The sequence below is a fragment of the Gossypium raimondii genome, chromosome 3 (genome assembly GCF_025698545.1).
Source record: "Gossypium raimondii isolate GPD5lz chromosome 3, ASM2569854v1, whole genome shotgun sequence".
Lineage (NCBI taxonomy): Eukaryota > Viridiplantae > Streptophyta > Magnoliopsida > Malvales > Malvaceae > Gossypium > Gossypium raimondii.
This window is the reverse complement of record NC_068567.1, coordinates 58,103,425-58,175,513: the sequence shown is the minus strand read 5'-3', so window position 1 is coordinate 58,175,513 and position 72,089 is coordinate 58,103,425. Positions and strand designations below refer to the sequence as shown.

The following is a 72,089-nucleotide window of genomic DNA, read 5'->3' as shown; positions in this document are numbered from 1 at the left end:
ATTCTTTGAAAGATATACCAACTAGAAGCATATAGAATTTTGAAAAAAAAAGGTCACAAAATATTATATCACAACTACACAGTTGTGGAACATTAAGTTCATAAAACAAATAACTCATTAATAACCTACAAAACCAGTACACCCATAATCCATATAAAGAACAATAGAACTAAGTCACCAAACAGAAAGATGCATCCTTGACGCAATAGAAAAAGCTATTAGTAAACATAAGACGGAATCCAGCATGTGCAAGAGAAGTTAAAAGACAAATACATGTCCTCGATTATTATAGTAATTTTACAATCTTCACGTTGACAGAAAATCTAAATTTAGTTATTTGAAAGAGCATAACAAGAAATCTTGTGATGCCTAACCAAGGTCAGATATCTTCTCCTTTCCATCTATTCCTTGTCAAGATAGGGATAAAATGTCTAGAAGAAAAAGAAAATAGGAGTTAATATGCGAAGTTACAATTTGGTTATCTAAAAGAACACAGCAAGGAATGATTTTTGTTGCTTAAGTTCAGACTTCAGATTTGTCCTTTCCTTTCAAAATTTTAAGATAAGGATTAAATGTATGATGAACACACACACAAAAAAAAGTATGCCTTAATCTATACCTTCACAATTATAGAAACTGCACCACTATAATAGATAATGACAGCAGTGTTTCTCAGATTTTTTTAGCTCTAGCCCAGCAACTCTAAATAGTGATATTTTAAAAATATTAATAAAACAAAGATGGATTGGAAGGCATCATAGTTTCCATTACATCAACAACAAAACGCAAGGAAAGAATTTGAAAAGCCTTGCAGGCATAATAGACACAGTTAGGGACTTCCAAGAAAAGAATGCATATAGTTGATTATTTCGACTAATAATGTCCTATCATATTCACAAATATTACATGAACAATTGGTCAAATGCTACCAGGTTCAAAGACTAAAAGATCATAATCACAATTCACACATTCAGAGATTCGATATTTGTTGTCATGCCTAGCAGGCATTCTCAATTTCTTCTCCACATTCCTGTATGACTTTGCCATACCCAACAATGTACCAAAGGCCTGTAACCAAAAATACCCAAAACTCAGACGACCAGCTTCACCATATTAGATGGTAAACTCATTTGATCACCATTGAACAACACACATGATACATAAGAAATTGAACTATAATTCAAATTCTCAACAGCCCTAAATTGAATGCCAACACTTAGAGAACACAAGAAAAAGGGTTATCATGATAATCAGTAATGAGTGAACATAATACTCACGAACATCAATCCAAATCTTCTTGTCTGGTCTCCGCATTATCAGCTGATCCTGAGCCAGACGCTCGAGCCTGAAATGGCCAAGGCAGCGATATCCTAAAACTCCTCTCCGCCGTCTGATTATCCCCTGCAGACCTCCGCCCACTCCCACCAGTATCAGCACCATCGTTACCTCCATTAGTCCCCTGTGCCCCACGAACCCTCCTCTCGTAATCAGGGTCATCCGTAGGCAACTCGTGACGGCACACAGGGCACGAATTATGAAGCTCCAGCCACGGCAATATGCAATCCTTATGATAAAGATGCCTGCAGGGCATCCGCTTCGCTTGAATCCCTTCCTCGAAATCATCCATGCAAACTGCGCACTGGTTGGACTTTGAACTCAAGTGATCCTTTGTTATCTTCACCGATGGTAGCGAATCGATGGCCGACTTCGATGCTGGTGGGGTCCCGTACCGGTTCGGATCATTTTCGGCTAGCTGTTGGATCAATTGCTCGAGCCCTGGGCCGATGAAATAATCCCCGAGGTTTGCCGGAAGCCGAAAGCCTGACTCGGATGGGCTGTTCTGGATCACAAACTCGATTTGCGCCCCGCTTGAACGAAGATCGCTGAGATGATTCTGAATGAAGGTAAACGGATCGAAAGCGAACGGGTCAGCTCGAGTTGTCACGGTCGACTCGAATAAGCCTGTGCTCTCAAGGTCAACATAAGCAGGAGATGATGAAGAATTCATAGCCGTAAGGAGGGGGAGGATGGAAGAGAACGGATCTGATAACGACGAGGAGGAGTGGGAGAATGGATTCGGGTTACGGAAGTTGGAAGCTTGATTAGGGATAGGGTTTTCGTATTCTTCGAGGAAGCCACCGTGGCATATGGGACAAGAGGGATCGGAGGGCGCTATAGTGACGGTGACAGTACGGTTACATTGGTAGCAGAAGAAAGGTTTGTTGGTAACGAGGAGGGAGTCAGCGCCGGCGCCGCCGTTGACGTTCCCGTCGGACGACATGTTTCAGGTCAGGGATGGTTTCAGATACAGAGAGAAATGAAATTTGATTTGAGGCTTTTTGGTTGTTTAAAAAATAATAATATTTATATATTACTGAGAATCTGCGACGGTTGCTGAATATTTCAATTTTAGAAGCTTCTAGAAGGTATACCGACTTGTTAGCCAATATTTCTACTTACCTGAGTTGCCACTTGAATCTCATTTTATTGTAAAATATTGATTTTAAAAAATTTCAACCTAAAAAAATATATAATTTAAAATTTTTAAATTTTAAAAATAGTTATCATCTTAAAGAATTATTACATTAAATTTTAATTTAGTACAATGACACACATTAAATTTTGATTTAATTTATTTGTGTACATTTTGAAAAATAAATAAATTTAATTATTTTTATTTTAGATTGAAGATGAAGTGTAGTTATATGATTTATCTCTTTAATTTTTCTCATGAATATAAAAACTTTTGCTTATCTTATTTTTTGAGCATTTTGCTTATATTCTCTTGGCCTTGGATTATGCAGCCGATATAGATTGTTGATTATAAACTCTCTTTGTTTTCCAAAAAACCATTTAGAAATGCAAAAATTCGTCATAATCAATCCCATGCTTTTGCTTGTAGCATTTAGCAACAAATCTTGCTTTGCATCTCTCCACTTCTTCACTTGTATTTTTCTTTGTCTTGAAAATCCACTATAACTCCAATAACTACTAATGACTCCTAGATTTAGTTCTTTTATCATTCATAACTTTATTGAAGTTCGGCAAAAAGAATCATTAATGGCTTCAATAGCATCGTAGTCGTTGAATTTGTTATCTAGATTTTCGTTCAATTACAATTGGACTAACATACTAACAATTATAAAATAAGAGGACATCAAAGCTTGGTTACCTTACCTAGAGAGTAATCAACTATAAATCACCTTGTGCAAGATGTGGTTCAAGTCTAACTTACCTACAAAATTGCAACCTCAATCCTATACACAATCTAAATCACTCTCCCACTAAGATTTTCCCCTAAAGCTTAGATGTAAATTGATCAACATGAACAATTTACTTACAATGAATATACACTAAAATAAGTTCCTAACTTGAATAGAATGTTGGGAAATGTGTCCATATTGTAGTAAACATGTAATTATTTTCTATGTATTTGAATGATGAATAAATAAATAAAGTTAATTTCACATTTCACTATTATGTCTTTTGTGTTTCTGTTTTTCATGTTTTGCATACATAGCAAAATTGTGATAAACAAATATTAGCTCATTGATTGTCTAAGTTCAAACGGATCATAAGTGGCATTGTAAGAACGTTTACATTGCGAGAAAGACAACTTACATCAGTAGATAATCTAAACAAGTCCGTAATCCCGTAAAAGAATCAAAGTGAGCATTTGATTCAAATACTTAGAAGGATTATTATGTTGTCTACAATTCCAATTAGGGAGATGGCTAGTCTTGGCTATCGAAGCAGTAAACTCTACGGGTAGAGACATAGATGTATTCTTTAGAAGAATGATACAATTGACTAGACCCAAGATGAATTAATTTTGAATCCATTTGTGGATTAATTCCCTTGTGACGTTTATTATGTGATTTACCTAAATCCTGAGTTAGCCACTGACCGTGTGTATGTAACTCATGTGCTTTGATATAAGTGGAGGCTTATACTCTAAAAATGATCAAGCCCATAGTCGGTATGTTAGGTACATGACTTGTGTATGACATTGCTTTGCTAGCAACAATGAAATTCATAGCTTGATTAAAGAGTTAACGATATCCTCTCATTGGCATTGTGTGGATTGATAAATATGGAACGTGGTCACGGGTTGCTTATTCTCGATCAAGTAATTTATCACAGTCTTTTGTTGACAGTGATAATATTAATCATTAAGAATACACAATGGTGACAATGAGATAAAATAGGATTATATTGAGTGCGCTAATTTAACTCAAAGGAATCAAGGATATCATATGAGGATAACACACACATGATGAGGTCATTGGACAAAGCAGTTGGATGAATTACGAATTATCGGAACGATGCTTCTGGACATAATTGTAATTACAAGAGTCTAATTGTATATATGCGATTGGTCCCTCCGCTAGCTCAACAAAAGCTTGGTCGGATTGTATTTGAATCAAAAGAAAATTCTACGACTTTGGAAATAATTTAATTGAGTCAATTTATTCGATGTAGAGTTAAATTAAGTGGTCGTGAGAATTGTTCAACTAGAAAATTTGATTAAATAATTTTCTTGAAAATTTAATTTGGAAATTAATCTAAGTGATTTTTAGGAAAATTAATTTTGATCAATTAAAATTAAACTAATCAAATTAATTAAAATTAATATGATATTTTTGAAAATTAATTTTCAAGTTAGACAATTGGCTCAATGGGTAATTGAACTTGAAATAAAAAATTGGGCCCGAGAACCAAAAATCGAGGCCCAAAACTGGTCGAACTAGGTCGACGGTCCAACTGATGACCAGATCGAACCAGTCGAGTCATCACTGGTCCAAACCAAATGAAAAATAGCCAAACCGGCTCGGGGTGCTATTAGGGTGTCGCACTTACGATGGCACCATTGGACATGACGATGTCAACGGCTGTGATGGCGGCATTCTAGTGGCGGTGGATGGTCAATAGTGACAGTTCTTCAGTGGTTGAGCATTAGAAGAATTACACTCCTACTGGGACTCTACCAGAGAATTTAATTTGATTTCAGATTAACTATTCCAAAAATAATATTATTTTAATAGATTTAATATTAAAATTATTATATTCATATAAAATTAAATTAAATATTTATTTTTTAGATAAATATTCTATTCATTTAATAAGATTTAATATTAAATTTAATCTAATATTTATCTTGATAAGTATTATATTAATTTAATATTAAAGTGATTAAGTGTAATCATAGTTGAACTCTTTAAACTCTCCTATATAAAGAGAGTCATAGGTCATTATTCTTCACGCACTTGAATGCAAGAGAAAGTTCTAGAGAGAAAATTCTCTGAAGAAATTACCCCACTAGTATTTTTTTGGAAAATTTTCTAATTCGAAGCGAGCCCACACTTGGCAGACATAAGCTTGAGGATAGCGGAAAAGACTACTCGGTCGAAGCGTTCATCCTAGGCGAATTGAAAATGTACAATTTTGATTAAGTATTTATTACTTTAGATATCACAACCAAGTTCTAATTTTAGAAAAAAAATTAAAACTCTGATTTTTCCTTAAACTTATTTTCCATTGCATTTTCCAAACTCGATTTTCTAACATAGAATACATGTTTTCTTAATCTCATACTCAAACTAAAATAAGCCTACACTTAAATAAGCATAAACTAGCCTACTTAATTACAATCAATGTGAATCTTTATCTCCTCGAAAATAACCTTCAATTAAGTCTTCAATATGGAATAAAGTGGTAGAGATCTTCTCGTTATCAATTTCCTTGGAAACCAAATCTCTACAAATATAGAAACTCCAAATAACATTAAGAGTCTTCATAATATCTTTGCTTGATTTGAATTTTCCAAGTTTTGTCTTGAATAGACTACTATTAAAATACTCAAAGATTTATTATTAAAAGATGTCAACCAAATATGTTAAGTTACATGGGCCTGCTAGATGCAAGCTAAGTTGCAACTGGAATTGCATTTGATCCTTATGACTAACACTAATAATCTCCCCTTTTGGCATTTTATCATAAGATAAATTTGGTTTTCAACTCAAACATTCCCCTTAACCCATCCATTCAACTATGAGTTAAAATGTATTTAAAAAAGAAGAAGAAGCTATGAGTTAAAACCATGGAATCGACCATTAATGAAAGATAAAAAAAAGCATTAATAATTAAAAGTCATAGTATTGTAATATCATGACAGAAGTAAAGACAATTCACCTATAATTGCCCTTTTTTAGTGGTATCATAAACGATGGTTTCAAAACCCTGTTTTTCGATGATCGTAAGTAAATATTATTTGTTAATATTTATGAGTCTATTATAGTGTTATATTGATTTTGGTCCTATAATTTCATTGAATGATTAGTAATTAAGCTACAAGAACTAAATCCTAAAAATGTAAAAGTTAATTGTTATTGATTTTTATTAGTTAAAAGGCTTAAATAGAAATTGTTCAAGGGTTTAAATGGAAATAAGACCATTTCTAAAATGAGTGGACGGTTAGTGCTTAGTTAAAGTGACTTACATGTTTTAATTAAAATTAAGATTAAATGACATAATAATAAAACAAACAAAGGAAAAGAAAGCCACCATCTTTATTTTCTTTCTTTCTTTCTTCACCATCTGCCATAAAAAAAAAGAACCAAGAGAAACCATTTTTGAATGCTTCAACATGCGGCCTTGCATGTAAATGATTTTAAAATCCGTTTTTCGTAAATTTTATGTTTTTAAGATCATTGTAGCTCGATTTAGCTAACCCATATGTTAGTTTTCAAAACTGTTAAAGTTTCAAAATGTTGAAATTGATGATTTTGAAGCTTTTGTTGTTTAAATATTAGCTTTTAAGCTTAGAAATGAATAAGTAAATAAATTGTAAAGTTTAAATGCTAGTTTTGAGTATAAGGTCTAAAATAAAAATAATTTGAAATTAGCATGAGATTTCTATAATTATAGATATTAGAGGGATGTAGAATGATGTGATTGAAATGGGATTGCAAAGCGGGGCTTAAATGTGAAAGATATGATTGTTTCGATTTTAGGGACTAAATCAAATAAAATGTGAAACTTTGAGAAAATTGTGAAAAGTGAAATTAATTCATATACATGGAATGAGATAGTATAAGTGATTAAAATTGATAAAATGAAATGCATTACAGTATAGATTAAGATTTGAATCAACTGGTAGATAATCTAGGAAAAAAGAAAATTGTAGATTAGTCATTGGCACTTCAATTATCGCTAATTGTACATGGTAAGTTTATATGGTATAATTACATATGTAATTTTCTGAAATTGTATTGAATTAATATAATTTGAAATGTTTACAAAATGTGTCTGGATGAACGTATGAAAAGATAAGATACAATTGACATGACAATAGGGTTATTTGCGCATTGTACAGGGTATGTATAAGAGATGATATTGATGTACGGGAAATCACTGATCATATTGGAATCCAACATTTGTTGCGAATTACCGAGTTTACCTCTACGGAGACCACTGTTACTGATTGTCTCTACGGATACCTTGGTGTGTTTTGGAAAGATGCAATGTCTTATCACATATGATGCCTATGGGCTTAGCACTTTGGTGCTCAGATGTGTATTGGAGATATTGCTCAGATGAGCAATCAGGTGTGTTTTGGTAGTTACCTGTGTATCCATATCTATTTATTATAGTTCATTGGGCTAATTGGTTAATGCAAAAGGGAAGCGACTAAATGATGATATGTCTTGTTTTTGGAAGTGTTTAGATGATATAAGAATGATGTAAATGAAATGCAATTGACAAGTTTGATTGAATAGCACTGAACGAGATTAATCTGTACAGATTGAAATGTTTATGGTCAGTTATTTGACGTGTTCACCTTGTTATTGTGAAATGTGGTAACAAGAAATTATATTCATGTAGCTAATTTGATATGTTAATTGTGAAATTAAGTTGAGAGTACTATTTTAAGACCTATGAACTTATTAAGCAAACAAAATGCTTACTCTGTTTCATTTTCTGTTTCTGTAGTGGTCATTTTACAAAACACGTCGATTGGATCACCTCAAAGCTCACGCTATCCAGCTTCTAACTTGGTAGATTTTTAGTCATTCCAAACTTGGTTATGTGGCATGTATATAGGATTCATATTACATATGTGTCATTTTGATTGCTCATGTGATACTTGATTTTGGATGTTTAAATGTTATGTATATTATAAGTGTGTATGATGGCCAAACTTTGAATGTGGAATGGTTGAGGTAATACTATGAGAATGGTGTAAAATTGTTCAATATGTGATGGTTGGGTGATAGCTTAATTCAATGTCTTGAATGACATCCAAATGGTAATTGTAGGTGTGGTTTGGTATAAAAACATGATGTTATGAGATGTCGAATTATGGTATTCTGGATCATGAATATGGCTTGGACTTTAGATGGCTATATGTCATATACATATATATATATATATATTTTTATATGTGAGTTATGTTTATAAGCAAGCTATGTTTCTATGCTAGTTGTGTTTATATGCGAGCTATGTTTATATGTGAGTTGTGTTTATATGCAAGTTGTGTTTATATGCGAGCTATGTTTATATGCGAGTTATGTTTATATGCTAGCTATGTTTATATGCGAGTTGTGTTTATATGCGAGCTATGTTTATATGCAAGTTGTGTTTATATGCTAGCTATGTTTATATGTGAGTTATGTTTATATGCGAGCTGGCTTTATTAAGTGTGTGCGAATTGATTCATTAAAGTTGTTATATGTGAACTGACTTTGTATGGTGTGTATGTGCGAGCCCTCTGTAAAGTATCTAACTGTGAGTTGGTTTGTAAAGTAATAATATGCGTGTTTTGTAAATTTATGAGTTGTATTGACGTGTGAGTTATATCAATACGTGAGTTGCGTTAACATGTGTCTTGTAGTAAAAGTGCAAGTTGTACTGTCATAGTATCCTATAGCTCGGGTCCAACGATCGGACCAGGTGAGGGGTGTTACATCACCAAGTACATGCCCCAAATAAAAGTCTAATTATCAAATTAAAGTATCATATAGAATAAACATATAAGAAAAATCAAAGAAAATAATCATGCAACCACACAAAAAGTCTCCCTCTATATCCCTACATATAAAATCATTCTTCCTTTTTTTTGCTAAAAAAATGCAAAGGCGTTATGTTCCACGATCAAGCAAATCAACTTTGTAGCAAAAAGTACATGTCTTTTAACAATTAAGAATCTTCAATTGGATCTCATGATATTGAATGTTTTTATCAAGACGAGTTAATTATTCATTCAGGTGCTCTATGAGTTTAGCGTAATCAACGATTGATATGCCACCAAATGTTGATCTAATCTCTCAAAAATATTCCCCCGATTCCAAATGAACACGAGTCCATGATAACCCGAGTCTCTAAATTTTGACAAAATACAAAATCCTAAAAATACTTGAAAGCACCACTTTTCTTGATGAAGCCACATTTCTTTTCTAATAATTCAATATTGCATTAGAGTCACTCGCTAAGAGCCAAGGATCCACCAATTACCATCAACGACTCTCAAGCTCTCCCAAGCAAGTTTCTAGTATTGCATTGTGGGCTACCATAAATCACTGTGAAGTAGAAATATTTAGTAACATTGGTATCACTAACCTGTAGGTGCATAAATTGACTGTGATTAAGGACTACACTGATAGAAGTTGATTCTCTCAAGAAAACCCAAATACCCCTCGCAAAATTCTTTGGATTCAATTTGGTGAGACCTTTTATATTCGGTGAAGAATAAGATAGAGAGAAAAATGATTTTTTTTATGAATTGATTTGTTTTTGTTTTTATTTTAGCTTTTATACTAAGATTATAACTTAATTAATTACTAATTATCTTAATTAAACTTAATTAATTTAACCTTAAGCCACATTAACATAAGTTAGTGGATTTCATCATCATCCACCACCGTTGACCATTTAAAATGGTCTAATTATTCATTTGGTCTTTTGGTCATTTAAAATCTATAGTGATAAACTTTTATAATTTAGTCCCTATACTTTAATTAACTATCAATTCAATAAAATTGAAGGACCAAACCTTAATAAAATTTAATACTAACATCGTAAATATTAATATTTAATATTTTAAGGACTCAAAATACAAAAATAGGGTTCCAAAATCATTATTTTTGACACCATTGAAAATCAAGCTGTTACAAAAACTCATACTATCCTATCACTGAATCGGTAGATAATTGATCATTTTTGAACCCTAAGGTTGTGGCATGTGTATAAGAGTCTTGATATATACCTAGATATATAAAATGTCTTTGTGATTTGGTATCTCATGATGATTTGGTATTTTGAATCTTATATGAAGATGAATGTATGGGCGTTTCATACTTAAAGATGTGACGTTCTATAACTATATGAATGGTATGAAATGAGATGAAATTGGTATCTTTCTTGGTTTTTGAATGAGGTGAAGTGGATGTGAATATATATAACTTGTACATGCTTGAATAATGTGACCTAATATTGACAGATGACGCTTGTACTTAATGCTTATAAGTTCTACATGTGTAAATGTGTACACAAATGATTAAATGGAAGAGAATTGGTAAATTTTAAGGCTATCTAGCATAGGTAAACCTTGGTAATTGAAATGACTTGGTTTGAGTTTGATTCATTGCATGAAATGTTAAATTTACTTGATGTTAGGTTTGAGTTTGATTCATGGCATGAAATGTTAAATTTACTTGATGTTTAGATAGAAATTATCTTGAAGAGATGAAAAACATGAATGTTGCACTTATTTAGCTTGTATTTGGTATGTCTTGTATCAATTGAAATTGGTCCTTGGAGTATATGCTGTTAGGTTTGGTTAAGAACTTAAAATAGGTACTAAATGGTTCAATTATACCAAAAACAGAATTCTCGTCCCGACGATCATTCTTTCTCGTCACAACACTGACCGACAGTAAGTGACGTCGTGAGTTGACTGGCTTGATGTCATGATGTGACAAACTGTTTGCCCTGAAATTTTTAAACTTTGCAATTTGATCCTATTTCGTGCTCGGGTCAATAAAAGAGCTTTCGTAAGCTCAATTAAGACTTGATTTTAATTGTTTAACCATAAATGAATAGGTTTGGCATTGCATTACATATGCATGTGAATATTTTACTATAAATTGATTGTAGTTGCTCGGACAGCAAATATAACATCCTATAGCTCAGACCGGATGATTGGGTTGGGCGAGGGGTGTTACAGATTCATACTCTACTATTTGAATCATGTCTTAAATCATTATATTTGAGACTAAAAGTTTTCTCAAATCCACTGTAATAACCATTCTTGCGAATCTTCCTCAAATCCCACCACTAGTATTATAGTCTACTTTGCTCACATTTTCAATTGTGGTTCATATAATCCTTAAGAGAATTTTTTGTACATAGAACATGTAAGCCTCGGTAAAGCAACCACATTCAAAGGATATGGTTGAATCGTAGGGAAAGATGCCAACCATGGTTGGATTGGAAAATGTTGTTCAAAAATATCCCACGGCCATTCAAATAAAGCTTTCTAATAATCCTCATCCCATTGAAATTTCACCATAAAGTAATCATTTTCTAAAACTATAAGTTGAACCGGTTACTCAAGTTTCCTTAAAGCATGCACCTTGTTCAAATGTGTACTGAAATCGGTTCTCCTTTCAAGAATTTTTAAAATGATCGTTTTCGACATACACTATTCAACCAAGGAGTAAACTCGCTCAAAAAAAGTAATGACCTGAATACCATTCACCATATTCGTTACAACATCTCCATCTAATAAGTTTTTCTCATTCGAATTTCCCAATTGCCCGCGATCCCATTAACTTATCACGGAAGGACATCTTGGTCGCCTCCAGTTGATCCAACATCAACTCCCTCACATCAAGAGGCTCATTTTCTCGTCGGCATACCTTTTCAAAGGTTTGTCCACTCATTGCCTGAGTAGAGTCTTGCTTGACCATGAAACAGGACATTCAAGAGAGAAAAGAAGGTCCGAACAATCTTTAACTGTCAACAAGAATTTGCATGGAGAGCAGCTACTTTTACTACTGAACAATAGGATTAGCAGCGCATTAATGGATTCTATCTTGTTTTAACCTATTTATTTGATTTACTTGATAGATTTTGGGTAATTTAATTCAATTTTTATTATATTTTGTTGGCTCGATTTATCTGATTTTAAAACTAATTAGTTAGAAACTTTTATTTATTCATATGGTAGAGTTCGGTCCGTACTCATGGTGGCAGGCTTCTCAGCTTGTCCCTCAAAATTTTCGACACTTCTTCATGGTTTCTTTGAAAAATGGTAAAATTCCTTTTGACCCTCCAAAAGTTTTTACAATTTTAAAACCATCCTTATATCATTACTTAAAAATAATGTGAAATTACATTTGGTGTCTTCAAAAAATTTCAACTTAGTCCTAATAAAATTTATAGTTTAAGGCAATAAATTTGCTAATAGTTTTTATTTTATTTTATGATACAATACTTTTAATTATAGATTTTATTAGCAAATTGATAATTTAATATATATATATATATATAGTATTTTGTTAATTTACAACCTTTTAAATGGAACTCTTGAATTACTATTGTTGACACCATTTTTTTGATTGAAAACGGGGTCGACTTGGGTTTTGAAAAACGAATACGGGAGTCGCCACCAATCTTTTTTTTTGTGAGGTGTGATCGGGCCACCTCGTAAAAGGGGTTGTTTTTAATAAACAATTTAATTTTATTAAAACAACAGTTTTGGTCTACGAAATTCAGAAAAATGGGTTCGGGAGTCGGTTACGTACGAGGAAGGATTAGCACCCTCGTAACGCCCAAAATTGGTACGTAGTTGATTACTTAATGTCTTGAAGTCGAAAATTGAAAACTTTAAAGAGATTTAAAAATACAATACTTTATTGAAATGTTAAAATTTTTTGGGAAAATAGGCATATTTCACGTTAATCGAGAAAAAGAATCATATCCAGTAAGTTAGGACACAATGTCTCGAATTCTCGATACGAGAATAAATGCCGAAAATTTATTAGAAAAATCCTCATCTTGAGAAAACGACGTGTCATATCCAATGCGTTAGGACACAACGTATCGAATTCCCGATACGAGAATAAATGCCGAAAATTTACTTATTTAAAAAGATATTTAATTATCTCAGGTTTAAAAAAGGGATCATGCCCAGTAAGTTAGGACACGATCTTTTTTAATGCCGGAGATCATCTAGAACTTGAGTTTGAAAAGATTCGTGTATTTAGATTTATTGTGAAAATCGAGACCCAGTAAGTTAGGGTGCGATATTCTCAAATCCAAACACAAGATTTTGCTTCATTGAAATAAATTAATCTAATAAAACACGATGTTAATACTCGTAACAAGGCGATATTGGATACAATAGTGCAAAAATAATATGAGCAATTGCAACAAAATAAGATAAATAAAAAGTACAAATCAATAATGTATACAAGCAAGTAAAATTAAAGCATTCATTCGAATCAATAATGAAAATGAAATAAATAAATAAATGAATAAGATTATAAAAGGTAAAAGATATATGCGTAAGCATAAAATTATGAGAGTGTGAAAAATCTATGTACGTAAATATATATGTAAATATGTATGTATATACTAATGTATATATATAAAGTTATGAAATATATAAAATATAAAGGTAGGTATATATATATATATATATATATATATATATATATATATATAAACTAAAAACATATATGCGCACATACTATAAAAATATGCATGTATACATGTATATAGATTAACGTATATATAAAAATGTAAGTATATACATATATAAAATTAGAAATATGTAAGTATGTATATAAGTATGTACATATATATATATATATATATAACAAATCTAAAACAGTATAAATAAGTAAATGACAATAATGATAATAATAATAATAATAATAATAATAATAATAATAACTAATTAGTTAAATAATAATAATAAAAGGGACTAAATTGAAAACAAAACAAAATCACAGGGAAAAATAAAAAAATGAAATGAAGTAAAGGATTAATCCGTGACGCGCTTGAAAGAAGAGGGACCGAGGTGAAAAATATCCCAATCCACCGAAACGTAGAACTTCGAGGGACTTAAATGAAATCAGAACAAGATTTTAGGGTAAAATTAAAAATAAAATAAACCTAACATAAAGGGACTAAATTATAAAATGGGAGAAATACGGAGGGGTTAAAAGGGTAAATATACCCTTAGCCTCAAAAGCAGCGGATCTGGTCGGACGGGTTGGGTCGCTCATGGTAGCGCAAAGCAGCGTCGTTTAAGGCCGAATGAAACAGCCAAAGCAGGCAGTTTCATTTGGGTATTTAAACCAAATTTCATTAAAAATTTCATTAAGCCCCCATTCCTAAAAAAAATCAAAACTCTTCCTCTTTTCTCTCAAAAACCTCCCTCCTCTAGCCATGGCGCCGTCGCCGGTGGCCGAAAAAAACCAAAACGGCCTTTGTTTGCTCCTCTTTTCGAGTAGAGCTCGATTTTGAGGCTTTTACACCCCGGAGGCCCGCCGATGAAGGTAAAAATCCTTCCTTTTTGTTCTTTTCTTTTTACTTTTCGTATTTTTTGATAAAAATGAAAATAAGTGAAAATAAATAGAGTGAACAAATATAAAAAGAAATATTTTAGATCGAAATCAGTAAATACCCTTTTTTATTTCTTTTTCTCCTGAATCTCGTAGAAAAAATACAAAATAGAGACGCCCAAAATCTCGTAAAAAAACCAAAAATCCCCCCATTCCTTTACAGATTTTAATGGCTTTTATAGCCAAATAAAAGGATAATAACCTAAAAACAAAAGTCTATTCTATTTTGTGTTCTATTTTTATCACTGCTACTGTTGCTGCTGTTTTGTTTGCAGGCCTTGAGTCAACGAGGCAAGTATTTGCCGTTTTAGTGCAAGGCTGACAAACGGTGGCAGACCTCGGGCGACAAACAAGCTACGGAGGCACGTGGGTGACGACAGAGGGTGCGGCGCAAGGCAGTAGCTAAGGTTTCTAGGTTTCAGATTTTTTGCTGAAACTAGTTAAGGTTTTGGGCTTATTGGGCCCTGGGTCCTTTGTAATTTTTGGGTTTGTTTGGGTTTGATTTGGGCCCGGGCGGAAAATGGGCCGTACAGCTGCCCCTCTTTGCTCGTTGTCGTGTAACGAGAACAGAGCAAAGACTAAGTAAGGCCCATTTTGCCCGGTCTTGCCAAATCTTGATTTCTTGGCGCCTTTCTTCTTCAGGTGGCCTCATTCCCCTCTACTGGGCCTTGTTGCTTTGATCCACTCTACTGCACTTCAGAGAGTTCTGACTTGTAGCTTCAATCTTCTTTGTAGCAACTTCAGGGGGACGATGTTTGTGTTTTTTTCAGTCTGCTCCACTACTGCTTAGGGAGATAAGACTGGTGGCTTAAATCTGCTTCACTACTGCTTAGAAAGATGAGATTCGCCGTCTTCGATCTGCTCCACTACTTCTTAGGGAGATAGGATCTACCATCTTTGACCTGCTCCACTACTGCTTAGGGAGATAGGACTGATGGCTTAAATCTGCTTCACTACTGCTTAGGAAGATGAGATTCGCCGTCTTCGATCTGCTCCACTACTGTTTAGGGAGATAGGGTCTAACATCTTTGACCTGCTCCACTACTGCTTAGGGAGATAGGACTGGTGGCTTAAATCTGCTTCACTACTGCTTAGGAAGATGAGATTCGCCGTCTTCGATCTGCTCCACTACTGCTTAGGGAGATAAGATCTACCATCTTCGACCTGCTCCACTGTAACCTTAGGGAGATAAGATCTGAAATTCTTCGGTCTACTCCACTCTAACTTCAGGGAGATAAGATCTGAAATTCTTCGGTCTACTCTACTGTAACTTCAGAAAGATGAAATCCTTTATTTTAATCCGCTCCACTGTAACTTCAGGGAGATAGGATTACTAGCTCCAATCTGCTCCACTGTAACCTCAGGGAGACAAGATCTGAAATTCTTCGGTCTACTCCACTGTAACCTCAGGGAGATAAGACCTGATGCGATCTACTCTACTGTAACTTCAGAGAGATGAGATCCTTTATTTTAATCTGCTCCATTGTAACTTCAGGGAGATAAGATCTGAAATTCTTCGGTCTACTCTACTGTAACCTCAGGGAGATAAGACTTGCATATTCAACCTGCTCCACTGTAACTTCAGGGAGATAAGGTTTGTGGCTTCGATCTGCTCCTCTGTAATCTCAGGGAGATAAGATCTGAAATATTCACTGATCTGTTCTCTGGGGAACATGACCTGTATAATGAACCTAATTATGCCTAATGATTAGGATGACATGATCAAAATGAATCAAATGCTCCTAACTAGACATGTGTGAATGGTGTTTGCATGAATGCAGAATTTTATTTTTTTGAGACTGATCCTGCTTAGGTTGTCATTACTCAAAGCTTATTAAGGCTTTGTGACTGACGTGTTACAGCATCTTTTTGCTTGACTGGCTTTTCTGGAGAAACAATTAGCCAGGTTGCCCCCACTGTAAACCTCAAAGTTTAATCCATTAGGGCGCACAATTTGTGCCATCATTCTCCCACTACAATCCAAGGGTAGAAATATGCGGCTTTTTATCTCAATCCTATCTTATCACAAATCGAGGATACATGACCTAAATCGTTCTGGTTTCTTACACCATTCTCAAGGTGTCATACCAAAGACTTATGCGCAGATGAAGGCTCTCTTCTCCGAGGTAACCTCTTCCTACTGCCTGATGATTATTGCGTACTTGTTCATTCCAGCTTTGTCGTTAAGCCGTCATCTTATCATTTTGTTCAATCAACGCATTTGACAACGAAATCTAAAGAGAAAGTCCAAATTTAGACTCTTCCTTCTCAAATTTCCAACCTTTACCTGGTGTGTTCTAAACAATCGTCCTGTTTCAAGTTCCTGTGATATTTAGAAACTTTCCAGAGTAAAATGCAAAACTTCCTTTGTGAAAGTTTTATTAGTCCATTAATCATTATTCCAATGCAACACGTTTGCAAAAAGGTCATAACAATGGATAAGAATAAAGTTGGTTCTGAGCATAGCTCGAAAGAACAAATTATCGAAAATAGTAAAGAAGGATGACAAAGAAATTAATTGGGAATGTATATCTTGGAAAGGAAAAAAGTATTCCAAGAACAACAAATAATATGAGAATTGGGTGCCTTAGAGATCGCAGCTTGAACTTCTCTGTACAAACTTTTTGAAGACCATTTTGAGTTTGGCATGTGTTTAGGAGATCTACAGTGCTTTGTCGATGCCCCAATATGTCGCTTATCCTTTCCTGTTAATTCAGGCATAGCAAGATCACCACATGCCCCAATATAATCAAAATTCGAATCGCTCTGATCGCCTCATGCCCCATTCTGAACAAGTATTTGAGCCGCCCTTTTCAGGTTTTCAACTCAAATCCCCTTTGGCCTAAGGCGCCCTTTGCGGGTTTTCCCCTTAGCCTCTCCATTTTTCATTTTTCATTTTCATTTTCATTTTTCATTCCCATTTTTCATTTTTTTCATTCTCATTTTTCTTTTTTTTCTTTTTTTTTACTCAGAGTGCCCTTTGCGGGTTTTCACCTTGGTTATTTCTCCTTCTTTAAAAGAAGTATTTCTTGACTGGATCCGAGTTTATAGGACTAGCAATCTTACTCAGGATCAGTGCTCTTCTGAAGAATGTCTTCTTTACAACGTAGGGACATTCCCGGTTTGGCATTCATTTCCCTCTAGAATCCTTTTGGAGAGGAATGATCTTTTTCGACATCCAACCCTCTCGTGGAATTCTCTGAGATGACACCGTTCATTATGGGCTCGTATCATTTGTTTCTGGTAGCTTTTAACCTTTTTCCTAGGTTCAACTGATCGCATCGCGATCGGATCCATTCTGATTCATCCAATTCTAGCTCAACTAATACCCGGAGAGAAAGGATTTCAATAGGTAAAACTACCTAAACCCCGCAAACCAAGGAGAAATGTATTGCCCCGGTACAGATGTTCGACAAGCAAAGAAGGCAAATAGTAATTTCTCATGTCAATCCTTGTAAGTCTCAGTCATTTTCCTTCAATTTTCGATGTTCAACTCTAGGCAATTCAGTGACGAATCGTGGTGTCCACTTTTGAGTTAATTTGAGACCTCAGCTATCATGCTATTGTTTAAGCTCAATGCATTCTCCAATACCCTTTTCTCTGAAATTCTGTATCGGTATACGATGACCTTGATCCATGAAGTAGCCTTTCAAAAAAATGAAACAATGCCCATTAGAAGTCTTCGATAATGGTGATGTACATGCCCATTGTGCTCGAAATTTGAGTCGCCCTTTTCGGGTTTTCAACTCAAAACCTTATTTGGCCACAAAGCGCCCTTTGCGGGTTTTCGCTTTGGCCTCTCTTTTTTTTCTTTTCTTTTTCATTCTGATTTTTCATCTAGATTTCTCTTTTTTCATTCTTCTTTCTTTTTCTCATTTTCATTTTGATCTTGATTTTGATTTATGAAATCAAAATAAGTGGAATGTAAATAAAATAGGATTAATTCCAATCAATAAATCTTAAAACGTAACATGGAAACACAGCAAACAAACGAAACTAGACGATTCGATCAAACTGAATTGTTGTTTTGACTAAACAAACAGTTGCGGATGACTTGACAATGAATTCCAGGTCGAAGCTGTACGGCCCATTTTCCGCCCGGGCCCAAATCAAACCCAAACAAACTCAAAAATTACAAAGGACCTAGGGCCCAATAAGCCCAAAACCTTAACTAGTTTCAGCAAAAAATCTGAAACCTAGAAACCCTAGCTACTGCCTTGCACCGCACCCTCTGCCGTCACCCACGTGCCTCCGTAGCTTGTTTGTCGCCCGAGGTCTGCCACCGTTTGTCAGCCTTGCACTAAAACGGCAAATACTTGCCTCGTTGACTCAAGGCCTGCAAACAAAACAGCAGCAACAGTAGCAGTGATAAAAATAGAACACAAAATAGAATAGACTTTTGTTTTTAGGTTATTATCCTTTTATTTGGCTATAAAAGCCATTAAAATCTGTAAAGGAATGGGGGGAGTTTTGGTTTTTTTTTACGAGATTTTGGGCGTCTCTATTTTGTATTTTTCTACGAGATTCAGGAGAAAAAGAAATAAAAAAGGGTATTTACTGATTTCGATCTAAAATATTTCTTTTTATATTTTTTCACTCTATTTATTTTCACTTATTTTCATTTTTATCAAAAAATACGAAAAATAAAAAGAAAAGAACAAAAAGGAAGGATTTTTACCTTCATCGGCGGGCCTTCGGGGTGTAAAAGCCTCAAAATCGAGCTCTACTCGAAAAGAGGAGCAAACAAAGGCCGTTTTGGTTTTTTTCGGCCACCGCGGACGGCGGCGCCGTCGCCGGTGGCCGATAACCGGCGCCATGGCTAGAGGAGGGAGGTTTTTGAGAGAAAAGAGGAAGAGTTTTGATTTTTTTTAGGAATGGGGCTTAATGAAATTTTTAATGAAATTTGGTTTAAATACCCAAATGAAACGCGCTGTTTGGCTGTTTCATTCGGCCTCAAACGACGCCGTTTTTGCTACCATGGCGACCCGACCCGTCCGACCAGGATCCATGGCGTTTTGAGGCTAAGGGTATATTTACCCTTTTAGCCCTCCGTATTTCTCCCATTTTATAATTTAGTCCCTTTATGTTAGGTTTATTTTATTTTAATTTTACCTAAAATCTTGTTCGATTTCATTTAAGTCCCTCAAGTTCTACGTTTGGTGGATTGGGATATTTTCACCTCGGTCCCTCTTCTTTCAAGCGCGTCACGGATTAATCCTTTACTTCATTTCATTTTTTTATTTTTCCCTGTGATTTTGTTTTGTTTTCAATTTAGTCCCTTTTATTATTATTATTTAACTAATTAGTTATTATTATTATTATTATTATTATTATTATTATTATTATTATTATCATTATTGTCATTTACTTATTTATACTGTTTTTAGATTTGTTATATACATATATATATATATATGTACATACTTATATACATACTTACATATTTCTAATTTTCATATATGTATATACTTACATTTTTTTATATATCGTTAATCTATATACATGTATACATACATATTTTTATAGTATGTGTGTAGCATATATGTTTTTTAGTTTATATATATATATATATATTTTTTTATTTTAACATTTCAATAAAGTATTGTATTTTAAATCTCTTTAAAGTTTTCAATTTTCGACTTCAAGACATTAAGTAATCAACTAGGTACCAATTTTGGGCGTTATCGAGGTGCTAATCCTTCCTAAATGACGTAACCGACTCCCGAACCCATTTTTCTGAATTTCGTAGACCAAAACCGTTGTTTTAATAAAATTAAATTGTTTATTAAAAACAACCCCTTTTACGAGGTGGCCCGATCACACCTCACAAAAAAAAAAGATTGGTGGCGACTCCCGTATTCGTTTTTCAAAACCCAAGTCGACCCCGTTTTCAATCAAAAAAATGGTGTCAACAACTATAAATGGCCAATAAGTGTTATATTTTAGGTTAAAATATGTCATAAGTCCTTGTACTCTTTGTAAATTTAAATTTTAGTATCTATATTTTTATATCTAAAAATTGAATTCCTCTATTTTTAAAATTTTAAAATTTAAGTACAACTGCTATACTGTAAATTAATTTTAACATATGCTTTCGACACCTGTCCTAGAAACTTCTACTATATTTTCAGTGCATGGCTTTAAGCTTCAAAGGAATGTCAACGAATTAGATTAAATGATATAGTACCAAAGATTATAGAGCTTTCCCTTTTATGGCGACTACCTCTTATGTTCATCCAAGAGACAACTACAACTCATACATTAGCATCACATTTATTAGCTTGCTTGGTTTGTAAGAATATCAATTTATTCATTTCACTCTTATCTTTTCAAATCTTTGGATTCTTTAGCTATAAGCAACATCGAAATTTATTCGGTCTCTTCATTTTCTCAAAAGTATTTCTAATCAATACTTTTATTCGGCATATTTAAATAATCTATAATACTTTTTTTAAACATAATTAAGTATACATTTATTATTAACAAGTGATGGACGCAATGATGAAATTAAAGAAAAGTTTGAACATTGAAGATGACATTATCGGGCCCGAAAAATTTTTTATAAGCTGTAAAATAGATATGGAAAATACCTTAATTATACATAAAAAGATATACCCTTATTGTATACATATATGTGACTGATATTTGGCTTGGGCTGTGATGAAAATAGAACTTATTCTTTAATCTTTACCAGAATTGCGATCAAGTTGCGCGCCAAGTTGGAAGGAATGATCACTTGGGAGACGACTATATAAGTGAGTCCATTGTTTCCTAATTTTATTAAGAGTGAGATGTGAGGAACAGAAGTAAATTATGAACAAGGCAGCTCGCATGCACTCTCCTTCAAAGGCTTCATCAGCCAACATGTCATTATGTGCAAGAGCTTTAATTAATTAGCTCTTGCAAATGGCGAATTGCATTGTGGGTGAACCCTTTGTTGGAGAGTCCATGAGACATGGCTTGAACTCTGTCGATTTTGGATCAGTTTTAAACCAACATCAGTAATGGATTCTTGATTACTTTTATCAGAATTTTTCATTTTTCTTTTTTCAGATCGAAAGTCTTTCCATCAATGAAAATTTCGAAATTAGAGATTTAGTACACTTATCCAGTACTGCATGTTGAGGAGAAAGATCCCATCTGCTTGTACGTAGCGGCAATATTAGTTTACATGGTCTTGAAGTGAGATAAAAGAGTTGGATCTAGAGAGTGCAAAACACTATTAAATCTTTTTTCTCAAAATTTTTATTAGAGAGAAGATAATGAGGTAACTGAAAGCTAATATTATTATTTAATACGTGTCTTTTAGATTTTACAAGCAAGTTGAGTGTATGATAATTGTTTCATTGAAAATATTTGATACAATATTAGTAAAGTTTTAAAACTCCATAAAAAGAGTTGAGATGATAACAAATGTTCTATAGAATACTATATATATATATATATATATATATATATTATAATAAAGAAGGTACAAAAGAAGCCGATTGAGTCTTAACTCGATTGATATCAACATTGCTGGCAGTGGAGGAGGATGTGAGTTCGAGCGTGCTGAAGCGTAGTATTTAAGAGGGGTTATACCTAGTTTTAAGCATTGCATAAAAAAAAAACAAATTATATGACATAGATCTATAATGAGATTAATGCTGAAAAACAATAATTTTAAATTTAATATTTAAATGATTTGTATTGAATTTAAGATAAAACGAGATCTGAAAGGCACAATTTTATTTTATGATATATTATATATCTTTGCAAAGACACTAATTATTATGTTTTTATTTATGCCAGCTACTTGACAACTATTTATCACAATAAATTTATAATTTACTAGAATATTATTTAATATAATAATATTTATTTTATAATTTATTAAATTAAAAAATTATTTCATACTATTTATTAATTAAAATATTCATTCAAACATATTTTGATGGTGTTGAAATAGTTTTAAAGGAAAATCTTGTTCCAAGTGAATTATTTTATCTTAAAAATAGTAAAAATTGTTTTAATGATAAAGTTTATATAACAAAATTTAACACCCATTAGAAATTGAGAGCAATAAACAATTTTAAAAATATATTTATAAAGAATAAAATCAATAGTAAAGAATGTAATAGTTAAGAAATTGTATTAACAAATTAAAAAAAAGTTTTAATTAATTTAAAATAATAAAAAATATTAAACCTTAAAACATTCATACTTAAAACAATACCAATTTCTCATCCACAAAATCAATTAAAACTTTTTATAGAAAATTTTGTTTAAATATTTCAAAATTACAAAATTAAAAATCACTCCTTTCTTGAGCAAAATTTCAATTGAAAATTAACCTCAATATCGACATATAATGCATAAAAAGATATTTCATAAACCGAAGATGAAAATTAAAATCAAAATCAATGAAAACACCAGTTCATTTTAGAAGTTAATATGTATTTAAATTTGAGGTAATGTTCGATACAAACTTATTGCTCTGAATTGAACAATGCTTATTGACTTACTATGTTTTGGAATTTTTATGATTATGTTATGATACATTACAAGTTAGTAGCTTATCGACTTTTATGTTCGATACATTTAATATATGTCTTGGAACTCAATTTTAAAGGACTTTTGGGGATATCTTATCACTTATAGCATTTTAAATACCTTAAAACACTTTTGATATCGAGCCAAAAACATTTAGAGAAGTTAAACATTTATGCTATGTTCAGTTGAAGTATTATTTTTAACCACTCAGATTTCTTGTTTATGTTGAGAGAGAAAATATTTCGTTCGTTTTGAAGGGTTTTGTTTTTTACAAAAAAAATTTGCTCATCCTTTTAATTGTATGTTTAAATTTATACTAATTATTCTCTATTTTATATCTAACTATTTTCATTAAATTAAAATAAAAAATTGTTATTTTTAACGAATTATTTGGCAAACTGAATGAAGCCGGACTCAGACTCGGGTCTGAATTTTTTTTAAACCGGACCTCGTCCCAGCCCGGCCCGGTAAATGAGGGCCTCCACTTATAGTAGCAGTTTCTGGTTCTTTCTGCCGGCGACGGTTGCAGCGAAACTTGAAAAAGCAGCGCGAGACGTGGCCATTTTGGCCACCTCCGGACTTTTTATGATACTGGACTAAAGTTTCTCCTGTTATCTACTTCTTAGCGTCATGGCTTTGTCAAGAATCATAAAATCCAATCAAATTCTCTTCAAATCAACCAAACTAATCCCACCAAATTCTTCGTTACTGCATTCCTGCAAAAGCCCCCTGTTTTTCCCCTCAAATCAGCGAAGACCCATTTGTGCAAAGCATCGAAACGACAATTTCCTCTCGTCCGATCAGATCAACATCTCAAATGCCTTCATTTCAATCTTAATCAAACACCCTTTTTCACCAAATAATCCAGAGCTCAACAACCTCGTACCTCTCCTCACCCACAAAATCGTCGAATCCGTTCTAAACAACCTCAAAAACTGGAGACTAGCTCAGCAGTTTTTCACATGGGTTTCAAGTCTACCTGGTTATAAGCACAACATTTATACTTACAATGCCATGGCTTCTATTCTATCACGTGCTCGACAGAATGCCCAACTGAAGGCTTTGGCTTTGGATGTCGTCGATTCCAATTGTTCTATGAATCCTGGGGCATTGGGGTTTTTTATTAGGTGTTTGGGGAGTGTTGGGTTGGTGGATGCAGCTAATAACTTGTTTGATCAGGTTAAAAGGATAGGTCTTTGCGTACCGAATAGTTATAGCTATAATTGTTTGTTGGAAGCTTTGTCTAAGTCTAATTTGATTGATTTGGTTGAAACCAGATTGAAAGAGATGAGAAATTTGGGGTTGGAATTTGATAAGTACACCCTGACCCCAGTTTTGCAGGTTTATTGCATTGCCGGGCAGTTTGACAAGGCTTTGAGTGTGTTCAATGAGATGCTTGAAAGGGGATGGGTGGATGAACATGTTTTGTCCATCTTGGTTGTTGCCTTTAGTAAGTGGGGTGAAGTCGATAAGGCAATTGAACTGATAGATCGTATGGAAGAGCGTGGTATGAGGTTGAATGAGAAGACATTTTATGTTCTGATTCATGGATTTGTGAGGGAATCTAGAATGGATAAAGCTCTTTGCTTGTTCGATAAAATCCGAAAATTGGGATTTTGTCGTAGTGTTTCACTTTTTGATGTGATTATTGGAGGGCTTTGTAAGAATAATGAGCGTGAGAAAGCATTGTCTTTATATTCAGAAATGAAAGAGTTGGGAATTGATCCTGATTTTGGGATACTGACAAAGCTGATATCTTCTTTTTCTGAAGAAGAAGAAGAAATGGACCGGTTGCTTCAACAATGCTGGGAATATGTCGGTACACAACCTAAGAACCTGCTTTTCAATTCTGTTCTGGAAGGTCTTGTTCGCAATGGCTCAATAGATACAGCTTGTAATCTTATCCAATCGGTAATGGGGAACAACAGAAATGGTGGTAGTGTCCTTGTGAAGTACTTTTTGAATGAAAAGGAAGTAGTTACCCTTAATACTAACTCATTTACTAGTGTTATCAATGGCTTGCTTGGTGCTGGTAAGGTGGATATGGCACTCTCTCTCTTCCGAGAAATGGTTCAATTTGGTTGTAATCCAACTTTATCGCATTATAACGATTTGATTGATGCACTGTGCAAGTTAAATAGACTGGAAGAAAGTTATGAACTTTTGAGACAGATGAAGGAAATGGGACTTGAACCAACCCATTTTACTCACAACTGCATCTTCGGGTGTCTTTGTCGGCTAGAAGATGTTGAAGGAGCAGTTGAACTGGTGAGAAAGATGCGCTTTTATGGCCATGAACCATGGATAAAGTATTCTACCTTGCTTGTGAAGAACTTGTGTAAACATGAGAAGGCAGTGGAAGCTTGCAAATTTCTCACTGATATGGCACAAGAAGGTTTTCTTCCCGATATAATTACCTATTCTGCTGCTATAAATGGTTTGATCAAAATTAAATCAGTTGATAAGGGTTTGGAGCTATTCCAAGAAATCTGTGCTCGTGGGTATTGTCCTGATGTAATTTCTTATAACATACTTATAAAAGCGCTTTGTAAGGCCAAAAGAGTTGCAGAAGCTGAGGGTCTTTTGAATGATATGATGTTGAAGGGGCTTGTTCCCTCTGAGGTTACATATAATTATTTGATAGATGGATGGTGCAAAAATGGTGAGATTGACCGAGCTATGCTTTTCCTTTCCAAGATGTTCGGGAAAGAGAGAGAGGCAAATGTGATTACTTATGCAACTTTAGTTGATGGATTGTGCAATTTTGGAAGACCTGATGATGCTCTAAAGCTATGGGATGAAATGGGTAGAAAAGGATGCATTCCCAACAGAATTGCTTACCACACTCTCGTCAATGGACTTTGCAAGTGTGGTAGATCCTCTGCTGCTTTAGTACATTTCAATGAGATGAAAGAAAAGGAAATGAGTCCTGACAGCTATATCTATATAGCACTAATAAGTGCTTTTCTATCAGACACAAACTTACCTTGTGTTCTCGATATGTTAAAAGAGATGGTCGATGTAGGAAATTTACCAGATCCACTAGATAAGAACTTCCCTATCATAAGAGGTGCAATTTGTAAATTGTTAGAAGATGCCAGAACATCTTTTAGCATAAAACACCTTATAGCCGAGGGCAAGATCCCAGATGTTAGTCTCTTGGAAGGAGCTGAAGGTAGACATAAGCCCTCTATATGATCCTTTTCTGTCTCGCATCATCTATATCTGGTGTTATGTTTTCAGATCCAGCAACCCTAAACCCTACGCCATTGCTAATTGGAACTTTAATCTTGAATCCTAATACTGCTTGACGGCATTCGACTGACAATGTTTTGTAGTTAATGTAAAAGGTGAACGTAGCATATTGACATACGCCCATACTTGTTACTTGATTAAGCAGTCAAGGATATCTTAGGTGAAACGCCCAAGATGATAGCGGCTAAATAATGCTTTCTTTTTTTTTATTTGGATGCATTCCCTTAACTAAAAATTGGAAGTTAGGCCTTATGTCATCCATGAGTTTACATGTGAATTTGCAGGTATTTGAGGCCCTGTAATGACAATGATTAAGTGCCCTTTGTTCAATATGCAAAAAGGGTAGGGAAGTCCAAACTCCAAGAACAAAAGGGCAGGAAGGAAACATAACTGTCAAAATGGCAGTTTGCACACATTCCCACAACGCAGAAACTTTAACCCCCTATTAATAACCCTTTATCGTCAAAATTTTGGTACCAGTACCCTCTTTTTTTAGTGCCCCTTCCCCATTTAAGCTAGGTAGATCTTGTTTTCTGAGCCATGGCAACGGATTTAGATAGACCATATGGCTGCACAGCGAAGCCTTCAAGCCTGTTGAATTCCATCTTCATGTCCATAGTTAACATGGCAGGAAAGATGCTTGTCTCAACTTCAAGCTCAAAAGCTGAGAACACAGAGAAGTGGAAGCTAACAGATCACTTGAGGTTCATGGTTATGCTAATAAGTTGGCTGATGTTGTGGGTTCTTAGGTTTTTTATGGACCTCTTCTCCTGCTCTATGATTTCCCCTCCGGACTATCACCTCGGTGGCTCGTCAACCGTCAGGCGATTCCAGCTATCACCATATTCATCATCAGCAACAGGAGAAGCATTGCCATCTTCTGGTTCATCATTGGATTTGATCCTTCGCAACAGGGTCGATGTTGATGGACTAGCTGTTAAAGCCCTAGTCAAAGCACTAACTCATGTAAGTTTACAACTCCACACCCACCATCCATAACCTGAAATATTTCAAAGAAATCTTTACTCATCTGGTACTTTCGCCATTTTAAGCATAAAGCTCAAGTTGACTGATTGAAAGATCTTTTGAGTGCTTTATTAGTACTGTCCTGTTCCTTTTTTATCAGTACAAAAGTGATTTCCCTGAATGGTTTTTCCCCTTATTATCAAATAATCAAGTTTTAAACCCTATAATTATCATAATTAATACAAATTAAAGTAAGGGTGTGTTTGGCCTTTCCCAAATGATGCCAAATGGCACCTGACGAACACACATTTCACCATTTCAAGCATTCAACGAATGTCACTTAATCTGGGATAGTAAGAAAGGAGCAAAAGAAGATGGTGACAATATTACAACACGACAGTAAGATGAGTGAAAGGCTTTGGTGTATATATATGTACGTATATATGAGACTGGAACACAGAAAAAATGTGAAAGTGAAGCTAAATACAGAAACGTCCCAGTCCAACACTCGAGACGATGCCACGTATTTTTCCTTCTTATTGCCACTGAGTAACATTTGGTCTTGGCATGCGTAATTTTACGTGCACCAATGCACATCTGTAACACAGGTAATTGGTTCTAGTAAGGAGCATTTAAGGTAGAGAAATCTTATTAGAATTTAATTTAGGATAAAACTTAAATTACTCAAGCTCACTAATTAACTTTTACTCGAACTTGGAGTTGAAAAAAAAGCTTCAAATTTTCATTTGAGCCAACAATGGGAAACTTTTTTTTTTTTTCATTTAATTAGTAAAACTATGTGTTAATGCAGGTTTTGGCCTTGTTGAATGAGATACCAGCTTCATCAAGAAAATACCAATACACAATGGCGATGGCTGACCAGATCATGGAAGATAATGCAAGGCACGGTCACTCAGCGCTTCTCCATGTTAACCGTTTGGCTCTCGCTTCGTCTTTTACACGTATTTCCGCCCTGTTATACCGATGCCTCCAAGTCCAAACCTCGCCATCGGGAGACTATGGTGACTCATGGCACTTGCGAGCTATCAAGGCAATCCCTTTCGGCTCCTGCATAGCATCATACATGAAGGCCATCACCATGTGCTTGAATGCCGCATTTTCCTGGTTCGACACCGCCACAACGCGTTTCCAGAGGAGGGATTACAATGTAGAGCCGGACATGATGGCTGAGAAGTTGGCACAAGAGTTGCTTTGGGTAACCAACAAGCTTAGGTGTTATGGGGGTTTTAACGAAGCTTTAGTTCAATGGAGTTTGGCTTCTGGTTTGGCTTCTCTATCTCTCAATGCTAGTCCCAGAGTTCAAGGCTCCGTTGTTAAAATCTCAGGTCATTGATTCATTTCATTCATTATCCTCTGTAAGTCCAAAACCACATTACTTAAATCTATTGACCCAAAGTTTTTATGTTCCTTCAGCCTTTCTATTTAGGGAGCTGACTCGAAAAGACCTGGAAATTCCGAGGCAAGTGAAGTTCCGGTTGCTGGTGCTATGGACTCCATTGTTTTGCCATGCTAGCAATGGCCATGCATATCCTATCCTAACGAGTTTTCAAAAGGCAGAGATAGAGAGAGCAATGGACGAAGTAATATCCAATTTCCCAGCAATGGAGCAAGAACTTATCCTCACCACTTGGCTTGAAAACTATGCCGTATCTGTCTCCGATTGGCCTAATCTCGGATTAGCATACGATCGGTGGTGCCAATCTACTCGAGAAATGGTTCACCATTAATATAACTGCACTGTCAACTTTATTGTTTCCTAGTAGCTTTCCTTGTTCTTTTAACTTAATAGTTCAATAGTACCAAGCTATCTCATGCTATCCCGCCAGGGATTTCCTTTTTTTGTCTCTTTGTTAATGGACAGGCTCGAGATATGTAGTCAAGATTATTGAAGACCGGCCACAGAACCTAAACTGATTTTTCCTTCTTCTTTTTTTATATATTTGTATCAAATTATAGTAAAAATATCATATGACTCTCCAAAAACTCTCTAGATACATGGAAATAAAGTATAAATGTTAACTTGATTACATCTAATCTAGAGACCGAGTAACATAGACAATAATGACAGCGACATTCCTTGTTCTAGCACTTCTTTGGCCCATGTTTGGATCTTTGGATCACAGTGTACCGTTTTTTATTTAATGCAATTTAAATGTTTTAGAAAAAAAAAAATCAAACTGATTGGATCTCTGATTTTAAACTCAACTGGTTGAATGGAGCTGTTCGATCCTTTTAAAGAATTAAAATGAATAAATTATTAATAATTAAAATCACTCAACAAATATTCAAAATTAGAAATAAAAAAAGACTATTTGCAAAAAAAAAAATTGAACTAAACCATAATTTTAAAAAATGGGATTTTTTTTGCTAATTTTAGTCAATATTTTCGATTTTCAAATTATTGATTTTTTACTAAATTGAAATAAGTTTGATTATTTTTAATGGATGAAAATGATCGGATTGAGATGAGAAGTGGGTTTTTGGAAAAAAGACATATTGCATTTGTAATTTATCGATGAATAGTTGAAAGAATTTTCCACTTGATGCTTACCTTTTAGCCCACTCAAAAACCGAGTGTAGGATCTATAACACCATTTCACTTCCCGACTCTCCACTTTGTGTGTGAAATATAAATAAAAAAGTAATTATATGGGTGGGTTCCAAAATTAAAGTAAATGAATTATGGGTTACCATTTGAAATTTTTATACTAATTCATAAGTATTTTTAAAAAATTATCATATTTTTTAATTTTTAATTTTAAAATATTAATTTTACTTGTGGAGTTTAAAAATTTTACTCGTAGTATTTCAAATATTATTTCTATTATTATATGGAAAATTATTTGGTGCGAGCTACTAGTGGAGTTAAAAAACTCCATAAACGAAGGTGAAATGTTGTCATGTGTCTTGAGGGAATATTAAAGAAATTAAAACAGACACATGTCGTGTATTAATCCCTGCTTCTGGAGTTTAAAAGTTCCATTAACAGTTGACCAAATAATATCTCTTATTGTATTGTTTTTATTTTTAAAAATAGTTATTGTTATAATTATTTTATCAAAACAAACTTGCAATTTTTTAGGCTATTTTAATATACAAGGATGATTCTATTAAGTTTTTAACATGTGTTACATGCCATTTTAGGTATTTATCACTTTATTTTAATAAATACTGTATTTTTATTTCATTTAATTAATATAAAGTAATATTATTCAAATGATTGAAAATAATTATAATAATAAACAAATTTAAAATATAATTAAAGTATGAATGAGCTTTTAAAAACATGGTGAAAGTGTACTTTAATATGAACACAAAGGTGGGGTTAGGTATTTTACCATATTAAATTTTTAAAAGAATGTAACGATCCTAAGTTAATGGTATCAAAAACACGGGTTCGTGATCTTGCTTTTGTAAATCAAGCCCATAAATATTTTTATTAAATATTTACAGAGTTATATTACAGGGAATTGAATTATGGGTAGATAACTTTTACCGAATTAGTGAGTAATTAAGGTACAAGAACTATATTGTAAAAGTGATAAAAGTTCAATTACTATAGATTTTAATTAAAAAATTGGGGTAAGGACTAAAGTGGTAATTATATCATCTTAAGAACGATAGTGAACGGTAGGTAAATAAATGTATTAAAATATGTTATAAAATTATAATTTAATTAATTTAATTATAAAATATAAAATAAAACATGAAATAAAATAAAATACCGTGATGGAAAGAAAGAGAAAGCATTGTCTACCTCATTTTTCACCACTGAAAGTTTAAAAGAGAAGAAGAAACATTCGACCTTCAACGGTTTTAAACTTCAACAACAAATTGGTTAATTCAATTTAGTTTTTTTTTTTGTAATTTTATGTTTTTGAGATTATGGGAGCTTAATTTAGTTAGTCCAATAGCAATTTGTCAAACTGTTAAAATTTTAGAAAGTTACCATTGATTTTTTTGAAGTTTTAGGTGTTAGATTGATATATTTTAAACTTAGATATGGAAAAGGATAAAATTGTGAAGTGAATTGATAGTTTCGTACATTAGGGACCAAACTGAATAAATTTTAAAATTGACTACAAAAATAAAAAATAGGAGATCCCTAATGGATTATAGTGAAATCATATTTCAATTTAGAGTTTTATATTGAAAGTTATGTTAGTCCTGGGACTAAATTGAATAAAATACAAAATTTGTGCAAAGTGGCAATTGATTGTGAATTTGGTGGATTATTGACGGTATTGTATGTTTATGTTAATTCATAGCTACGCCGACTTGGATTCCTCTACAGGTAAGGGAAAAGCTAAAGTCGTCAACGAGTAGCTTGGAGTTTTTGGTTTGTATTTCTACAATTTGAATTGCTTAAATTGTTGCATAATTTCATTGTATAACATGGTAAGATTTTGAAGTAAGTTGGGGTTGATTAGATGAATTGTTTTGGCATGAAAATGTTAATTTTGGAAATGAGAGATTAAATTGAATAAATTTAAAAATAGTTGTAATCTGATGAAAATGTAAAATTAAATTTGAATTCAACTGATTCATGCTATCTTATGAATGAAATTATTACTTAATTGATGAATTGAATATGATAATATGTGAATTGACTATAATTGTAAATTGAATGGTTATTACCTTATTAACTGTTCAGGCATAATTGGATATAATTAACATGTCATAAGATAGATCGGTTATATCGATGAGCGCTAGGCGCAATCTATTTACTTCGGAATTGTCTGATAAGGTACTAGGTGCCAAATTGGTTTGTCGGTTGGATCCATGTATTCGTTCGAGTCCAAGTCAAGTTAATAGAGATTTAAAATGAAAATATGAAAATGATATTTAAAATGAATTACTATTGTGAAATATTATGTAAACCGAATTATAAGCCGGAAGATTGGTATGACAGTGGACGAATCAAATGATTCGATTTGGAATTTGATATGTTAATGTGATTACCCCCAACTTAACCTTTTATTGTGTGGATTGAACCATATGATATAGATGAAGTAATTGATAGCATGATTTGCATATGATACCTTAATTTGCATTGGTCTTTGAATTGTTGAAATACAACTAAGTTTATTACTCAACATACGGTTTTTTTTTCCGTGCGCAGGCTAGGTTAATATAAGATCCCAGATACTTATATCAGCATCAAGACGTAATCTCGGACTCAACGAAGTTGGTTATGTTCTTTTGTTAGTTTGATGGCATAGTATTTTGCTATGTTCGAATGTTCGAATTAGAAGTTAATATGATTTATAATTATATTATGCAAGGTTAGTAAATGAAAGTTGGTATAATTTAATTATATGTTTTGTTGTTAATAGATGATATGCTAGATAAGTGAATTGTTGATATAAGAAAGTATTGGCCATGTTTGGAATGCTTAGATAAGTAAATTGTTGATTTAGGTATGATTTGAACATGTACGTAGGTGTTATTATATGTGTTTTAATTTGGATGATAGATTGTTTTGAATCTTAATTAATTCTTAATTTTGGATTGTTAATGGTTATATGAAGGTGTGCATATGATGTTATCATGTTAAGTTATATATGTTTCATAAGAATGCTAAATTTGGAAATTCAGTTACTATGTTTAAAATTATAAAATCGAATGGTTGTACAAAGGTGAATGGTTTAAGAATTTACAAGTTGGAAATGGTGTGGTTAAATGCTTATTTAATGAATGAATATTTTGTTTGATTGAGAAAATGGTTGAATCGAAATGTTAGGTATGTTTTTGAATTGGTTTATGCAGGTTTTAAGTGTGCATATAGGCACTAATTGAGTATCTTTTGGTTTGGACATGAAATGGGTGCCAAAATGGAAAATTTTGACATATTTGACACTAATGCGTGATACCCTGGTAACGCTATTAGTACTTAGTATCTTTCAATCAAATTTTCAAAAACAGAATCTCAAAATAGTATCGATACTTTATAAGGGTATCGATACATATGGTTTTTTTTTAATTGGCAAAACATCGAACCTTATAACGGTATTGCTACCAAGGTATTGGTATCGGTACCTAAAGGAAAGCATTGGTACTATAAGCCCAGTATCAATACATTTTTATTTAAATTGATTTTTCTGAAACATCAAAATTAAAAACGTTATTGATACCTATCAAAGGTATCACTACCGATTTTGAAACTTTGAAAACTTTGCAATTTGGCCCTATTTCATCTTCGAATTAGTAATTGAGCTTTCGTAAGCTTGATTGAGTCTCAAAAAGGTTTGTCTAGCATATAATGATTGTATTTATGAAATGTTTGAATGTTAAAATGATTTATTTACAGTGATTTCGACGGTAGTTGCTCCGGCAACGAATGTGACATTCTGTTACTGACCGTTACTAGACGTGTGAACGTCTAGACTAAAATACTACAGCAAAAAGATATATAATAAAACAACGATGCCTGGAAGTATACGGATCAAATTGTAATATAGTAAAGTGTTACAACGAAACAATCTAGGAAGTATTCCAAGGATCATACCCAAGGGAGATTGAGTTAAACTAAAATTTGCTTTTCTACACTAATAGAGCTAAACAATAATAATCTAAAATTATAGTACAAAAAACCAAATTAGACTTAGGCAGCAAATATAATAGAAATTAAATTAAACTAAAGGAAAATGAATTAGCAGACAAAATTAACTCAAATAACAAGTAGAAGATTAACTCTCATCAATGTTCATAACTAACTTCAAAACTCGGGATTTATTGAATTACCTAATAACTAACCAGTTATTAGCTATCGGTCTCTAACTAATTAATTAGTCGAAAAAAATAACTTATCTCTCAACCTCGCTGTAACAGCCCGATTTTGGGTCTAGTTGGAACAGTGGTTTCGGGACCACAAATCCGACGAGGAAAAAAAATTATTTTAAAATTTTGACATGGGTTGCATTATGATAGGAAGGTATATTATGACATATTAATTCAAAAAAGGATTAAATCGCAAAAGTGAGAAAAGTTTTGTTGTCCAATAGTAAATACTCAAAACTTGAGGGGTTAAAGTGTAAATATAAAAAAGTTGAAGGTCCAATAGTGTAAATATTTTAAGGGTGGAATAATCTAGAAACTAGGGAAAATGGATGAATTAGGACCAAATTGAAAAGGTGAAGAATTTTGAGGGACTAAATTGCAATTTCACCAAATTAAGTGATGACTCAAGGATGGAATTTCAAAAGATTATTAAGGGCAAAATGGTCAATTAGAAGGAGAGAGAATTCTAGAAGGTAATGATGATGTTGGTGATATTTTTAATTAATTAATTAGATAAATGTTATTTAATTATTATTTTATTAATGTTTTTAGTATTATTTTATTAATAAATGATTAGTATAAAAGGAAGGAAAGATGATGAGAAATCATCTCATTTTCCATGAAACTAACGTGAGAAGAGAGGAAAAAGAAAGAAGTTTTCCTTTCTTTACAATTTGGTCCTCCCACCAAAAATTCATCATTTTCACTTAGAAATCAAAGAAATTTCCATAGCCACCAAGAGAGAAAATTGATAAAGAGACTATGGGGAGCTAGAATATCAAGTTAGATTCAAGAAATAGAAGCTGGAGGAGAGAAAATCAAGTTAAAGATTGAAATCAATAGCACAAGGTAAGAACATCAAGATTTCAATTTACTTTTAAGTTTGATATTATTGAAAAGCATGGAAATAATGTTATAGTAGAGTTTTCTTATATATGGTCTTATGTTCTTGATATATTAGTGAAGAAAAATAAGTAAAAGTGATGGGAAATATTATAGAGAAAGGAGTTATACACCTAGTAATCAACATTTTGAACTAAAATAGTTTCGGACAGCAACAGTAGGTTAACTTTAAAAAATCACCATAAATTGTAGAAATCGAATTAGAATATGAATAAGATGTGTAATTAAATATTAATGAGTCTACTTTCATATAAAAGAAACAGAGCAAGCAAAAGAATTGTGTATTTTTAGATATTTGAATTTTAGTGAGACAGGGTCGGAATGATTTCGAAATCCCCTGTTCTGACTTTGGAAAATCATCAAAAATTTTAGAAAAATAATTAGAGGCTTAAATTTATATGTTCAAATCCTTAATGAGTCTATTTTCAATAAAAACAAAAGGTAGCATCATTTGAATTCTGTATGAGGAGATAATTAAGTTTTAGTGAAGAAGGGTCGGAACTGTCAGACAGCAGAACAGGGATAACTTTATAGAATAAACTGTACTTATTGGCTAAAGCAAAAATTCTGAAAATTTTATGGTAAGAAGATATATGAGTCTAGTTTCATAGAAAATTAACGGATATCAATTTGGAGTTCTGTAGCTCAAGATATAATAATTTAGTGACTATGACTCAAGTGGACAGCTTTGAATGAATATAAATACATGTGAAATTATAAATAATGTTACATATAAGCATGTTATATATATTAAGGATGTGGAATGGAGAGGAGGAGGAGGAAAATATATGATTATTCAATCAGCATGAGTTTTATTAAAATGACCAATTTATATGCTTCAGGACTAAATTGAATGAAAGTAAAATTTAAGGGTAAATTTGTAAAATGTCAAAAAGTGACCAAATTGCATGAAGTGAATTTTTTATTTAAATTAGTAAATTGAATGAAATATTAATTTAGATCAAGATTGGGTGGAAATTTGAGAAAATAGAAAATTTCTAAAATGTCCCTAAATTTTGGTATTTCGCAATTTAGCTTGGTAAGTTTATATGAACTATATTTTGTTTAATTTCAATTGAAGTGAATGCTATTTGGTAATGAATATTATATATATGTGTGTTTTATATTGAACTGAATTATTATTGATAACATGTATAATTATTAGGTGCTTTGAAATGATTATCTAAGCTTGTTAGAGATATATCACATTATCTATTGGTTCTATCTGTAATTTTGGATGAATTGATTCTGATTATAATGGCATGTATAAGTTAAATTGGTTAACGTTAGCTCATTAATGTTTTGATTTTGATTGGTTATAAATATGAATGTTAGATAAAAATGAAATGTCTGAAAATTAATTAGTAAACTCCGGTAATACCTCGTACCCTATTTCGGTGTCGAATAAGGGTAAGGGGTGTTACACTCGCTGTTTAAACCGAGATAAATTAAGAGGTACTCGGTAAACTATTCTCTCGACCTCATTTACCTAGATTACTTCCTAGGGTTGTCAATCCTAGGGTTTAAGCACACATAATTTAAGCCAACTAACTCTAGAACAAACCTTAATTCTTTTGTTAATTATTCCCACATCCGATCATTAATCTCCCTAAGGAATTTAGCCACTCATGAATTTAGATGCAGTTTTCCCTAAATTCAAATTAAACATGGAAACTAAATATTTAAATAAAAAAAGAATAGAGAAATTGATCCGTTTTGATATCGAGTTGTACGCGAAAGCCAAAATTCCTTTGACAATTGCAAAGATAACGTTGATTACAATTGAAAACCAAAAGAAATTTATAAAGAACTGAATAAACGAAGGCTTGGATCTAAATCGAATCCAAGTTAGAATAAGAAGAAAACTTTTATTTTTAGAACAAAAGACTAAATTGAAAATAAACTGAAGGCTAAAATTAAATACTAAAAATCTATTTTAAAACGGCTCTTTGAACGACCTCCTTAATTTAACCTAAGTATTACTATATATAGCAATGGTTTCTGCCCTAATTAGGTCAACTACAAGCCATAAGGTTGAAAAAGATGCGTTGTGTAGACGAAAACACCCTTAGCTTAATTTTGCTTTTTGTCACTCCGACGTTGTGACACTAAACTTCGCAGGGAACTTAATTGGTTTCAAAGTGTGGTGTTGCGACACCGCATGTTGGTCTCGTGACACTAGAGTCGTCCCTAGGCCTAAAAATGGTGTCCTACACACTAAACCGACTTGTCAGTCCTTCCTTAGGCCCGTATTGGCCCATTAGGTCATTAAATTACCAAAATATGCATAAAAACGCTCATTTACAACTTGAAAGACTCTAATAATTTTATTTATATAAAATAGAATTATTACTTGAATAGAACTCTAAGCATAAAATATAGGAAAAATTTGTGATAATTCTAATTTAATTTACAATTATTAGTTAAAATTTGACTTAAAAAGTGTGTTAATTTAAAAAATGCTAATTTTATTGATGTAAAACAGAGTTATTACTTGAATAGATCTCTAAACATCTTAATTATCACTTAAGTAATATTAAAGTTATATACCAATTAAAATTTAAGTTTAACTTTATAAATATTATTCAATAGTTAGACATGTTCAATCAACTAGCATCTAAGAAAAATGTCGATAAGAAAATGGAGATTGTTAGCACTAATAAGTTAGACTTATATTTTAAAAAAGAGCTTACTTCAAAGAGGCAATATCAAATTATACTCGAACAACAATACCACGGAAGTGATCGAAAAATATTTTAATCAATGATGAGATAATATAATATTTTGATTTTTAAAATATTAAAATTTTTCTACAAGTTGTTTATATTATGTGAAACACACACTCTTAAAAAAATTTTGTTGAAAATCTTTTTTTCTCTATTAATTATTTGTTTGTTTGGTGCAGGTAATGTTTTGTAAGTTTGTTTTGAAAAGAAAATTAAATTTAAATAATTATTTTTCAATATTGTTGCATGTTACTTTACTTTTTTATTTTTAAAAATCAAAATTATATTTATTTAAATAATTATTATTGCAACACTAACTAAAATTAAGTTATTTAAAAATTAATTAAAAATTAAACATATAAAATCACGTATATGTGACATTAGAAACTAATAATTTTAAAGCCTCAATTAAAACCTTATTTATTCTTTTATATAATTTTTTACAAAACTCCCTATTTCATATTTTAAATTAATATTTAACAAAATTTTAATATTTTCAATAATTATCGAGTTAAAATTTTATAATAAAGTATAAATAAAAATAAAAATAAAAATAAATTACACCTAAAGTCATTAAATTGTTAGTAAGTTTGTGTCTTGGTTACTTAACTTTAAAATGTTATAAAATGATTATTGAAGTATTTGAAAGCTTTCATTTAGGTCACTAGGTTGTTAAAATCGTTGTTGTATGACCTTCTTTATTCACATCGCCTGCATCAACCAAACCCCCTTCTCTTCTACATAAAACAGCTTTGTTCTCTATTGTTAGACATTAACCGTTATATCGACTTAGATCTAAGGTATTTTCTTCTACTTATTGATGAATATTGATCTACCATATTGATTATCGAATTATCGCTTAAAACTCACTAGCCAGACTTTTCTTTAAAAAATAACAACCTAATAACTTAAATAAAAAACTTTTAAATAATTAAATGACCATTTAATAACTTTTAAAAGTAAAGTGACCAAAATGTAAATTTACTAATAACTTTCTCTATAGTTTACCAGAATAAATAATGAAATATACTCACTTTTCCATTTTCCTACGTTAAGTAGGGGCAATTTACCAGAAAAAGCCCATTTTTTTCAAAATTTACCGAAATGGGCCGATTTTTTGATTATTTACCTGAATGGTCCATTTTTCGGGAAATCGCGCCCACATCAGCGCGATGTCAAGGTACATGGTAGTACATCGCGTCCACGTCGGTAGCGACTGGCGACGTGGAAGGAAATCGCGCCCTCAAGGACGTGATCTCCTTCCACGTCAGCAGGTCGCTACCGACGTGGACGCTGATGTATCGCCACGTAGCGTTCTGGGAAGCGATTTTCACGTGTTTTTCACGTTTGTTTTTTTTGGATTTTAGGGTTTAGGGTCAGGCTTTTTAGGTTGAAAATGTTCCGGAATAAATTATTTCGAGTTGACGTTTCTGGTCAAATAGTATAAAATCGCTTCTACCAGGATGCTATTTGAGAAGAAATTGTGAAATCGCGCCCTCGTGGACGCAATTTTTCTACAGTAAGTCATGTAAGAAATAATTTTTTTTCTGATGTTTCTGAGCAAATAGTATAAAATCGTTTCTACGAGAATGCTATTTGAGAAGAAATTGTGAAATCGCGCGCTCCTGGACGCGATTTTGCTACAGTAGGTCATGTAAGAAATAATTTTTTTGTTGACGTTTCTGAGCAAATAGTATAAAATCGCTTCTACCAGGATGCAATTTGAGAAGAAATTGTGAAATCGCGCCCTCGTGGACGCGATTTTGCTACAGTAGCAAGCTTGGGCTGATGCTATAAATTAGGCAGAAAATGTTCTTAGAATGCATAAGTCATAGCAGAAAAAATTTAGAGCGGCTAAGAAAGTTAGAATTTCAAAATGAGTGAACGTATTAGTGCTGTTATTTACTACGATGGTGAGGTTTGCCACACTGAGAATGGTGTTGTTTTTTTTGTCGGAGAATACGGTGCGACTGTCATTTAAGCAGAACATAGATTTGACAGAACTTCGTAAAAGAATTAGGCGTAAAATCTTCGGAACGACGCCAATGAAAGTTCTGTCAATCACGTATCGATTTTGTTCTTATGTTGATCCAGTGACATATGACTCGTTCGACACAAAAGGTGTTCGTAGCTTGGAGGCAATGGTGCAGACTCATCTTGCTAGTAGAGTAACTTATATTGAGTTATATGTACAATTTACGTCGCCAACTGATGTTCTTCCGTCTGGTGTTCGAGATGTATACACGACCCCTGGCCGACACTCGGTTAGCGGGTTACAAAATACGGAACAGTCCATGTTCGGTAGAGGTGTCGAACGCACATCCCCCGCAAGACACTCTGTTGGTGAATGGCAATCTACATCCAATTGGGGACGTTATCAAATGCCCAGAAGAAGGGATGACGTACTACCTACGACGTCAACCAGTGAGGGGTCGTCGTACGCTGCAGATGATTGTGGGTTAGAAGATGACTCCGATGTGGATCCACCTCGAGAGCCCGGGTCGGATGGTGCAGAAGTGGGATTATTTTCTGAACCGGAGCCTATTCCAACAGAAGGTGAAGATGCTGAAAGGAGTTCAGATGATGAAGAAAATCCAAGATTCAGAGCATACTCACCTCCAGCCCACATGCATAATGTCGATCTGTCAGCAGATGAATCGTTAGAGTTTCCAGATCTACCATACTGGTTGCACGATCGTACAAGTTCGGGGGTAGATTTCGGTGAACTTGAAGTTTGTAATCAGTTTACCAACAAGGATAGTTTTATAGGTGCTTTGAAACAGCATAGCACCAAAAACGGTGTTAATTACCACGTCGTTAAATCAAAATCTGATAAGTTTGAGGCGAAGTGTGCGGTGTAAGACGGCACATGTTCATGGAAAATCGTCGCCTCGTTAAGGAAAATGACAGGGTTGTAGGAGATAAAAAAGTACAAAGGTCCACATACATGTGCTGCAGGTACAGGATTGAATGTATCTGAATAATAATTTTATTTTGCAATGTTACATTATTTAATGTACTCCCTCTGTAGGTGTTTCACAAGATCATCCCAAAATGGATTCAGCTATGTTAGTAAGCTTGATAATGCCCACGATAAAAGCAGATCCCAGGACTTCAGTGCCAGTGATAATTGCCAATATCCGTAGCCAAATAGGGTACACGCCCTCTTACCGCAAGGCTTAGATAGCTAAGCAAAAGGCGTTGGAGAAGAAACATAGTGGGTGGGACGCCTCATATAATGAAATATGGCAGTGGTGTCAGGTGCTAGAGAGATACTTCCCAAGTGCCATCACAGACCTTGAAACGGAACATGCGTACTACAACGGCCGATTGCTACGTGGATGCCAAGTGTTCAAACGCTTATTTTAGACTTTTAAGCAATGCCGAGACGCATTTCCATACTACAAGTCGTTGGTACAAATTGACGGTACCTTCATGTTCGGTAGGTATACTCATCGGCTATTGGTTGCAGTGGCATAGAACTGCGGTGGGAGAATTCTTCCAATTGCATTTGCAATAACACCGGGGGAGTCATCTGATGACTGGATTTCTTTCTCTCTAGTTTAAGGAGGCATGTTTGCCCCCAACCTGATATCTGTGTTATTTCAGATCGGGGTGTCGGTATACTAGCTGCATTTGATCGAGAGGGAAGCTTGTGGCAGCGCACACACCATAGATATTGCCTAAGACACGTTGCTTCGAACTACTACAGGCAATATCCGTCCAAGAGCGAACGACGACAAGTGACCAACATGGGTATTTAGTTTATAACTGTATTATTTCGTTTGTCAATTTGAATTAGTTTTATTGGTAGAAGTGGTATAAAATATTCGCAATTATCTTATATTGGCAGGGTATGAAATAAATAAATATCGTTTTCAAGAGATGTTGGTAATTTTACGATCCTAAAACGAAGAAGAGGTGGACTACCTTTGTAACATACGTTTCAAACAGTGGACACAAGCATACGACAGAGGCCTACGATATGGCCATATGACGTCGAACCTGGCTGAATGCATAAATTCTATTCTTAAAGGAACGCGCCATCTACTGATAACATCGGTTGTGCAAGAGATATTTTCCGTTTGGCGGCGCTATTTCCAAAGCGAGCAGCAACTTATGTTGGCCAGATGCAGGGTGGATATGTATGGTGCAGTAAGGTAGTTCAAGAAATTAACAAGGCGAAGGCGAGGGCAAACATCATGCACACAGTCTGTCACAATCGAGACAATTTATGGTTTCGCATGACGGAGTTTGACATACCGCACCAAGGTGTTGTTGGCGGGCAGTATCGTGTACTTGCGAAACAGGACTTGTGACTGTGGGAAGTTTGATGCACTTCGTTATCCATGTGATCATGTTATTGCAGCTTGTCAGAAACTCCGTCTGGATCCGATGAGTTATGTGGACGAAGTCTACAAACTAGAAAACATGTACAACATATGGAGACACGTTTTCCCACCAGTCTCAGATGAACGTAAGTGGCCGCCCGTATCTCTTGCTCCTTTTAAGCTGTTACCGGATAGAGAATTGCATCGCAAACTAAAGGGTCGACCTTGCTCCACTAGAATACGGAAGAATATAGATATCCGAGAAACATCCAGTCAACAGAAGTTGTGCGGATGGTGTAGGAACCCAGGCCATACAAGTCGATCATGCCCTAATCGCAATAGCTGAATGTAATTTTACAAAAAATTATATTTTCTTCAATTATTAATTGATAATTTTATTAATTGTTAGTAAAATTATCAAATTAGTTTAATTTCTTGTCAAATTTTTAGTACCAGTCAAAACATATTACCAAATCTAACATTATGTAAAATTATGTAAAATTATGAAGCCAAAAAAATTGTGTTAATGGTTAGTAAAATTTATCAAATAAACTAAAATTATTAAGTCCAAAAATTTTGTTAATGGTTACGGTTAGGGTTAGGGTTTAAGTTAGGTTAGGGTTAGGGTTTTCAGTTAATTTAGGTTAGGATTAGGGTTTTTAATTAATTTAGATTAGGGTTAGGGTTTTTAATTAATTTAGGTTAGGGTTAAGGTTTTAATTAATTTAGGTTAGGGTTAGGGTTTTTAATTAATTTAGGTTAGGGTTTTTAATTAACTTAGGTTAGGGTTAGGGTTTTTAGTTAATTTAGGTTAGGGTTAGGGTTTTTAGTTAATTTAGGTTAGGGTTAGGGTTTTTAGTTAAGTTAGGTTAGGGTTAGGGTTTTTAATTAATTTAGGTTAGGGTTAGGGTTTTTAATTAATTTAGGTTAGAGTTAGGGTTTTTAATTAAGTTAGGTTAGGGTTAGGGTAGGTTAGGTTAGGGTTTTCAATTAAATTAGGGTTTTTATTTTATTATATTAAATAATATCAAAATTTTCTTCAAAAATTTCTATGCGTATTACATCAAATAAACTTCTATTTTATTACATCAAATAATAAATTTAAATACGACAATCAATGTCTATGCCTGGGGGATTCGGTTCCACATGGCGACCGTCGACGGTTGCGCGCTGGATTCCTCTTTCCTCTAGCTTCCGGCGGCGGTTGTTCTTCCTCCGGTGGTGATTGTGGTTCTTCCAGTTCGGTATCTGGTTGTCGAACTTGGGACGATGATCCACCTTCAAAGAATAGTGTATGTGGAGGTGTTTGCATCATAAACGGCGACGGTGTTTGAAAGCCATACGTTGCTGGCGATTGGTAAAAATGAGAGCTCCCCGAAAGCATGTGCGATCCCTCCTGCGCCGCTGGCCTAGATATCGACGGTCCGCTCGACATAACAGGAAATGGAGCTGAACTGGGCATTTGGTTCCAACCTGGCATAGTATTCAGAAAAGGAGAGCTCTCCGACGGCCCCCCCTTGCGATCCCTCCTACGCCACTGGCCTAGATATCGACGGCCCGCTCGGCATAACAGGAAATGGAGCTAAACCAGGCATTTGGCTCCAACCTGCCATAGTATTCGGAAAAGGATACATGTAAGGGTTAGGGTAGATATAAGGGCTAGGAAACATACCTAGCATCATAGGGAAAGGCGGTTGCATGGTATCATCTGTTGAATTGTTGCGTCAGGTGACTGCGTCGGTGCTCTCGTTGGGGCCGGTGATTGCATGCCCGCTGATGATGCGCCGGGTGACTGTCTAGGCCTCGTTGATGGGCTGCCTTCGAAGTCTTCTCATCTTGGATTTAGAGGCCCGCGCATTTCCCTTCCGAGACATAATTGTCGTTGCCTCTCCTCTGGCGTAAGTAAATACGGCTTGCCATGGATCCTAAACCATGGCATGTATTCTGGAACGTACGCTAACTCTGGAACGATGATTTCTTCCCGAGTAGGTAGATATTCATGCCGATTTTCCCATATTTCTGTGTACTCAGACCTGTATCTAGGCCAATCCGTACCTAATAGCCGAAGGTCGATTTTGTGGTACTCGTCAAACTTCTCAGGGTCCGCAGGAATCGGTTGTCTACATCCAAACTGTCGTAGCACTCTGTCTGTCTGGTGGGGCTCCACGGTTGCATAGTTGATCAACACCACTTTCACGTGCCAAACGTTCGAATTTTGTAAAAACTCTTCCGGGATTACTGCCCGAATTGCCGAATCCTCGTATGGTGTCCATTGAAACTATATGAACATGATAGAAATATTAGTTATATACATAATACTAAAGACTAAATACTAAATATCAATCCACTAGCGAATGTATGGAAATATCTATTTGCAATAATACTTACTTCTGCTTCCGACTGTTGCTTCAATAGAAGCCGTATATCTTCAAGTTCAGACGGTAATCCACGATAACTTACCGGATGGTTCCCCCTAATTAAATAAATCTTTAGCATACTTTTATTCTTACAAAATCTACATAACAATTCCAAAATGTAATATAAAATTTACCTCGTTACGAGTAGGAATGTATATGGGTGGTTCACTCAAAGACGTAGAAATAGAAAGCGAAACCGTGCCCATTATTGCAGTAGTGACAGGCAACCTCCGATTTTTGCTCTCCTCGGTCGCGTCGCCCCGCACATCTCCCGATATAATGTTGTCAAGACAGCAGACCCCCAACTAAATTCACTGGCTCCTCTAAAATCAACGAGTTTTAGCAGCCACCTTAGATGTACGCGGTTCCGTGACGTGACGGGCATCAGATAACCTCCAATTATTTGAAGAATGTATGATCGAGCATATCAGATTCTTTCAATTTCGGTTGAATTTGCATTCGGATCGGGGAAGGTGGCACGTAACCAGCCCATCTTCACCTTACCTCCATCCATTTTATCTGGAACAGCGCCCAAAAGCTCGTAGCACACCGTCTCCCAATTGCTAGATTGGGCAGACCTGGTGACTGGGTGCCCGTCCACTGGCAATCCCAATTGCAGATGGTCATCTTCTAGAGTGATAGTGCACTCTCCACATGGAAGATGAAATGTGTGCGTCTCGGGTCTCCACCTCTCGATCAACGCACTGATCAATTTCGGCTCCAACTTGCATCCCCGGCCTACCGTCGCCACGTGCCAAAAACCCGCTTCCCGCAGGTAGTTCTCTACTAACGGTGATGGAGTAGCATGCATATTTCGAATATTGCATTCCAATACCCGATCTTTAGACTTTTAAAACAAATAATAAATTAATAATTATCTAAAAATACTTAAATAAAAAAATCTTAAATAATAATTACAAATTAAATTTAATACTTACCATTTTCATTTGCTCCACCGATATGTGATTGCTATCAAGACGAATCAATGATCCGGCCATTGATGAAAATATAAAAAAATTTAAAATTATTTTTAAAAAATATAAAAAATTTTATATTTATTTCAAAAAAATAGATTTGAGAGAATTTTGGAAGGAAATTGAGAGGAAATTAAAATTAAATATGGGTTTGAGAGAATTTTGGAAGGAAATTGAGAGAATTTTGGAAGGAAATTGAGAGGATTGGAGAGGAAAAATTAGATAGGATTTGTTTGTGAAAAAAAATAAAGGGGTGGGGGATATTTATATATATATTTTTTACCGTTGGGGGGGCAACGGTCAAATTTTTGACCGTTGGGATACTGTTCACGCGCGGAGGACATCGCGTCCACGTCAGCAAGTCGCGCTGACGTGGACGCGATGTCCTGCCGTATACCCTGACATTGTGCTGACGTGGGCGCGATTTCCCAGAAAATGGATCATTCCGGTAAATAATAAAAAAATCGGCCCATTTCGGTAAATTTTGCAAAAAAATGGCTTTTTCTGGTAAATTCCCATTGATTATCGAATTATCGCTTGAAACTCACTAGCCAGACTTTTCTTTAAAAAATAACAACCTAATAACTTAAATAAAATTTTTTAAATAATTAAATGATCATTTAATAACTTTTAAAAGTAAAGTGACCAAAATATAAATTTACTAATAACTTTCTCTATAGTTTACCAGAATAAATAATGAAATATACTCACTTTTCCATTTTCCTACGTTAAGTAGCACTATTAATTTCCCCTCATAAAAGAAGGAACAAATAAAAATATATAGGCTTTTCAATTAAAGAAAGACTCCACCCAACGGCGGCTCTCTCCAATCATTCGGTTCTCTGTCTCATTTCTCCCTCTTTTATCTTCCTTTTAGATTCTTGAATTATCCCCCGATTTTTATCCGATTCCATCCCATCGCCGATCTCTCCTCTTTACATTTTCATCTACCCAACGATTTTTTCCTGATCTAAAAACCTTTGCTTCGGAGAAAAATACGCCGAGGAACAGCATAGCGAAATCGGCGGTTGTCGGTTAGGGAGGAAGGCAAAAAGAATGTCGGCCGAACAGAAAGAACAAGAACAAGAACCTAACTCTAACCCTAACCCTAATGGTAACGGCAACGGCAATGAAAATTTGAACACTGAAAGTGAACATGAAGAAAGACAAGAAGACAGTCAAGAACAGGAACAGGAACAGGAACGAGAACAGCCGCCACGTCAGTCTTCGACAAGAACTCCTTTCACTAATCTCAGTCAGGTTGATGCTGACCTGGCTCTTGCTCGAACCCTACAAGAACAGGTAAAAATGTTCAACTTTTTTTTTTTGGTTTGGCTTTGAAATTTGTTCATTTTTTGTGTGCTTGTTTATAAAAATTACTTTTTTTTATAGGAAAGGGCGTATATGATGCTTAGGATGAATAATGATGGTGGGAGTGATTACGGGAGTTGGGAGGCTGGGAGCTATTTGCATGATGATGACGATGATGATGATTTTGGGGATCCCCATGATCATGATATTACTGACGGCGATGATGAGGATGAGGATGATGGTGAGCAAGAGGATGAAGATGAAGAGGAATATGATGGGACTGATGCCGATGATGATGAGGATGCGTTTGATGTGCATGCACATGCTGAGGATGGTGATGAGGATAACAACCCTAGTGCTGAACTCGACCCAGCTGCTTTTTCGAGTGATGAGGCTTTTGCTAGAGCGCTTCAGGACGCTGAGGAAAGAGAAATGGCTGCTAGATTGTTGGCCTTAGCTGGGATTAATGATAGTGAGTCTTTACTATTGTGAGACTCTTGTTAATTGCTTTGAATTTATGCATATGTTGAGAGTGTTCATTGAGGTTTTACTAATTTGCAGGAGGAATTTTTACATTAGAGGATCATGGAGGTCACTCCCAGGTGTGAATTACTGTAAATACGGGTTATAAGCCTGAATTTTCTTGCATATGTATTGATCTCTATGTTACTTTATGGGAAAAAGTTTCAATCAGATTATGTGACATATATCATTTGTACGTATATAGACATTTGTTTGTAAATACTTAGATGGTCGTCTATTGTTATTTTTCATTCTTTCCAACATACATGCAACTATGCCAGGTTGAAAACTGCAATAATATGTCAGGGAGAATTTGGGGTTCTCACTTCCTTCATTCCAAAGATGTTCACTTGGAAATTTGTGGATATTGAGTAATATGTTTGGTTGTCTATTTGTGAATGTTATGCTTATACTTTTAACAAGACTGGAATGGTTCTAAAGCTAAAACCTCATCAAGCTATTTGCAATCTGATGCTTGCGATGGATACGTTTCAGTTTACTCATCTTGACATTATTGAATCACACATTAGACTATCTGGTTTCAATTAGATGTTTAGTATTTAGGTACATTCACATGCTAATATTAGCACTTGATTCCTTCTTGTTGGCCACTTCATATTTTGAACTAGTAAGTGTAATCTTCTTAGTTCTGACATTTAACTTGTTATAAGCAAGGATTCCACAGCCAACATTACCATCTCTTTTCTTTATGTCTGAGGCAGAGGTTCAGGTCTGTCCCTCTGTACTCTTGGGTTGATAATATGTCGTCTGGTTCTGTTTTAGGATTATACATGTAATGGCTGTTATTTAACATTTTGGAATTTCACTTATTGGGAATGATTGGTGATATATTGGAATAAACAGGATTTATTGAGTATTTATAGCAGTCAACCTATATTTGTCATAACAGTGCTGGGAGTAAAATAACTTGTTTGAAATGCAAGGACCATTTTGTGAATGGTTCAGAATTTGAGGTTGTTGTATGTTATAGTTTCTCAACATTTTTCTCTTAGAAACTCGCTGTTATGAGATTTGACTGAGTTTTCATTAAATAGTTGATTGCACGATACCTTGAGATTTGACCTCTGTATAAAATGAAATTTTCTTCTCTTTTTTTTTTTGCTCCTTTTAGCAGTGATGAAGCTTATCATCTCACTTAATTTCTAGTCTGATTTTTTGGTGATATACATTTGCAGGATACATGGGAAGAAGTTGATCCTGATGAGCTTTCGTATGAGGTAAACTGGGAAGAGTCTACTGCATTAAACTTTCTGCTTAAACACTCTTAAGTATGATTCTATCATCCAGGAACTCCTTGCACTTGGTGAAGTTGTTGGAACTGAGAGCAGAGGGCTTTCGGCTGATTCACTTGCCTCCTTGCCTTCCATAAAGTACAAGGCAGGAAGCAGTCAGACAGGAAGCAATGATTCGTAAGTTTGAATGCATCATTCCTCAATGCCTGTATATCATTCACTTGCTGATTCAATTTGTATCCTTTGTTTTCAGGTGTGTCATATGCCGTGTAGACTACGATGATGGTGACTCCCTGACAGTGCTTTCTTGCAAGCATTCATATCATCCCGAGTGCATAAATAATTGGTTGAAAATAAACAAGGTATACTGCATTTAACTGCCTTTAATTTTGCTTGTTATATAGGTTTATGAGGACTTAGAAGCAACATCTGCATAAACTCTCCATCAAAAGACAAAACTGGCAAATGTCTCCCTTGTTGCTTTGTTGTGACATATACATGTTAGAATACTGGTTTCTGCAACTATTATATGTTCACAGAATCATTCGTAAACATACATGTCCCAATGCAATGGGTATCGAATGATGTATTATTTTGTTACCGCAGGTCTGCCCTGTTTGTAGTGTTGAGGTCTCAACCTCGGGTCAGAGCTAGTACTCTGGGAATACTCCTCCATCGAGCCACAAGGTAGCAGCGTCTTGTTTTAATACACGCAGAATGTACCAGTTCTTTATGGTAAAAGACATGTATCTACAACATCCATTCCTCTATTAACTTGTGTTCACCCTATGGGAATTAGTTTTTACCATCTGTCTTATGCCGACTGGCCGGGCTTTTTAGAAAAATGACAATCACCAAATTGTGTTTGATTTTCGCATGATGTTTAGAAATGGCAGCCTCACCCATTGAAGATTGTCAATATCTCCTTGGATCTGGATTGTGTATAATGTTTTAATATTTTGGGTAAAGGAAATATCCACTTAAGAAGGGTTTAGGGTTTTAATCAAAGGGAAAGGATGCTAAGGGCTAGTCATTGTTCCCCCCAAATTTTGCCTACCATAACCACTATACCTATTTCATTTAATGCCCTGCATCTCTCAGTTTTTTACATTTAATTTTTGTTAATTAATAAAATTGGAATATTATTAACACTTATATATTAAAATAATTTCAATTATTTGATACTAATAATTTTGTATATATATTAGTTATATTAGTATTTCTATAAATACATAATTTTAATTATTAAATTTATATTATTGTATAATATACTAATAAATTATGTAATATAAAATTACTTATACACTAACATATATTATATTATTAAATATCAAAATTGAAAATTGAAAATATTTAAAATATTAATTATTAAATAATAATAATAATAGAACGAGGAAGGTATTTATAGATTTGAAATGTAATGATTGTTATTTGTTTGTTAATTTCTGTCATTTATGTATTTCAACTTTATCAAAATTTGATATTATTAAAAGAAGAAGATAAATACCAAAATTAGACATGAATTATGGTTTAATATGTAATTGTATACATAACTTTGATTTGTGCAATTTTATACAAGAAATTTTGAAATTTTGATTTCATCTTAAGTTATTAACACAATTATTGAAATAACATTGTAATACCCAATTTTAGCCCGGGCTCACATATGGAAACATAATTTTCGAGGATATGCAATCTTAGATATGATATATACAATCTTAGAAGATATGATTTTGTAATATTAGAGATTTAATTTGTAGATGCCTTTTAATCTTAGCCGTTGATGTAATTGATCTGTACCGTTGGATTTGGGGAGGCTCAGCTATAAATAGAGGCCTCTTCCTTCATTGTCGAAAAAAAGAGAATGAATAAAAAAGGGAGAACGATTGGCAGTTTTTTTAAAGGTGGCTTACTATTTTTTTTTTCTTTTTCAATTATTTTTTACTTATTTACGATTTTAAAAAAGGAGAAGGTGATACCACTGCGAATTTTATTTATTTATTTTATTTAGCCCTAATAAAATGACGCGTTTCAAAGGATAGAGATATTTTCTCATTCGAGCCCTATGAGTTATTCGCGCCTTTTAATTGGGCCCTTCATTTTTTTTTAAATTATGTTGCTTTTCAATTTAATCCTTAATCTTTCATTTTAGGTTTTTAGTCTATTTTATTAATTTTTTATTTTTATTTTTATTATTATATTATATACCTACATATATGTGCGCATATGCATGTTAATATATATACATATATATTTTAAACGTTTTAATATATATACATATTATATACATACTTTATTATTGTTTTATTTTCATAGTTTTTATACATATATATATACATATTTATATTTCATAATATTTATACGCTTGCCCATATTCTATGATTTTTATATGTTTATACATTTTGTAATATATACACATATATTTATACTCCATTCAATGCTTATTATAAATATTTTCCACGTTTTATATTATACTTATATATTTCATTTTTTTGTAAATGCATGAATATATTTTATATGTATATATTTATATTTTCCTTGTTTTCATAAATGCAGTATGTATTATATATATATATATATATATATATATATATATATATAAGTTTTATAACCCAATATTTTATGAGTAAATTATCTTTATGTCTTTTATTCTTCATAATTTCAAATGTATATATATTTTGTACCTTTTTCTCTTTATATTTTTTTTGTTTATTTCCTTCATTTGCTTATTGATTTATGTTTTCATTTATATTCATTTGATATTTTACATGTCGTTGTTTATGTACATTAATTTCGTTTATTTCTATGCCATTGTTGTATTTATTATTACATTTTATATTTAATGTAGCATCACATCATTTTTTTTCCGATTTTAAAATTTTCAAAATTGAGATAACACTCGTATTTAGAATTTTCAAGGAAATTGAGCAATAACGTATTGGGTTCCGATTTTCTTCGTTAAATCCAACGATCGAGGGTTGCTCATTAATAAAAAATATATAAAATAAAAAGCTTGTTGTTGGGGAGTTAAATATGTTGTATCCTAACGTATTAGATGTGACGTATTGATTTCTCGAGACAAAGATTTTTTGGAAAAATAATAATAAAGGAAATATTTCAAGTTTGGGATTTTGAGGAATTGTGCCCTAACGTATTGGGCCGCGATTTCTTAAATCTTAAACAAATGAATATTCTTTTAAATTTTTATTACACGAGTTTTAGACTAATTCATTTTTGAGGAAATTAGAATGTTGTGCCCTAACGCATTGGGTGTGACATTTTCTTTCTTCGAAATGATAAGAGTCTTAATAAGTAACGTTTTTAAGTTTTTGTAAGGATTATATTTTTCAAATTTTCGACATTAAGACACTAATTAATTAACTATGTACCAATTTTGGGCATTACGAGGGTGCTAATCCTTCCTCGTACGTAACTGACTCTCGGATCCGTTTTTCTAAAACTCGTAGACCAAAGTCGTTTTTTTAGGTGATCCAATCACATCTTAACAAAAGATTGGTGGCGACTCCCAATTTTCATTTTTTAAAGTCGACAACCTAAATTTTTTGTTTTTAAAAAATGGTTTCGACAAACATCATTTTATGTTTATATATTATTTACATAAATAATTATATCTATTCAATATAAAAATAAATTGATGTATTTATTTATTTAAATATGTATGATTAAATCAAAATTAAAATTTCAAGTATACATTTAAACCACAATTAGATTTTCGCGTATGATTGTACCAAATTAAAATTCACGTATATAATTGTACATTAAATCAAAGTTTATGTATAATTTTAAGATTTATCCTTAAAAATATAATGTTAAAATATTAAATATTTATATAATTATCTAAGTTAAATTTGTAACAAATGTTGTAAGACTATGTAAAAATTAAATATATTTTAAATTAGAACTGTTAAAAACAATTAATTTTTTTCAATTAAAATGCAATATAATTTTAAATAATTAAAACATTTTAAAAGTTAAAATCATTTAAAAAGTATTTTAACTTTGTCAATGTTTTAAAATATTTTAAAGCATAAAGATAAATTTAGTTCCTAATGCTTATTCATATTGTAATTTTGGCCCCTTTTTCTTTTATCATTTTGGTTTAAATTTAGTTAAATTGCTTTCTTTTGATGGAAAGACTAAAGTATTAAAATTTTAATGACATTGACATTGCAACTCATGTGGCAGTTTATATACAGATAATTTTAAAAGCTTGTTGAATTTTTATGAATTATACATGGACTACCACACAAATGGTCATGTCACCATTAAAATTTTAACAATTCAATCAATAACAAGTTTACTAAAATACAGTATTTTTTGAATCATAAGGCATTATGAAAATTTTATTTTAGAAAAATGTTTTCAAAATTTATTAATTAAAATGTCTTTAATTTGATTCTTCATTCATAATGTCTTTAATTAACTAAAATGTTTTCAAAATTTTATTTTATGATTAAAACTATAAACCATTGCTTCAATATTAAATTTTAAATTAAGATAAAAAAATTTACCAACTGTATATATTATTTTCCATATTTAAGAATTTAATTTCAACATCTTTATATCATCTTATCAACATATTACACTCTCTGTTACGTTAATTTGACATAACATTCATATTTACAAAAATGTACCATTAAATATTTATAAAATTTTCATCCCTGTCCTCTCACCAGTGTATAAACCAATCATTTGAGAAAGAGCTAGTGGAGCAGCAACTGTTGGAGCTAGTGGAGGTGTACTACGCAAAATTCGCATATTAGGAGTTCTCAAATTTGCCAACAATTGCATTAAAATTTTCAGTCATGAAAACACTTACAGTAGATGAAGTTTTACAGCTTCTAGAGTTGTGTCCAAACATGAAACACCTATGGCACTTTATCTTTCTCCCTTTTCTAGACAGTTTACCCTCACTCCTCTCTCCCTCTTCTCTTACTTTGTTCTTTTTTGGTCCCCTAGGCATTTTCTTTAGGATGGGGGTCAATTGGTCCCATATTAGTTTTATACCAAAATATACAAACCCATACAACTTTTCAAACATATCTTTTTTAAGCCTCATATAGAGAAAATAAAAAATATCTATTTCTTTCCACAAAATGGCTACAACAGCATGTGGACATGGGATGCCAGTGAGGTACCATCTCCTACAACTACATGACCACTCACTTAAGTTGACAACTACAACATCACCAAAGTTTGTCACCTCAAACCCTTCAACTCTATTCCATTTAACATGATAGTATAAACTCATTTGGATACTATTGTGTAACTTATCACATATCTTAGGATAAAATTGTTCGTTCCAATTTTTACATTTGGCTAAATTATTTACAATCCTCCCCATTACATACTATCTAATTTCTTCTAACATGGAAATTATTGACATTGACCTAGCTCCTAAAATTATTGCATTAAAAAACTCAGCAAAATTGTTGTTAGTGGCATTATATATAGACCTACCAGAAAAAAAATAGCATTTGACCATTGCTCTGGATCAGTCCTAAATAGACTTACCTTGGCATTATGTTTGATACGTTCAATCTTATTGATGTTATCTTCAAATTCAGCAGTTATGTATGATTTACATGCTCCCCAAAATGCTTGTTGCAGGTCTCCTCCTAGATTTTCTTTCCTCCAGTTCGCATATAAATGTCTTGCACAGACTTTGTGCTCAGCCCTTGACAATAACTTAGACATATCCTCCATCAATTCCTAAATATAAACAAAAACAACAGTATTAGATGGATCTGCTTTAATAAATTAAGCATAGTAAGACAAAATTATTTAAGTAATGTCCCAAACATATCTTTTGTTTATTAGTCATGAACGTGAATCCAAAACCATCACCAAATCGTAAATAGGGTAGATTTGGTGCTATCTTTGCCGACAGCAGCCAGAAGTTCTCCCTTGAATCTTCCCTTCAGAAAGCACCCATCTAGACAAATAAAAGGTCTATAACACTCCCTAAATCCTTTTCTCAATGCACTAATGACTACATTAAATCTCCTAAATTTGGAAATCTTAGTAGGGGTTGGTTTTTCTACCATCACCTTTATATTGCCATTTGGATCTACCTTTCTAAATATATTTGCATAGTCCCATAGTACCCTTCCATTGATCTCTTCCAATGCCCATCTCTTAGCCCTCCTGTATGTATCCTTACTTAGCTCAACTTTCAACTCTTCCTTGGTTAGTTTCTGCATCTCAGTTAATTTCAACTTTAGAATCACTCTGATTTTACTTAAGAAATGTTCCCCAACAAACTTGTAAAATGCCCTTTTATTTTTAAAAGGTATTAAACACTCGTGGGTTTCTATGAAGGTTTTTATCTTGTAAAATCCATCACTATTATCTACAATAGCATATATTCTAAAAAGACACCCATACTCCCTACCCCTAGCCTTAGTCCTCCCCTTTTCATTCCTAAAATAGACAATATCAAACCTCTTGTTTACTGCATACTTTGCTAAGCATTCTTGAATTCCTTTGGTCCATTAAACACCATATCAAGCTCTAAATACGGGATTAGGTTAGTAGGATCGAAACATACATGCCGGCTTCTCCTACAGACTACAGCACCGTCTGAATCACTTCTATAAGACTCCAAATCTGATGAATTAATATAATTTGTTCCCCCACTTGATTCATCTGAAACCTCACCATTTTTCTCTCCCCTTTCACTACCTTCACCTACACTTACACCCTCACTGTTAACCCTATTTGTTGCTTTTGTTTGGCTCTTTTTCTCGCCTTTATAATTTCTATATCAAGCTTTGATATTTCTCACCTCTTCATCCTTAGATTTTGCCCCTAAAACCCCTTCACTGCCCAATGAGCTGTCTATATCACTGGTCCCACTATTTTTAGAACTTTCTTCCTCACTATCAACACATGCATCACTACTCCCACCCAACTTTGATCCCACATTAGATTCCTCGCCTAACTCGGTAAATAGTTCCCCAATCCCATTATTTAATTCCCTTTCTCTAATGGTAACCAGCAACATAGTATCACCAATAATATCAGGTGTGTCTACCTCGTGTTCAACATATACATGTATGGACCTTATATTTCTAATATGGTTAATCATTACTATGAATGATGAATTATCATAGCAAACACTCAGTCCCTTGCTAAAATCTAACTCACCTTCACAATATGCAAAATTATTCACAGCTCTATACTCAGCTTCCACTACCATCTCACACAAAGTGTAATAACACAAAAAATCTGGGTCAAAATCCCATTGCAACACTTCCCCTCCTACATAGGTTGCAGAAGGGTCTGTGACAAAAATTTCACCCAAATGCATGTGTAGCACACATTTATCTCAAGTCATAATAAAACACACCATACACAAAATCAGTTAGATAATAAAGTCGGTTACATAATATAAATAGTAATATACATACATGATATACATACATATTATAAACAGTAATGAACATAACATACACGAACAGTAATATACATAACATACATAATATTCATACTAATAAACATACATAAGAGACATACTAATATATCAATTGATTGACCTTTCAGCCTCAATCAATTTCACCCTAAAAAAAGTTCCCTTTGGTATGGAGTTTTCTGCATACACACGAATGCCAACAAAAAAAAATTAAAAATAAGTTATAATATGTATAAAATATCTAAACAATGAAAACTCTAAGCACTGTTAAAAATTGGTTCAACATTAAACCAATATTAAGAAATCACTACAAATTGCAAAACATTCTTTAAACTAGAAAACCGATGGTCCTAATAAAAAATGTCACTTTTTAATAATGAGTCAAAATCCAAGCAGTGGAAAAAAACAAAATCTTTGTATTTTTAAAAAACACACAATAAAAAACACATCGAGAAACCAATAATTTTTTTTTTAAAAAACTTATGCTTTTTAAATGGAAACAAAAAAGAATCTAGATAGGTCGAGTAAAATACCAGTAATTGACGATGAAAATAGGGTAATCTTGATTTTAATACCACTTCACTAAGATGAAAGGTTGAATAATCAATGATGAAACAAGACTTCTTTTAGTAAGATGATAAATAATTTTTCAGATGACTAGGTAGGTAATCGAAAGGGTTTCTCAGATGAAATCGAAATGATTTTTACACAAATGTTGAAGAATGAAAACATCTTGTGAAAAGATCCAATGCGACTAAAATAAAGAATCAAAGATGGCTTTTGATGTTAAAAGATGATAAAAAAAGGTATGGTAATCGAAAAGGTAAAGTTTCTTCAGCAATCAATTCACTAATCGATGGAAAATAGTTATTGGATTTTTTTTTTATTTTTTTAATAAATGATGTTAATTAATTTAAGATAAATAATTTCAATCGGTTTTTTTTAAGGGAACAAGTCAAAAGGGGTCGACAGCACGAGATTGACCAAAACTACCACTGCCATTAAAAAATTGAATAAAAATTCAGGTACCAATATGAGAAAAAAATCATAAGTATCAATCTCATAAAAATGTACCAATTTTAAATTTAACACTTTAAAAATAATATCTATAAATAACCCTTTATATACTTATCATTTTCCACCTCTTTATTAGGAAAAGTATAAATTATCAAACTTAATTAAATGATTAAAGCAATAAAACTTTTAATTTTTTAAAAACTAATTGATGTATCCAATGGAACCAATAACCCAAGGCTAAATCAATTAAAATTCCAATCAGGTGATTCTAATCCCCAAGAAAACACCAGAATAGTTCAAAGAAATACAGAGTATTGTGCTAGCCTGTATCATTTAGCAGGAGCCAAGAAGGAATTAGGAGTTTATACATACATACATACAGACAGACATATGTATATGTTGTTACATCTTCTTGACACTGTCAATAAATCCAATCAGTCAGTGATGTTGGAAAAAACAGAAGCCGCTGCCCACTTCGCAATTGTAATCGTTCAGAAAGGATGCAACTCAATTAACTTTATAAGCAAGTTCAACCCTGAATCAACCAATTTAACTTATTTCAGCAAATGGTGACTTGGTGAGCACGCTAAACTATCAAATGCATATAAAGCACTAAAACAAAACTTTTTGACATGATTTATTTGCTATATCTGGATATTCTTATGATAAAAACATCTTGCAGAGGTATCAACATAGAATAAAACCAGTGACCATATGGTGCAGTTAAATGCAAAGTAATTAAGGCAGCATCTCACGAAATCAATTGCAATTCTGTTTTCACGTAAAAATAAATGCATGAAAGGACCAAAGTTTCACACATAAGTGAAGCAGAATAGTAAAGAAGCATTGAGGATCATATCAGATCATCATTTCAAGTAAGTTATCGCAGTTATATAAGAAAGAAAGTTTCAGAGAGAATAATATAATATAGTACTAATATTCATAACCAAAGCATATGAAGTGACTCACTCTGCATTTGGATCCAAGTATTTCACAGCTTGCTGGACTGCATGTACAGTCATTTTCTTCACCTGTTTACAAATGGCAATTATGAAGAAACAACATTCAAAGGGATTAATAAACACAAGGCTGAAATAACTACATCGGATGAAATGAACAAAGGCCAAAAAAGATGTAGGTAATGGAGAGTATGCAGTGCTACAGTGATTGGATTCCACAGTATTCATTGATCAATGGAGCAAATGACTAATGTTCGTATAGGTCTAAGAAACAATGATCCATGATAATGTTGTTCAAGTAAATATAGGGCAAGATACAAGTAAAGCTACCCACTTCCCCTATCGCTAAAGAGGCTAAAAGGCATATACAGAGAAATTATAGCATTAACATTTCAATGGTCAAGAACTATGTGCATACCTCTAGTTTATCCTCTTTTTCCCTATGATCACGGGGAAGCAGACGAAATTCCTCAGTCAAGCGAACGCACTCACCGACATTTTCAGGCGAAACAAAATCGAGAGCAACCTTTATGCATGACTGTCAAACATAAAGATAGATAGTAAGATAAGCCCATGCATATTGAATAATCAGCATAAGAAATCAACTTGATGATGGTTGCTAAAAAGCATGAAACTACACCGTGATTTATGTGTACAAGACAAAGTCATTAGACTATTAAGCTCAACTTTATGCACAAACCTCCAGTGTATCCTCTTTTGGTGAGCAAGTAAGGTTTTTAACACAGTACATATGATTAAACATAGAAGAATCCATCAAGGATATTAAACAAGGCACCAAGAAAACAGAAAGTACCCCCGAGTTTTAGAAATGTCCAATATTGCTTCCCAATTGATTTGCAAACCTCTCACAAGCATCTCAAATCTATACATAATTCAAATTAACCATAGGATTCATAAATCATTTTATACTCATTATGTTAATAATTACTGTAACAAAGATAGAAGAGAAGAATGCTTATCATGCTTCCTCTTAGAAGTTGAATTTATACAGGTTACAGTGGTTGAAGAAAGGAAGAAATCAAACAATAGAACCCTATCAAATTCCTAAGATTATGTACAATTAGTCCCTAAAACTATATTATTATACAACTGAGTAACACTCCCTCTCAAGGTGGAGTATAGATGTCAATCATGCCAGCTTATTACAAAGATATCAAACCCAAGTCCCAATTATAACCTATGTGAAGATATTACTTGGTCTCCTGTCTTCACATATCGATAAATACCAGTATCTCTTGCATTTTATCACGAACAAAGTGGGAATCAACCTCGGTATGTTTAGTTCATTAATGAAATAATGAATTTGTAGCCAAATGAAGAGCAGTTTGATTATCACACGGCAGTTTTTTTGCTGACGAAGACTTTAACCAACTTCAACCAAAAGATGACGTATCCACATAATCTCACATACTGATTGAGCCATGGCTCTACATTCTAACTCTACATTGGATGATACAACGTTATGTTACTTCTCCACAACACCAAGTTCTCTCCAACAGAAACACATTAACTTGTAATGGATCTTCTATCAACTTTTGATCTGGCCCAATTAACATTTGTGAAACATATGATATTGGTGTATTCACGATTCTCATACAGTGTTTCTCTAGTAACACAAAATCTACTCTAGAGCTACCCAATGATTAACTATTGGTAAATACATAAACTAACTATCGACACTAGTTGTGTACAAATATTTGGACAAGGTACTCTAAGATAATTCAATATTCAAAACTTTTATACTTCTCCAGGCCTTCAAATAACCCACCATCATCTTTGAAAAGATGTAGATTAGGAGTCATAGTAGTACATCGTGGCATGGCTCATGTTTTCCTTGTCTTTGTTAACAAATCAGTCACGTGTTTTCTTTGAGACAAGAAAAACCTTTTCTTGCTTCTTGATACCTCCATTCCCAAGAAGTATTTCAACAACCCCAAATCCTCTGTGTGGAACTTAGTATGTAGAAGTGTTTTGATAGATGGGATTGATGTATGGTCATCTTTTGTAATGATGATGTCGTGAACAAACACAGAATGATTTTGTTTGTAGAATAATTAATGATCAGACTTACTCTTCTTTAGTCCGAGTTGCTGAACTACCTTGTTGAATTTTCCAAACCCAGCACAAGGACTTAGACGATAGGTTTCCCTAGACTCCCTCTGAATAGTAAACCTTAGCAAATGCTCCATATAAACCACTTCTCGAAGATCTCCATAGAGAAAAGTATTCTTAATATTCAATTGCTATAAAGGTCAATTGTAAGCAACTGTCACGGAAATAAACAAATGTCATTTTAGCCACAGGAAAAATAATGTATCAAAGTAGTCTACCCCATAAGTCTGAGTATAGATTTTGAAAAGAAGGCGTGCTTTAAGACAAACCACAACCATTAAGATTAATTTTAACAGTAAATGCTCATTCACAACCAACAACCATCTTTCTTATGGGGAAATTCACCAAGCTCTAAGTTCCATTTTCATCTAGGATACATATTTCCTCAAACATTGCATTACACTAACCGAGATAACTTAGGCAGCTTGAACAACCTTAGAAATAAAAACAAAATCTAGAAATGCAATTAATGAGCAAGATGAAGGAAACATGAGGCCATACTAAGTTGCTAGAGAATATTTATATACTTGTATATTGCTAATTTATAGGGATTGAATTAGGATTTTATTTTATTTTCTTTCTTTTTCTGTTAGCTTGTAACTTGTATAAACATATATCTCAAAGTAGAAAACAACATATAGTTTTCACTCAAATAAATTTCATTCTTTTTCTATTACTCAATTTCGTTTACATGGTATCAGAGCCTTTTAGCTTGAACTTTTTTGTGTTTCGTTGATCAAATCATGAAACGATTGGGTATTTTCATGGTAACTTTTAAGGTGATTGTTAGCGTGCACTGCAGGCACAGGGAGGAGCACCACCACACCTTCAGCCAATTTGCACTTTCCAACAACTAGAAGGTTATCACATGCAATTCACGTGCCGCCTAAACAACCGCCACCTTCACGCGCCGGCATGTGGAAGCGTGTGTGGTGTTAGTTGCCTTCCAACCTTCTACGGCATCGAGTACATGCTCCAACCAAAACCTAATGTTGGGGTATTTGATAGGACGTGCAACTGGAGGGCTTTTGGTGTTTGGAGCTTTTTGCACTGTTTTGAGATTTTCTTTTTTCCTAGACTATTCTATTTGGTTTAGGCATCGATGGCAAGGTTTAGTTTTTTAGACTTAGGAAATTATGTTTTATTTGCACTTTTGGGCCCTTGAGTTTTGTTTGTGCTTTGTGATTTTTCTTATGGTTGATTCTAAGGTAACAGTAAGCGAGATGGTTCCACTGATGTCTAAGATTATTGAACATAAACTGAAGGTGTCCAACTATTTAAACTGAAGCAAGACCATCAGGATTTATTTGAGTATTGATAAGGATGACCACTTGGTCAAGGACCAAGAATGGATGATACTAGACAAGTCTGGTTATGAGAAGATGCACGACTATACTTACAAATCTGCAATTCTATCAATATTGAGGTGATCGCTGTGATCAAACACTAAGAATTTGTTAAAGAACTAATAAAGTATTTGGAGTTTCTATATTATGGGAAAGTAAATATCTTGCGAATGTATGAAGTATGCTAAGCCTTCTACCAACCTGATAAGTAAGGCAAGTCATTTACGACATACTTTATGGATTTCAAAAGAGCACATGGATTTCAAAAAAGCACATGAGGAGCTTAATGTTTTATTACCATTCAACCCAAAAGTGAAAGTTCAACATGCTCAACGGGAGCAATTGGCGGTTGCTAAACTTGAGGTTACTAAATCTCAAATCCTCTCTAGATCAAAGATCATATCTTTACAAGATACCTTTATGAGAGTATTACGTATTGAAAGCTCTCATTTAGTTCAAACTAACAATAGAGTCCTTGTGACTAAGGGAGTGATAGTCGCGGTCAGAAGATGGGGAGAATCATGTGATATTATTGTCATGAGCCAGGCCATACTAAGCATTTCTGTGTAAAGCTACAAATAAGGTTCAAAGATCGCAGCCAGCAAATATTGCAAATATGCGAAGTTGACAAATCTTCTCATTCTCCCTCTAAGCAACAAATCCTAATGGGTGCTCCATATAGTTTTTCTCCTAGAAATCACTATGTAAAAAAATCATTCTTTATATCCAATGGATGCAAGGACCACTCAGACATAGCTGCTATAGTGATAAACAATCGAACCGAAGCTAGCTTTACTGAAACGGAATTGGTGACTTTGTTGGCACAACTGCACAAGTGCAAGAGGAACAAGATTGCCTGGTCATTTGGTGAAAGAATTCAAGATGTGAGAGTATCAACCATTCTTCTCCCTTCCCCATCTTATAGAAACTGAAGATGTGTCCTCAGAAAAGAAAGTTTTTTTTCCTTTTCTAGAAAAAGAGACATCAACAAATACTAGATACCTGTTAAGATTAGGGCTGTAGCACTTGTACCTTTTTCTGAAGATAAGAATGCCCAAAAAAACACACTCCAAAGACTTTTGTTCCAACTTAGTGATACGAGGTCGAACATCCCGAATAAGGCACGTGTTTCAGTTTCATCAGAAACAATGACATGGTTGGAAACAAAACATTGTATGGACTATCAACATTGAGTGCTGATGGGGACATGTGGTTTATTAAAAAACACATGATGGACACAACATCAACCCATAATTATTTAGGAACCTTCATTTGAGACAAAAGTGCTTGTAGTCTCAAGGGCATGTTTGTTCTTCCTCGCATTTAGTCCATTCAATGATGATGTGACAACATATAAGGTTTGATTAAGAATATGATCTTGGAACATGTAGGGATCCTTGGGATTATCACTACTCAAAATGTGCACAAAATACCATATTGAGTTTTTATATCAACACAAAGGGCATAGAAGAGAGAAAACAATTAAAAGCATAGAGACCATCAAAACATGTCCTCTACTAATAGCCTACTTCGCTATAAGATCCTGCAAAAGACAGTGGTATAGGAAAAATGAGATACAACAGTTTAGATAATGAGTAAATTTACTCACAAATTTAAGTTAAAAGGTAAGTTTTGGCAGGCTTGATACAAATGATAGAGTAACGGAGGAAGTTAGATTGACATTATTAAAACCAAAAAGGTGAACCTATCAACTATAGTCACAAGAGAAGGTGATTTATGCGATTGGAAGAAGGTAAAAGATTAGAATTACATGCCATATGATCTGTGGATGAGAAGGAAACAAGACACCTAATACCGCAGGAGTAGTAACAAGAGTGGTCTGAGTTCGAAGGCAATTCTACAATTTCTTACAAAACCTCTTCATATGAATCATCTCATGACAATAATAGTAGACGATGTTTGATTCAGACTGTTAATGGTCTTTTCTCAGTCCCCATCCAATGTTATTATTCTTTTGTGTGGTGTCATTCCGATCTCCTTTGGTAACATGAGGAGATAGAGAATTTTTAGTGTGAAGGAAAGAAATTCAAAACTGGATAGAATTTGAGATTTGTAGCCTCAAATTCAAAAGGAAAACCAACCAAGAAGCTCATTACAGCCATTTGCTCTCTTTGAGCTTATTGCACTTTGACATCCGAACTAAATGGTATTAACATATTTAATTCTTCACAAGTCTTCTTGAAGTCAATGTAATAGGTTGTGAATGACTTGGCTTCTTTCTTAAAACACTAAGAACATTGTAAACCTCATAACTATGATGCAAATTTCCTTGACTGAAAAACAAAAAATCCAAGCAATCGGCGAGTTCTTTACAAATTCATAGTGATTAATGAATCCAATTATCTCACTATCAATAAATTCAAAACTTGCAAGGAGAGCCGTGCATCCTCTTAAAACCCAAACTTTTCTAGTATCATTGGTTAGTCAAATAATCGTCTTTGTCAAGACTCCGAATGTAAATCCAAACGGTCTTACTCCAATCAAAGTAATTGGGGTTGTTTACTTTGCATTCCATAATTTTAGACATTAATAGAACCATCTCACTCATAAAAACCTTAGATTCGGTCAATCTCTTTTTATTTTGGCAACAATTAACCCAAAAGTAGACAAGTACGTAAATCGCAAAAACCAAAAGATTAACCGAACCACTCCAACCCAAACCAAATCAAAACTAAGCAGCAAATGGCAGCCCAAAATTTCTACCAAACCAAATCAGAACAAAGTAGCAATGGCAGCCCAAGGCAACCCAAAAATTTCAGCCAAGCCACACGGTCACAAAGGTTCCCAAACCAATCACCAATGGATCCATAGGGTAACAACATGATTAACACCCTAAAGACCAGGGTATTATCAAAGAGAGACTCCACACTCCCCCATGTGCCGACATATGAAGACTCCAAAAAGGACAAATGGCACATGAGCTTCACTCATGGGTCCTTCATTCACCAGACTTCAAGGATTGACCGAACTAAAGTTGTTGCACCTCCTTGTAGAGGCAATGAGCCCTGCAAATCACTTCCAAAGTGACCCACGAAAAAAAACTCCCTATGGCTATGGGAAAACAACCATTAGAAGTTTTTCCCATCCAAACTCAAGAACAACAAACTCTGAAATTAATTGTAAAAAGCTATAATACCATGTGACAAGGATAGAAGAAAAGAGAAGAATGATTGTCATGTATTCGGCTTGGAAGTCAAATCCCTAAAATTATGTACAATTAGTCCCTAATATTAAGTTATTATACAGCTGGGAAACAATTACAATTATTTCACTAAAAAATACCTAATTGAGATATTACATCAAATGAGCATTACATCGTTAAACAAGAAAATAGGATATAATTGAGAAGAAGTAACCACATAGGTAAGAAGATCGTTTAGATTTGCAAACTGCAACTTTTGTTGATTTTAGCATAATAATTTGAAGTAGAACTTAATACCATCTCAAACTACACTATGACTTCGCATTCAAGAGACAATTAAAATATGACACTAATATTGCAGACACTAGAGATAGATATTCTTTTGCAACAAAAGCATTTAAAAGAAAATGTAAGTACCATGTTACCTTAATGTTCCGGACTTGATGAGGACAACCAGCAGGTATTAAAACAGCTTCCCCAAGTTTCTGAACAAAAGTCCATGGTTCAATTCCTGCATGCCAACAGTTTATAACCATAATCAAAGGCTGACATTTTGTCTAACCGGTTCAACAATATTTACTATACATTTTGACATACCATATTCCTGCTTAAGCTTTGCCTTATGATCCATGGTCAGATAAAAGGACTGATCATGTAGAGGATGAAAAACCTATATAACAAAGATACGAAGCATTGCATAGTATAAATAACTCGTCAAAGACATGAAAGTAAATATCAATTGCCTAAAATTAATACATATAACTTTTCAGCATATAAATATGCTAATAACAAATAGCCTAACTTCAAATCCTTTTTGTGAATCCCCATCTGATTATATTCTTTACCCAGCTCAATAAGTGCGGAACGTTAGATGTGGAAGGCATCACCAAATTCTCTAGGTCCTACTTCATATTCCAATGCTTTTCTTGTACACGCGTGCAGACAACTAAATAAAAGATCCCGTTTCTTCCATTGTCCCCAAGGGACCATTAAAGGCACATTTTAAATAGCAATTGATATCAATCTTTTTGTTACAGCTTTGAGATTAGTTCATTTCTAAAAATAATGAAAAGGATAATAAGAATCCAACCAAAAGAAACAATTGCAGCTCCTCTACTGAAGATATTATCAATTCAATAATATTTAAAACAAAAAGCTCCACTCTCAATACATAAAATTTAGAAAAGCTACCTGTGATACTGGGCAACAATGAACATATCTAAACTCCCTAAAGTGCTTTTTAAGGTAATCTTGCAGCTTTGGAACATCTTGCCTCCGGAAAATGTCCCAAACAGCTCCTCCCTCGTGAGCTTCCACCTCTTCAATTTCATTCCCAGAAGTTTCAGATGACCTGCGATTCTCTCCGCATTCTTCTTCATCCATTTTTTCCTTCCTACTCTCTTGCATTTCAAATTCCCTCACTGAATTATTGCCACTCAGGCTCGAATAACCATCTTGACCTTCTTGTTCAACAATAACTTTGCATTCCTGATCACCAGCTCTATCATTAGACTGCCTGTCGTAGGGAGATACATCGAACCACCCATCATCAGGCTTATTCCTGTCAACCTTCGAAATTCTTCCAAAAAGTTCCTGCTGGTCTTGCAGATTGTGCTTTCGTTTTAACTTGTTGATTGCATCAAGCTGTTTACGAGTAAGATTCACCTCAGCAATGTGTGTTAAAACATTCACCTGAACAGAAATTTCAAAACAAATAAACATACTTAGGAACTTGGGGGAATCGTCATTATAAGTCATGCACGTTCTAATTATGTTTTGAAATACATGGAAAGATGATGAATTATTTACTTAGGAACTTGGGGGGGAAATCGTCATTAGAAGTCATGCAGGTTCTAATTATGTTTTGAAACACATAGTAAGATGATGAATTATTTAAGAATTAAGCATCAGAGTGAACACGTAAAGACAGGATATGTTACCCAGCCTCTTCAATTTCTCCAAAGATGTCCAACACCTATTCGGACATAAGTATGGGGATATAATCCTCCAAATAAATGAAAAAGCTTACAAGAAATCGAGAATCCATGCCACACATATGCATATCCAACACTCACCCCGAGTCCGGGTAACATATAAGACTAGATCTAATCACCCATAAAATAGAAAGAACAAGCTATCAGTCAAAACTGCAAATTTTCCATTTTGAATACACCTTTCGGTATTACACTTTGGATCAGCAAAATAAACTAATGTGACAGTGGCTTATGATCCAGACCGTGTCAAAGTTAGTGTTTACTAAAACCGAAATACACATATGTATATTAGAAAAGCTGTAATATGATCTATTTTATATATCAAGCGTTGTGAGAATTACCACAAACATCAGTTCATTTCTCAATAAAGCATAAAATTCAGGTAGATATTTACATATATATAGTTGTGCGGGAACAGGCACAGAGATGAAACTTCATTAGTTTTGATACCTTACTTAAATTTCATTGGCACATGATGTGTAGATATATCAATAACTCTATACCAAAAAAGGCTCAAAATATAACTGAATAAATAATATGTTTAGTAACATTGAAGTTGTAAAAATAAAGGAAAAACCGAGAGCAGATACCGCATCTGACATATCACAATGAAGCCTGGTTACTGAGTCTCCACGCCCAAGCTCTTGTGCAACTCCATATGCAATATATGACTTAGGCCCCATATCTGGCTTTAGAGATTTCTTTGGCAATTTGGTAGCAATATTAAGAAGCCCACTTTGAGGATGGGTATATTCTTTAAATGGCAAACAACAAAGAAACTCGGCATGATGACGTGGAAGGAGATTCTTAAATTCGTTAGACGGAGGCCAATCTTTCAGCTTCAGTATCTGAGGCCATGATTTTGAATCAAAACGACCATCTGTGTATCCTTTAAAGAATTGGTGAATATTGACCACTACCTACATTTAACCAACAGTGCTGATTTTAGAACCAAGGTTATCCGGATAACAAGCAACTGTTAAAAGACAAGCATATTTCACTACACAAGCCAAAATTCAGATAAGATACTCAAATGGAAATGATGCTACAAAAGCACCAACATACATATATTATACGATTTTTCTCTTCAAGTTACAAAAGAAATTGAGATGTGGACTCCCTACAGGATACTGAGGCTTTGTTCTGGATTGAGCTACACGTGGACGACCTCGCATAGGGTATGGTAGAAAGAACAACATAATAGAACCTGGGTGCAGACCATATTAAGTGTCCAAGCTAATACCAATTGGAAATAGGTGGAGGTGCCACTTTAATATAGACCAAAGAGAAAATTAAAAGCATGATGAAAGCTTAATTTATAAACAATTGTAAGTCGTAAAGGGAAAAAAACCTATTTTTTAGACATGGCAGCCGCAATGGAAACATATATTAAGAAAGTTATTGGCAATGAGATCAAAGCTTAATTTGGCTTCAGCAGTACTGTGTTTGACTCAAAAATTGGTACATACACAGTACCAATTTAAGCATCATATTCTGATAATAAGAACTAGTGCAGTTGATAACCAAACTGACCTCAGACCAATCTAAGCAATGAAGTGCCTTAACTTCCAATTGGTGATCACTTTTTTTATTTGTTACTTGACGAAAAGCACGCCACATAACCATTGGCTCCCAGCTCAAACCAGATGCATTCTCAAGGACATTGCTGACAATAACAGGCTCACCATTAGCCCAGTGCTTTTGGAAATGTTTCAAATCTCCGCTCTCAATATCTTTAGCTTTTGGACAATATAAATAGTTGTCAGTGGCATCTTCTCGAGAAGCTGCTTTCCTTAGCTTATTGTTGTCAATGTCAGCTTCTCCCATTGAATTGTAACAAGGGCACTGTTTGTTAGAAACTTCAAGAACATGGACAAGATTCAGAGCTTTGGTTATTTCCTCGGCCTTTCTAGTTAACTCAATAACAGCATGTTCTCCAAACATGCACCTTAACTCCAAAAGGCCATTACCACATCCACCTAAGTCCTTCGGGGGGCAGCGAATGGTGCCATTTTCATTCACCTTCCACTCAGAAGTAGCAGCATTATGTTCTTTAGAGTTAGTTTCCTCAGGGGAATCCTCTTCCTTAGAGGGCTTTAGAGCATTCCCCACTTTTGATGGCATAGAGCACTGAAGTTCTCCATGCAAGTATTCAAAACTCATGTCAGGATATTCCATAATTACTTCCCTTTGTCCACCCCGCAAATCCCCATCACGGATTTCACGGCAACATGTAAGGCACAGATCATAGTTACAATCAGGACAGCTTCTATGAAAGTCAGCAATTGATGTTCTGCAGTAGTTACTGCAAAAATATTTAAAAAATCTTGGTATCAAGAATTGCTTAAAATGAGTTCCAGCAACATACAAAATGATCTCCATTTAATTTCACAATGACAAAAAATACCATAAGAACTTACCAATATACACGCTCATTCTCAGTACATATTGCCTGCTTAAGCTTTATCTGTTCTGCGGCCACCCCTACTCATTCAATAAATATGCGTTAAAAATGAACCGTTAAAAAGAAAGAAATTAAATAACAATGTTCTAACATGCCATACTGATATTAACATAACAAAGTTCAAGGTCTGTCATTGGTTCAACAGTCTTCCAGATATTGAAGGGCCCAAGAAATCACATTTTGGAGAAATGAAGTCAGCATAAATAATTCTTAATAAACCAACCAGCATACTAGAAAAAATATGGTGAATTAATATTGTAATGAGAAAAACTTTCATATGACGCACTAGGTAACCATAGACAAAAGAGTGTGAAGATGCCACGCTGGCAGACCCCTTAAAATCAAGAACAGTCATAGTTGACTTCTTATGCCAACAAGATTGCAATACAAAATGTTTGTCATCATAATAACAAATTCTGCCAGCATAGCATCTGGAATTTCTTTTTCAACCTTCTTTCCTATAAAAACATAGCTAGTAAGCTCCAAGCAAGGCAAAGAACAATCTTTACTATCCACATCAACAAGATAAACAGAGTTTGAACATTATTTATAGGATCATTCTCCTAACAGATTCTACAGATTACTTTTAAAAATTAATTTCAACATCAATTATTTGATTGTAATCACACCAAATTAGAACCCCGTTAATCTCTGTAGAGAACAAAACTAAATTCACACAAGCACATGTCCAAATAAAGATATACATACCATTAATTTTTGCCTCAATGACCTTCTCTTTTATTTGTTCTTCACTAAATTGTTTAATGTATGGAAGAAGTGTCTGAAGCACGTATCTGGTATGCTGAACTTCTTCACCACCACTGAACTTCGGATTAAGTGTCTCTTCCAATTTCTACAAGTCATCAATTATACAATATCATAAATCAAGCATGACATCATATATGCAACAAAGTGAGCAGTAAAGCTATGAATTTCAGAACTAACTTTGAGTAGGCCAGTCGTCCGTAAGCATGCTTTGCAATTGCAATTCTCTCGGCAAACAGGGCAGGCATCAGCAATTTCATCCTCAGACATCTTGGGATACCTAGTCCCAGAAAGACAAAATACTTAACCAGCTAAAAGGGGAAAAAGAACAACATAGTAACATACTCACTTATGATTAAGATTGACAATAACCAGAGAGAAAAGCAGCAAAGTTCATAAGAAATTAGCAACCGCATGCAATGCACATACATTTAGATAGAAACCCATTTCCATAAAGGAATCAACTGAAAGAAGTACCAATTTTTTATGCAGGGGATGCAATATCGTTTACAATTGCAAAGTTTGCATCTCACAACCCTGCCTTTATCATTCCTCTTGCACTGATGGCACGTTAATCTATCTTCTTTGGCAATGGTAATCCACTGTAGAAAAAGCAAAAACAAGAAGCACCAGCAACATGAAACCGAAAATGAAGGAAAAGACACATTATAAGAATAATGCAGGAATTAACAAGAAAAACTGTTACCTTAACATCCCTCTTTCTCTTTGAACCAGGCACAGGTTCTTCTTCTTCCCCGGGAACCCTTAAGGGCTTAACCAAATTTTCTGACTCATTCATTCCCAAAGACCCATTTTTCGCCCTTCTTCGACTCTTATCTGTATCTGTCCCTTCAATGGCTACACTTTCAGTAACTTGTTTCCTTGGCCTACCCCTTCCTCGTTTCTTTGCATGCACCGTATTATCACCATTCTCACTAATAAAACCATCTTCTTGACCTTCAGATTTCACTACTACTTCCTTCTTCGGCCTGCCCCGTCCACGCTTCTTTGGCACAAACTCATCATCTTCATTTTCTTGAACTTCGGCATAACTTACTTTCTTAACAATTGTTCTCAATCTCCTCTTTGAACCAGCAGAATCCATATCAACGTCCTCTTTCATGGTAGCTATACCTTCCCCGTTTGCTACCTCTAGATTCTCAACTGAAACCAAAGTGTTCTTTCCTTTGAGTTGAACCCCACTTTCATCCACGTTCTCCCCACTTTCTTCCACGAAATCCAAACATTTTCCCTCTTCCCCTCTCTCCTCCTTTTTGCCTCTTTTCGAAGGAACTGTCACTTCTTTTTTTGTACCTCTTTTATTAGGTTTGTTCAAAGTATCCCCTTCCGAATCCCCACTTTTGTTCTCTTTCCCTTCGATTCTCTCCTCTTTTCCTTCCATTTCCCTTGCTTTATCTCTGCCCATGTCCCTGTTGTCCTCCCCATTTCTTTCTTCGACTTGATGCTCCGCAAAACCGCTGTTTTCTTGACTTCCCATAACCACCCACTCTGGTTTTCCGACACTCCCTCGCAGAATCTAGGTGCTGTCTGAATTCAGCCTTTTAAATGTGCCATTCACAAACAAAGTGGTCTTGAAATTATAAAACCAAATTATTTATTTATTTTATTATATGTTTTTTCTTATAAATAGGAAAGGGAGTTGCTTGAAATTGTAGAATATATTACTCTCCTCTTTAAATCGAAAGACTACTCTATCGAGAGACATTATTGACATTTTATGTAAGTTACAATACTGTCTCAAGTATATTAGTACAAAGATTTTTGTTTCAAGTACCACTGAATAACCTTCTAACATGTTAGGTTTTTGTTTCATTATGTTTTACATAAATAATTCTGACAAACATAATATATCGGTTTTAATATATTCGGTAATTAATTAAATAATTAATTTATCCTTATTTTTATATAGGATATTATAAGAGTTAGTAATAAATTAATTTAATTGATATTATTTAATTATTCACATGATTTATTTTTAGTAAAAAATTTGTTTATTTTGAAGGTATTTTATTTTTAGAAAAGTTAATACTTTTTTTTTAATTTTAAGTTTAAATTATATTAACTATTCTCTATTTTATATCCAACTATTGTAATACATACATAATTACATATGGGGCTAGTAGGGGCTTCAAGCCTTCAACTCCCTAAAATGGAACTTTTTTCATTTA

The 72,089-nt window shown here is 33.8% G+C and overlaps 5 protein-coding genes across 12 annotated transcripts in view; 3 read left to right on the top strand and 2 right to left on the bottom strand.

Moving 5' to 3' along the window:
• Positions 1 to 2,356, bottom strand: part of LOC105794976 (E3 ubiquitin-protein ligase RING1) — a 4,502-nt gene extending 2,146 nt beyond the window's left edge. For 4 of the 8 annotated variants that reach the window (XR_008194591.1, XR_008194592.1, XR_008194590.1 and 1 more), the window contains exon 1: positions 1,278 to 2,355. Coding sequence is in view for 4 of the 8 variants with exons in the window: in XM_012624385.2 (XP_012479839.1) it covers positions 1,283 to 2,281 (999 nt within the window). In the remaining 4 variants the exon portion in view is untranslated. Of the gene's footprint in view, positions 1 to 724; positions 1,069 to 1,277 lie in introns of those variants that run through there. The other 4 variants (XR_008194593.1, XM_052628597.1, XM_012624386.2 and 1 more) reach the window with 3 other exon arrangements.
• Positions 2,357 to 23,638: 21,282 nt separating this feature from the next.
• LOC105794973 (putative pentatricopeptide repeat-containing protein At5g08310, mitochondrial) lies at positions 23,639 to 26,537 on the top strand. The gene has a single exon (XM_012624382.2). The coding sequence runs from the start codon at positions 23,796 to 23,798 to the stop codon at positions 26,361 to 26,363; it is 2,568 nt and encodes an 855-aa protein (XP_012479836.1). The 5' UTR covers positions 23,639 to 23,795; the 3' UTR covers positions 26,364 to 26,537.
• Positions 26,538 to 26,767: 230 nt separating this feature from the next.
• Positions 26,768 to 29,340, top strand: LOC105794975 (uncharacterized). The gene is made up of 3 exons (XM_012624384.2): positions 26,768 to 27,386; positions 28,198 to 28,732; positions 28,821 to 29,340. Exons 1-3 carry the CDS (start codon positions 26,961 to 26,963, stop codon positions 29,132 to 29,134), a joined length of 1,275 nt encoding a protein of 424 aa, XP_012479838.1. The 5' UTR covers positions 26,768 to 26,960; the 3' UTR covers positions 29,135 to 29,340.
• A 16,969-nt stretch (positions 29,341 to 46,309) lies between these two features.
• Positions 46,310 to 49,632, top strand: LOC105796001 (E3 ubiquitin ligase BIG BROTHER-related). Its single transcript, XM_052628596.1, is given in 7 exon segments — positions 46,310 to 46,840; positions 46,931 to 47,321; positions 47,411 to 47,451; positions 48,568 to 48,636; positions 48,638 to 48,801; positions 48,878 to 48,986; positions 49,231 to 49,632. Coding segments are annotated over 7 exon segments (1,068 nt in total). The 5' UTR covers positions 46,310 to 46,594; the 3' UTR covers positions 49,279 to 49,632.
• A 7,664-nt stretch (positions 49,633 to 57,296) lies between these two features.
• Positions 57,297 to 71,524, bottom strand: LOC105796000 (lysine-specific demethylase JMJ26). Its single transcript, XM_052628595.1, has 13 exons — positions 70,607 to 71,524; positions 70,378 to 70,502; positions 70,081 to 70,180; positions 69,844 to 69,988; positions 69,092 to 69,155; positions 68,205 to 68,976; positions 67,262 to 67,591; positions 65,869 to 66,369; positions 65,275 to 65,347; positions 65,103 to 65,188; positions 58,454 to 58,573; positions 58,046 to 58,107; positions 57,297 to 57,611 (listed from the first exon to the last, which is right to left on the bottom strand). The coding sequence occupies exons 1-13, from the start codon at positions 71,396 to 71,398 to the stop codon at positions 57,584 to 57,586; spliced, it is 3,198 nt and encodes a 1,065-aa protein (XP_052484555.1). The 5' UTR covers positions 71,399 to 71,524; the 3' UTR covers positions 57,297 to 57,583.
• Positions 71,525 to 72,089: the final 565 nt, after the last annotated feature.

Excerpts from the sequence above, each read along its gene's own strand:
- LOC105794973 (XM_012624382.2), top strand. The coding sequence starts at position 23,796 with ATGGCTTTGTCAAGAATCATAAAATCCAATCAAATTCTCTTCAAATCA.
- LOC105794975 (XM_012624384.2), top strand. The coding sequence starts at position 26,961 with ATGGCAACGGATTTAGATAGACCATATGGCTGCACAGCGAAGCCTTCA. Across the intron at positions 27,387-28,197 it reads TAGTCAAAGCACTAACTCAT|GTTTTGGCCTTGTTGAATGA; the intron begins GTAAGTTTACAA and ends GTGTTAATGCAG. Across the intron at positions 28,733-28,820 it reads CTCCGTTGTTAAAATCTCAG|CCTTTCTATTTAGGGAGCTG; the intron begins GTCATTGATTCA and ends ATGTTCCTTCAG.
- LOC105796000 (XM_052628595.1), bottom strand. The coding sequence starts at position 71,398 with ATGGGAAGTCAAGAAAACAGCGGTTTTGCGGAGCATCAAGTCGAAGAA. Across the intron at positions 69,989-70,080 it reads GGACGACTGGCCTACTCAAA|AAATTGGAAGAGACACTTAA; the intron begins GTTAGTTCTGAA and ends GATGACTTGTAG. Across the intron at positions 66,370-67,261 it reads ATTGTGATATGTCAGATGCG|GTGAATGTTTTAACACACAT; the intron begins GTATCTGCTCTC and ends ATTTCTGTTCAG.